Source organism: Triticum aestivum, chromosome 3A (assembly GCF_018294505.1).
Source record: "Triticum aestivum cultivar Chinese Spring chromosome 3A, IWGSC CS RefSeq v2.1, whole genome shotgun sequence".
Lineage (NCBI taxonomy): Eukaryota > Viridiplantae > Streptophyta > Magnoliopsida > Poales > Poaceae > Triticum > Triticum aestivum.
In genome coordinates this window covers 59,884,426-59,956,514 of record NC_057800.1, presented here as the reverse complement: position 1 = coordinate 59,956,514, position 72,089 = coordinate 59,884,426, and the positions used below count along the sequence as shown (strand labels likewise).

At 43.6% G+C, this 72,089-nt stretch overlaps 2 protein-coding genes across 3 annotated transcripts; both read right to left on the bottom strand.

Annotated features, from left to right (window-relative positions):
- Nucleotides 1-41,331: 41,331 nt before the first annotated feature.
- LOC100037601 (protein LATERAL ORGAN BOUNDARIES) lies at nucleotides 41,332-43,594 on the bottom strand. 2 transcript variants are annotated; one of them, XM_044482889.1, is made up of 3 exons: nucleotides 43,131-43,594; nucleotides 41,757-42,587; nucleotides 41,332-41,659 (listed from the first exon to the last, which is right to left on the bottom strand). In XM_044482889.1, exon 2 carries the CDS (start codon nucleotides 42,548-42,550, stop codon nucleotides 41,777-41,779), a length of 774 nt encoding a protein of 257 aa, XP_044338824.1. In that variant the 5' UTR covers nucleotides 42,551-42,587; nucleotides 43,131-43,594; the 3' UTR covers nucleotides 41,332-41,659; nucleotides 41,757-41,776. The 2 variants fall into 2 exon arrangements, with proteins under 2 accessions (XP_044338824.1, XP_044338823.1); XM_044482888.1 differs by having other exon boundaries at nucleotides 41,757-42,560.
- Nucleotides 43,595-51,857: 8,263 nt separating this feature from the next.
- LOC123060274 (protein RST1) lies at nucleotides 51,858-65,738 on the bottom strand. Its single transcript, XM_044482887.1, has 24 exons — nucleotides 65,016-65,738; nucleotides 64,597-64,680; nucleotides 63,783-64,059; nucleotides 63,391-63,641; nucleotides 62,201-62,372; nucleotides 61,911-62,101; nucleotides 61,118-61,218; nucleotides 60,164-60,239; nucleotides 59,565-59,696; nucleotides 59,404-59,485; nucleotides 59,170-59,242; nucleotides 58,898-59,072; nucleotides 58,548-58,678; nucleotides 58,382-58,470; nucleotides 57,871-57,959; nucleotides 57,565-57,777; nucleotides 56,997-57,074; nucleotides 55,876-56,058; nucleotides 54,591-55,442; nucleotides 54,220-54,516; nucleotides 53,075-53,713; nucleotides 52,813-52,960; nucleotides 52,528-52,649; nucleotides 51,858-52,419 (listed from the first exon to the last, which is right to left on the bottom strand). Exons 1-24 carry the CDS (start codon nucleotides 65,691-65,693, stop codon nucleotides 52,057-52,059), a joined length of 5,496 nt encoding a protein of 1,831 aa, XP_044338822.1. The 5' UTR covers nucleotides 65,694-65,738; the 3' UTR covers nucleotides 51,858-52,056.
- Between the last annotated feature and the right edge of the window lie 6,351 nt (nucleotides 65,739-72,089).

The following is a 72,089-nucleotide window of genomic DNA, read 5'->3' as shown; positions in this document are numbered from 1 at the left end:
AAGTGGGGCTTGATGCGGAGGAAGGCCTCGCACACGACGATAAACGCCGAGATGTTGAGGATGAAGTTCGGGGCCAGATCGTGGAAATCCAGGCCGTAATAAAACATGAGCCCCCGGACGAAGGAATGGAGATGGAATCCCAGTCTGCGGAGGAAATGGGTGAGGAATACTACCCTCTCATGAGGCCTGGGGGTGGGGATGAGCTGCCCCTCATCTGGGAGCCGGTGCGCGATGTCGTCGGGCAGGTATCCGGCTCTCCTCAGTTTCTTGATGTCTCCCTCTGTGACGAAGGAGACCATCCACTTGCCTCCCGCTCCGGACATGATTGGAGAAGGCCGAGGTGGGAAGTGCGGACTTGGGCGCTAGAGCTCGAGTGTGTGAAAACGGATAAGCAAAGGAGGAAGAAGGCGTGGATAGAAAGGTGAATCCTTATCCCTTTATATGGGCAGACGAAACTATGTGTCCCCACTTGCCTGGTAAAACTCGCTTATCTCTCAAGCGCCGCAATTGATGGTGTGGTTGGGTTACCCAGGCCCGTATTGATGAGAATCCCGTAATAAGGGGACACGATCTCTGCTTTGACAAGACATGTTGAAAAACTGCCTCGCGTTATGTGCGGGGCTGGTTAAAAGAAACGGTTCGAATAATCACCGGGCCGTGACGTAACGTCATGCTGCCAAAACAAGCCAGCAAATTAGATCTGCGGAAATATTATTCTCTCTATGGTGGAATGTGGAACTTATTTTGCAGGGTCGGACACTATCCTCGTATTCAAATTCTTCTGTGATGTATTCGGATAAGGAACCCGCCTTGCAATGCCGAAGACAATACTGCGCGCCAGACTCATCGTCATTGAAGCCTGGTTCAGGGGCTACTGAGGGAGTCCTGGATTAGGGGGTCTCCGGACAGCCGACTATCTCCATTGGCCGGACTATTAGACTATGAATATACAAGATTGAAGACTTCGTCTCGTGTCCGGATGGGACTCTACTTGGTGTGGAAGGCAAGCTAGGCAATACGTATATGGATATCTCCTCCTTTGTAACCGACCTTGTGTAACCCTAATCCTCTCCGGTTTCTATATAAACCGACGGGTTTTAGTCCGTAGGACAACAATCACAACATACAATCATACCATAGGCTAGCTTCTAGGGTTTAGCCTCTCTGATCTTGTGGTAGATCTACTCTTGTACTACCCATATCATCAATATCAATCAAGCAGGACGTAGGGTTTTACCTCCATCAAGAGGGCCCGAACCTGGGTAAAACATCGTGTCCCCTGCCTCCTGTTACCTTCCGGCCTAGACGCACAGTTCGGGACCCCCTACCCGAGATCCGCCGGTTTTGACACCGACACCTAGTTTATGCATTACTTCATAAGGGGCTGATTTGGATCCATATGTTTCATGCTATGGTTAGGTTTACCTTAATACTTTTGTTGTAGTTGTGGATGCTTGCAATAGAGGTCAATCATAAGTGGGATGCTTGTCCAAGTAAGGGAAGCACCCAAGCACCAGTCCACCCACATACCAAATTATCAAAGTACCGAACGCGAACCATATGAACGTGATGAAAACTAGCTTGACGATATTCCCATGTGTCCTCGGGAGCGCTTTACATATGAACGTGATGAAAACTAGCTCGTATGAACGTGATGAAAACTAGCTCGTGAACGTGATGAAAACTAGCTCGTTACAAGTTATCTTATCACAAAAACTATCTGTTACCACTTATTTCAGTACTTGCAGAGAATACCTTGCTGGAAACCGCTTATCATTTCCTTCTGCTCCTCGTTGGGTTCGACACTTTTACTTATCAAAAGGACTACGATAGATCCCCTATACTTGTGGGTCATCAACGAAACTCTCCCGTGAAGCTCTACTGGATCGGAGTTCGTGGGACATCATCGAGCTGAACGTGTGCTGAACTCGGAGGTACCGTTCGTTCGGTACTTGGATCGGTCGGATCGTGAAGACGTACGACTACATCAACCGTGTTGTGCTAATGCTTCCGCTTTCGGTCTACGAGGGTACGTGGACACACTCTCCCCTCCCGTTGCTATGCATCTCCATGATCCTATGTGTGCGTAGGAATTTTTTTGAAATTACTACATTTCCCCAACAGAGACATATTGGGGTTCAAAGTAGGAGATACCTTTGAAGCCTTAGCCATAAGGCATAAAGCAATAGATGATGATGTAGGATCCATTAAAGCACCATCTAAGACCACATCTTGTTCCATGAAGTGTTTGGTTTCCTCTACATTGTTAGCACAACAACTCGATGAAATACATGCATTTTTATCATGGCAACAAGATATAGTAAGCATATCATTATGATATTTAGTCAAGCAATTTCTACATGATATGCACGTACTATCAACACAAGCATGTGAAACATGTAAGGTGCACGAAGTGTTAAAGTACAAATATGGAGCATTGCCACAAGATAGTGATGAAGAGTCATCAACGATAAGCACACTATCATCATTGCAATGACCAACACTACTCACCATAACATTACCTTGTGGCAACCCACATGTAGGTGAAGTATAAGAAGTTGAGAAGGGAACACAGCCTGTCGTGGTTTTGTCATGGCAGATGTCCTTGTGAAAGGACTTAGTCGTGGAGCCATCGCAACAGGTTAGCTTGGAGGGTTTAAAGCGGACAAGGGACGCAAAGAGTTATACTGGTTCGGCCCCTTACGGTGAAGGTAAAAGCCTACGTCTAGTTGTGATGGAATTGCTTGGGTTTCGATGACCAGGGAGCGAATCCGCTTTGCCTGGCTCTCGAGTTATTGTTTGTTGTCCCTAAACCGCCGTCGGGTCATCCCTTTATATACATAGGTTGACGCCCATCGGTTTATAGAATCCCGAGGCCAGCTCATAAACGTGTCCGGCTCGGTCTCTACTCTTTCTATCTTATAGCACAAGTTTACATATCAATGTCGGTTTATGTCTACAGGCCTTAATCCGCCTTTGGGCCCTGGGCCTTCATAAAGCGCCACCGTCTTTGTCTTCATGGGCTTCAAATATAATAACTCATTATGGGGATAACCTGGCCTCTCTTGGCCGGTTTATGCCCAGCAGTAATATCCCCAACATTAGGCCCCAGATTGATTTGAACTGGTTCATGTCAATCTTCAATACTTAGGAAAATTTCTTCTTCAGCACCTTCACGTAAGTCTCATAAACCGCCATGACGTCATCTTCCAGGATCATGATAAACCGCCATGTCGTCACCTATTTATTAAAACCGAAGATACCCTTCATTAATGATCCTCCAACAATAGAGGCAACAACTTTGCTACATATCCATTTTTTGGGCTCCTCGATTTCCGCGCCTGTCGCTTATCTTTTTGTCTTATAAATAGGGTGGAAGGTCCCTTTCCTTTCCTCCCGTTGCCTCTTCGTCTCCCTTCCATCTTGCGTCGCCTCAACACTCGAGCGTCGCCGCCATCGTCAACCTTCGCTTCTGCCTCAACTTCGGCCGCTGCATCACCCTGACCGTACCAGAAAAACATGGCGCGCCTCCGCGGCTTCAACAGCTTCAGTAAGTCGTTCTTCCTTTCCTCTATAGATTCGCTAGGGTTCACACGAGTTCATAGAAAAACTTCATGGTGTTCTTCCCTTGTTCTTCATTAGATCCTATGCAATGAACTCCAAATTTGATGTACTTTCATGCAGTAGTAATGATAACCCTTATTTCGTCATCAAACCATGTTCTTTGTGCGTAAAAATCCGATCTGGAACTTCACAAACTGCTCAGGCACCAACCTTTTAGGTCTAAATATTCTTCTTTTCTTGACATGAGATAGATCTGAATTTCCAATGTGAACCTATGAAACTTGTTTTTCCTCACTTAGTCGTTTTTTGCTTCAGATCTGTATACTCATCATCTTCGTAGGCGGTTTATCTTTTAGAAAATAATCTGTCATATACCATTAGTCCCCTCGTAAACCGCCAGTCGCCTTACCATTTATAATAGCATCAACCTCCGGTTTAACAATTTTGCATGCTTGAATGCTTTCTCCTTAACCTGCTACACCTTATGCTTGCTAACCATGAGCCTTAAACCGGCATCAACCCTTTCCAGCTCCTTATTCGAAATGGCCAAACATTTGTATGCTTGTAACTGGTTCCCTTCCCGGGTTACTGAAGAGCAATTAGATGGATGCGTCAGAACTGGCGCTTTACCAAAACAAATTGAGATCCACTAGCGTATTCCCAGTCTAGAAAATCCTCCTACCCCAAAAGACGGCGAGGTAGTGATATTTGTTGATCACATGAGCCGTGGTTCTAAACCGCCCGGATCCAAGTTTTTCCGCGATGTGCTTGCCAGCTTTCAGATCCACCCTCAAGATATTGGACCCAACTTTGTGTCCAATATTTGCAACTTTCAAGTGTTTTGTGAAGCCTATCTGCAGGAAGAGCCAACTGTTGAGTTGTTCCAGGATTTTTTTTTTCTATTTAAACTGTCATACTAAATTCGTAGATGGGCCCAACACTGAACTTGGCGGCGTCTCCATTCAGAAAAGGAAGGATGTTAGCTTCCCTCATGCCAAACTTCATAGTCATCCTAAGGATTGGAACCAGACTTGGTTCTACTGTAAGGATACCTCCCCTGAAGATGAGAACCCTCTGCCGGGTTATCGTGCTCACCAGCTTACCAACACACACCCACTTCCGCAATGACTGACTGCTAAGGAACGGGCCTCATACGCACCACAACTCGCCAAGCTCGGAGCTTTCATGGCCAATCGTTTGATAGGGGTGGACTTTGTTCGTTGCTGGATATCTTGGAGTATCTTGTCGTTAAGCCGCCGCCCCGATTTAATGTGTGAGTACTCAGGGAACTCAAAAGACTCTCAACGTCATATTGACATTCCGCTAACAGAGGCTGAAGTTACTGAGTCTGTCCAGAAGATGCTGAATGAACCGGAAGCTGTCTGCAGTAGGACCGGGTTAAGTCCCTTTTATACATTGAATAAACCGCTAGCTGTAAGAATTGCCTCACTCCTACTTTGTACCTAATATTGTTAATTGTACAATATTTTATATCCTCTTTCCATATTTTTAACAGGGCGACAACCCATTCTGGAAGAAGCCGCGGGATAAACCGGCTAAGACCCCTTGACCTAAGACGAAGGTTGTCAAGAGACCTGCCAAGAGAAAGGCAGCTAAACCCATCGGTTTAGACCTTGATGACGACCTTCATGATCCGGACGCAGAGGTAGAACTTGACTCTCTTGGCTCATTTTTCATACATCTCATTGACAATGATTATTATCAGGATGACGTTGAAGGCAGCCAAGCCAATGACGTAGAGGTAATTATCCTTTCCTCCGGTTCAGACCCTCTGCCAACACAAAAAATCCGTCAAGCAGTCCGGAAAGTAAGATTTTCTCCCCCTAGCTCACTTGGACCCAAACTTTCTTTTGAAGAAGCAGCAACACGAAGCTCGCTGCACAACCCAGCACAGCGGCCAAGTAGTCACTACGGACGGTTTACCGAACACGCCGGTTCGGAGGCGTCGATCTGAGGTCTCAAACACTTCCGATACTTCTTATCCCAAGGTGGGTTATATCCGACAGCCTCTTAATCCATCTGATTCAAATTATCAGGGAACGCCTCTTTCATCATCCGGCGAGTCAACGGCCACACAGCTCCCTCCTCTTAAGGCTGTCCCTGGGTAAACACTTTAAACTTACTCTCCTTTTTATGCTTTATACTTGCGTGCTATACTAACCTTTATATCTTTTCCTTTCAGAGCCAAGGCCAGACCCAGCAAGAAAGCTTGGGTAGATAAACCATCTGATGACAATGTGGCTACTTCAGAAAACTCCAGAACCGAAGGGAGCAAATGCTGACGCCATGCTTGATGATCTGCCACCTCAAGATCATGACTTTGTTGAATAAGTAGAAGTTGATACAACAGGTCATGCTGATAAACCGGCAAGCTCGGTCCCAATTGATGATAAACCGTCAAGTCCAGCTAAGCTGTTGATGAATTGTCAACTCCAGAAAAGGCTGTTGGCAACAAGGAAGATGATATTATAATCACTGGCGTTGGCCACACCACCCCTGGCAATCCTGTTGCATTATCAAAGCATAGTGCCAAGGAGGAAATTTCTGCTATGGGCAAAGGCAAATGGAGCACAGACTTGTCAAGCTAGAACTTCATTCTGGTTTTTTAAACTGTCTGTACACAAACCGTGACTACGAAGCCGGTTTAGTGAATCTGATGAAGGAGCGTTATGAGGTAACTACATAACCTTTTCTCTCTTATATCCAATTTCAAGTACCAACTCTAGTAGCCCCCAAGGGCCGATTTATGATGCCAATCTAAACCGGGACTTTGTAATACCTCAAATTTGCTTGCTTATCCTCCAAGGGCCGGTTTATCTTTTTAAGATGAACCGGTACTTTATCATTGTAATCTTTTAACTTTCGCCTGTGTAGTCCCCAACGGCCGGTTTATCTTTCCAAGCTGAACCGAGACTTTAACCAATGTTACTTTGAGCAAATGTACATTAGCCCCCCAAGTGTCAAGAATAATACTTGTATTGTGCTTGGGACTTCGAATATTCACTGCCACCTCATAATATGACCTTCTCTTATAGGCTGAGCTGAGCAAAAAGGAAGCCCAAACCGCTGATCTTCAAGAAAACATCAAATCTCAGCAAGTGGAAACCTCCAAAGCCAAAGAGGAATTGACCAGTGCCTTAGCAGCCATGGAGAAGCTAAAAGAAGCTTTTAACAAGGAACAGGCGGATTGGGGCACCGAGAAAACCGGATTACAAAAAAGAGCTGAAGACGCAGAAGCAGCCCTTAAACCGGTGGTCGAAGAACTGACCGGCTTAAAGCAGCAAATAAATGCCATGACCTCTACTGTGTTTGGTAAGTCTCCTCATCTAAATTTTTCAATATATATTATCTCATCAGTTGACTGGTTTACTGATACTTGCAATGACACAGGAACCCGCATTACCCACCTGGGCTCTGACATGCGGATGAAGCTGAAGGTTGCCTATACTCTGATAGAGCAGTTATATTCCGGAGCTCAACGGGCCATCTGCACTGCTGCGCATAACAAACCGCATCCAACTTTCATAAAGGAAACCATTGAGAAACTGTCAATGTTGCCTGCCCGTTTGGACGAGTTAAAGAGATCAGGTGCAAGGGCAGGTGCGATGACTGCACTAATGCGGGCTAAGGCATGGATATAGGATCTTGACTCGTCGGATATCGGCAGAGGCTATCCTAGCATAAAATAGGACGGCTCAGAGTTTAACAATGATGATCTTCGAAGGCTGACAAAAGAAATGCGCCCCATAGCGAGCAAATTGGCCGGAGAAACAGATCTCTCTCACTATCAGTCGGTTTATGACTCTGATCATAAAAGACTTCCTGCGCCAACACATGATGTAGAAGATCTTATTCCGCCAATCCGTAAGCACACCTATGCCCCTGATGTTGACCCCTCAAACCTTATAAGTGATGAAGCTGTGTTCCAAGCCTTAACTAGAATCGATTGGGAAACCATTGACTTCTAGCCACTGGGTAGAGAGGAGGAAGATGCACCAGCGCAGGACGATCCACAGCCTTCAACTCAGCCCGGTGACGAGTCATGATCCAGAGGCCGGTTTAGCCTTCTGCGTACTGTCACACTTTGTCGAAAAAATTATTCGTTCAGGCATTTAAAGCACCTTCTAATAGGCTAGTTTAAAACACTTGGTCTGATATGCCATCATGCATACTTATTTTTCCTGACACTGTTAATCCGCCACGCTTTATGCTCATAATCCATAGCAATTTATTCCAACTGTTCCTGCGTACATGAAGTTTGAAAGTATCCTGGCGGTTTACCGCCGGACGGGTCATGATGCCCAGATACATAGCCAGGGTTTATAACCAAGGCTGTAAAAAGATAATCAAATATAAAAATAAATGATACATGTGACATTGAATCACAATGTTGGTTGACCAACTTTTGTAGTGATGGCAACAACCCCAATCATGAGTACTGATAACTCCTTCCATATTGTGCCGGTTCATGATAAAACCGTACCGATTTATGATAAACACTAGATTATCCGTATGTAACACTGGCGACTTATAGTCGAAACCAGACCGGGTTAAAAAGCGCCGGATTATGCTTGATCATGTACTGACAACTTGTAGTTGAAAGTTGAGTCGGGTTAATGAACGCCGGTTTATCAAAACCATTATAAATCTCATCAAAGGAGAAAAAACTTGGCAAATAAAAGCATATGAAAACTTGTAGTCGAGGCTTTTCATGGGCTGCCAGGCCCCAAATTCGAGGCTTTTCATGGGCTGTCAGGCCGCTGAGTTAAACCATTTTACAAAGCCTTTTAAGATGGACCTCAATATTTAACCAATCGCCGTTTTAACTTTGACAAGTTCAGGGTCTATGAGATTGACTTGTCAAAAGTTCGGCGGGTCATACCAGGTTTACCTGGACGGAGTGGCTTACTTAAAAAGGCAGGCTAACCTGGGGTTTTAGGTGTATACACCAGGCTTCCAAGCCATGGCTTGATAGCCTATTACAAGTGTAGATTCTTTGTTCATTGTGAAGCAAAGAATCCCCAAGCAATATTTTGAGTTGTGCTCAGTGGGTGCCTATGTTTGAGTTGTTCTTTTGCAACACTCTCTTTGGCCCCTAAGTAATTTTCTTTTTGCCTTTGAGCTGATCAAGAGGTGTAGCTATGGTTCGAATACGACCAAGCCCCCAAGTGATTTTTCTGGTGGCCTTGCGCCGATCAAGAGGTGTAGCGATGGTTTGAGTACGACCAAGCCCCCAAGTGATTTTTATATAAGGCTGTATAAGCTGAATCAAGGGGTACACCAGACTCCGCTTTATGAACAGAAGCCCCCATGTAACCACACAAGATATAAGAAAAACAACAAATACCCCGCTTTAGCTGAGGCTCCGGTTTATTATATTGATCATAATATATACATTGTCATAACTATGTACATAAGCAGAGCCTGCGGCTCAAGTATAGTAAGGCCAAAGATGAGCTATATTCCATGGTCGTTGGGTCTCCTCATCCGATTTATGTGAGTCTTTATGCTCTCGAACATCGATAAGGTAGTATGATCCGTTGTGCAGATTTTTGCTAACCACAAAAGGTCCTTCCCAAGGTGGGGACAACTTGTGCATATCAGTCTGATCCTGGATGAGCCAGAGCACCAAATCACCTTCTTGAAAAGATTTGTTTTTAACCCGGCGGCTGTGATAACGTCGTAGATCTTGCTGGTAAATTGCCGAACGAGCCGCTGCAATATCACGCTCCTCATCTAACAGGTCCAGTGAATCCTGGCGTGCTTTCTCATTATCAGCTTCAACATAAGTCGTCACACGGGGCGAGTCATGACGGATGTAACTAGGGAGAACCGCCTCTATTCTATAAACCATGAAGAAAGGCGTGTAACCCGTAGATATGTTCGGTGTGGTGTTGATACTCCATAACACGGAAGGTAACTCCTCCACCCAACAACCCGGTGTCCACTTTAAAGGAACCATAAGCCGGGGCTTGATGCCTCTCAAAATCTCTTAATTGGCTCTCTCTGCTTGACCATTAGATTGGGGGTGAGCCACTGATGGTACGTCAAGCCGGATGTGCTCACGTTGACAAAATTCTTCCATAGCACCCTTGGACATATTAGTACCATTATCAGTTATGATGCTATGTGGAAAACCAAACCAAAAAATCACCTTCTTGATGAATTGAACCGTCGTGGCTGCATCACACTTACTGACTGGTTCTGCTTCCACCCACTTAGTGAACTTGTCAACTGCCACCAACAGGTGGGTCTTCTTATCCTTGGATCTCTTAAAGGTCCCAACCATATCTAGTCCCCAAGTCAAAAACGGCCAAGTGATTGGGATCATCCTCAGCTCTTGAGCCGGTACATGAGCGCGTCGTGAGAATTTTTGACATCCATCACACCTTTTGACCAAATCCTCAACATCAGCATGAGCCGTTAGCCAATAGAAACCGTGATGAAAAGCCTTGGCTACCAGAGACTTTGAACCAGCATGGTGACCACAATCTCCTTCGTGGATCTCACGCAAAATTTCACGGCCTTCTTCAGGAGATACACAATGCTGAAATGCCCCTGTCACACTGCAATGATGTAACTCTCCATTGATAATAGTCATGGACTTGGACCGCCAGATTATCTGCCTGGCCGAAGTTTCGTCCTCCGATAACTCGCCACGGTTCATATACGCCAAATATGGAACCGTCCAATTCGGGATAACATGAAGAGCCACCACCAACTGAGCCTACGGATCAGGAACAGCCAAATCCTCTTCTATAGGGAGCTTGACGGGCAGATTATGCAGCACATCCAGGAAACCATTGAGTGGAACCGGTTTACGTTGGGAACCCAAGCGGCTTAAAGCGTTCGCCACTTCATTCTTCCGCCGGTCCACATGGTCGACCTGATAACCTTTGAAGTGACCTGCAACAGTGTCCACCTCTTGACGATATGCTGCCATGAGTGGGTCCTTGGAATCCCAAGTACCAGACACTTGTTGAGCCACCTGGTCCGAGTTACGGAAGCACTTGACTCGGCTTAAATTCATCTCCTTAGCCATCCGAAGACCATGGAGCAAGGCCTCATATTCAGCTACATTGTTAGTGCAAGGGAACATTAAACAGAGAACATAACAAAGCTTATCACCTCGTGGGGAAGTTAATATGACTCCAGCCCCCGAGCCTTCCAATTGTCTGGACCCGTCAAAATGAATAGTCCAATAAGTGTTATCTGGCTTTTCCTCCGGTGCCTGCAACTCTGTCCAATCATTGATGAAGTCCACAAGTGCTTGGTATTTGATTGTTGTGCGAGGCGTATATTTTAACCCGTGAGGTCCAAGCTCAATAGCCCATTTGGCAATCCAGCCAGTTGCTTCTCTATTTTGGATGATATCCCCCAAGGGGACAGAACTGACCACAGTGATAGGATGACCCTGAAAATAGTGCTTGAGCTTCCGGCTCGCCATGAAAACGCCATACACCAGCTTCTGCCAATGTGGGTACCTCTGCTTAGACTCAATAAGCACCTCACTGATATAATAAACCGGCCGTTGAACCGGATACTCCTTTCCAGCCTCCTTGCGCTCCACAACAATAGCCACACTAATAGCCCGAGCATTAGCAGCCACATATTGAGAGTGTGCTCTTTATCAATGGGAGCAGCAAGGACAGGCGGCTCAGCTAGCTGCCGCTTTAGACTCTCAAAGGCTTCATTGGCAGCCTCACTCCAAACAAAGTCATCCGTCTTCTTCAGCATCTGATACAAAGGGGTGGCCTTCTCCCCTAATCGACCGATAAACCGGCTCAAGGCTGCAATATGACCCGCCAGACGCTGAACATCGTTAATACACGCCGGTTTATCCAGAGATGTTATAGCTTTGATTTTCTCTGGATTAGCTTCAATGCCCCTGTGAGACACCAGAAAATCCAAGAGCTTGCCTGCCGGTACACCAAAGACACATTTGGCAGGATTAAGCATCATTTTATAAATCTGGAGGTTATCAAAGGTCTCCTTCAAGTCATCTATCAATGTCTCCTCCTTTCTGGATTGCACCACAATATCATCCACATAAGCATGAACATTGCGGCCGATCTGATTATGAAGACAATTCTGCACACAGCGCTGATAAGTCGCCTGGGCACTCTTGAGCCCAAAAGGCATAGATACATAGCAGAAGGCTCCAAAAGGAGTTATAAAAGATGTCTTCTCCTGGTCCTTAACTGCCATTTTGATTTGATGGTAACCAGAGTATGCATCCAAAAAGCTCAAACGCTCATAACACGTCGTAGCATCAATGATTTGATCAATACGAGGGAGAGCAAAAGGATTTGCCGGACAAGCCTTGTTCAAATCTGTGTAGTCCACACACATACGCCAAGTGTCGTTCTTCTTAAGTACCAGCACCAGATTAGCCAACCACTCAGGATGAAATACTTCAATGATAAACCCAGCCGCCAAGAGCCTGGCTACCTCCTCACCAATGGCCTTGCATCTTTCTTCATTGAACCGACGGAGAAATTGCTTAACTGGTTTAAACTTGGGATCAATATTGAGAGTGTGCATAGCGAGTTCCCACAGTACACCTGGCATGTCAGAGGGTTTCCATGCAAAGATGTCCCGGTTCTCACGGATGAACTCGATGAGTGTGCTTTCCTATTTCAGATCCAAGTTAGCACTGATACTAAACTGTTGAGATGAATCGCCAGGAACAAAATCAACCAGCTTAGTCTCATCAGCCGATTTAAACTTTAAGGCCGAATGATGCTCTGTAGTTGGTTTCTTCAACAAAGTCATATCTGCCGGATCAACATTGTCCTTGTAGAACTTCAACTCTTCTGTTGCACAAACTGACTCAGCATAAGCCGCATCACCTTATTCACATTCCAAAGCGATCTTATGGCTTCCATGTACCATGATGGTTCCCTTGTGACCCGGCATCTTGAGTTGCAGATAAACATAACAGGTCCTTGCCATGAACTTGGCATAAGCCGGCCGTCCAAACAGGGCATGATATGGGCTCTTGATCTTTACTACTTCAAAGGTCAATGTTTCTGATCTCGAGTTATTCTCATCTCCAAAAGCCACCTCCAGAGCTATCTTACCAACAGGATACGCTGATTTACCAGGCACCACACCATGAAAAATGGTGTTTAATGGTTTAAGATTCTTATCTGTTAACCCCATGCGACGGAAGGTTTCATAATAAAGGATATTGATACTACTTCCTCCATCCATGAGTACCTTGGTGAACTTGTATCCTCCAACCTGAGGTGCCACCACTAATGCCAGATAACCCGGGTTATCCACCTGAGGTGGATGATCCTATCGACTCCACACAATGGGTTGTTCAGACCAGCACAAGTAACAGGGCATCGCCGGTTCAACAGAGTTTACTACCCTTTCATGAAGCTTCTGATCGTGCTTGCACAGATTTGTGGTGAAGACATGGTACTGCCCACTATTCAAATGCTTCGGGTTGCTCTGGTAACCCAACTACTGCGGTTGCTGCTGACTTCCCTGATGATTATAACCACCTTGGTTGCCCTGATTGCCTTGATTGCCATGTCCGCTCTAATTACCGTGAAAACCGGAACTTCCTCCACCGTAACCCGTCCCATGAGATCCGGGGCCTGAACTGCCATCTGATCCATGATCATACTGAAAAAATCTGAATTTTTGAATTCCTGCATAATATAACAATCCTTCCAAAGGTGCGTGTCGGGCTTATCCTGCGACCCATGCTTCGGGCAAGGCTGGTTTAACAGGTGAGACAGGCGCTCCGGATTGGGACTTGGTACTCCACCGCACAGGGGCGGTTTACCCTTACGACACTGGCCTTTGTCCTGCGCGTTGGTATTAGCCACAAAATCTAAACTGCCATCCACTTTATGCTTACCGCTGTTTCCGTGACCCGTCTGGTTATGCTGCTGCCCTTTGGTGTTGCCGCTCTTCTTTCCCTTCCCAATCTTGTCGTTGTCAGACTCGGGGTCCTTGGTATTATCAGAGTCGGCATACTTCACCAGAGCTACCATAAGTGTTCCCATGTCATTGCAATGACATTTGAGCCGTCCCAACTTAAACTTTAGAGGTGCAAACCGGCAATTGCCTTCTAATGTTAAAACTGTTGTATCAGCGTTGATGTGGTCTGATGAATGCAAAATCTCCGAAACCCGGCGCACCCAACGGGTTGTTGACTCTCCTTCCTCCTGGACACAGGAAGCTAAGTCCACAATTGACATGGGCTGCTTGCACATATCCTTGAAATTCTAGATAAACCGGACCCTTAACTCGGCCCACGACCCAATGGAGTTAGCCGGCAGGTTTTTCAACCATGTGCGAGTTGTTCCCTCCAACATCATGGTAAATTATTTGGCACACGCCGTATCGTCCACATCCAGCATCTCCATTGCCATCTCATGCCTTTCAACCCATGACTCTGGGGATAAACTGGCAGTGTAATTCGGCACCTTACACGGGCCTTTGAAATCCTTGGGCAGCCATACATTGCGCAGCACTGGGACGAGACATGGTACCCCCAAAGAACTGGAGGTAACCCCTGGTTCCACCGACGTTGTTGGACGAACCGGGGTAAGTTGGCGGGCTTCATGTTGCACCGCTAACTCGGCCTCTCGACGTGCCCTAGCGTGATGCACCACATCCTGAGCATCACCCCCGCCACCCGCCAGGTTATGGCCACGGGGCGGATTACAATTCTGCGCACTGCTTGATACGGCCGGTTCATCCATATGTTTGCTGTAACTCCGGCTCGGGCGGGGAGTAGAATGAATCCTTTCGCGGCTATATGAAAAAGCCCGCTGCTAAGTCAAGGCCGTCTGAAGGAGTTCCCTAGCCCGCCGTGTCTCAACTGCTACTGGGAACTCGCCATCGATCGGGAGAGCTGCCAATCGGAAGCGGCAACAACGATGTTATCCAACGGGTTAGAGTAATGACCCGGAGGCGTTGAGACGTGCCGTGATGGGACATCGTTCTGACGAGGCTGAGGGGGCGGATACATCACGCGCGGCTGAACCGGTGCCCCTGTGCCAGGTGCCTCCGCCCGGTTTACTACTGGCTGGTTGCTGGTGCCTGCTCCTGGCGTGTTAAAGAGGTTTCTTCCCTCGTAAACCGGTGGCAGGTGAGATCGGTACCTTCTCCTCATGACATCATCTGACGCACTTTGGTCCAGCATAAGCCGATAGGCCTGTGCCTCTAATTCAGCCCGCTCAGCGGCCATCCTGGTGTTCTCCGCTGCCAGATCCACCTTAGCTTGAGCTATCTGATCCTTCACCTTTCCAATCTCCGCCTTATATTGATCCTGGTTTGTCGCGTCAACCTCCGCTGCTAGCAACGTTGCCAAAGTGTCGAACAAATCGGACAAAACTTGAGCCGGTCGTGGTGCAGAGCCCCTTGCTCCGGCTGGTGTTGCCGCTACTGAACTGGAAATTACCGCTGCGACGGTAGAAGAATGTTGCATTGATTGTGTACTGGCCATGAAGATCGCAACTCAGCCCGGCGGTTCAAGGAGGTCCGGAATATTGTCGCCATCGGAACCACCACTAATCCGGCCATCATGCAACTGATACAGCGACTCGGTTTCTCCGGTTGAAGACTCGTCATTAGAGTAAACGATGATTTTGCCACCAGATACCGATCTATCCTCAGATTCCGCTCCGTGGATGACTCCCACAAAGGCACGCTTCACGGCATGCTGAACGTGGGCAGGTCTTGCATGCTGAGTCGTCTTGATGATGTCGGTGCAGACGTCCGGCTCAGGGCCCGGTTCACCGATCTTGCCAATGAAAACGTGTATTCCGCCAAAGGGGGCCCGGTACCCGTACTCGATCGAGCCGGCCTCAGGGCCCCAGCTTGCGTCATTGATGTAGAGCTTGCCGCGATGACTCTTGGTCATCCGGCCCACAGCGTATCCCTTGAGTCCTTCGAATTTGCCCTTCAAGAACTCGAAACCATCGTGCGATTGCCCCACGGTGGGCGCCAACTGTCGTGGTTTTGTCACGGCAGATGTCCTCGTGAAAGGACTTAGTTGTGGAGCCATCGCAACGGGTTAGCTTGGAGGGGTTAAAGCGGACAAGGGACGCAAAGAGTTATACTAGTTCGGCCCCTTACGGTGAAGGTAAAAGCCTACGTCTAGTTGTGATGGAATTGCTTGGGTTTCGATGACCAGGGAGCGAATCCGCTTTGCCTGGCTCTCGAGTTATTGTTTGTTGTCCCTAAACTGCCGCCAGGTCGTCCCTTTATATACATAGGTTGACGCCCGTCGGTTTACAGAATCCCGAGGCCGGTTCATAAACGTGTCTGGCTCGGTCTCTACTCTTTCTATCTTACAGCACAAGTTTACATATCAATGTCGGTTTATGTCTACAAGCCTTAATCCGCCTATGGGCCCTAGGCCTTCATAAAGCGCCACCATATTTGTCTTCATGGGCTTCAAATATAATAACTCATTATGGGGATAACTCGGCCTCTCCTGGCCGGTTTATGCCTAGCAGTAATATCCCCAACACGGCCGGAGGTGGAGGGAGAACAATCATCCCCAAAAATTTTGGACACACCATATTTATCTTGAAGCTTTGTCCACATCTCATGAGCATCCCGGAATGGCATGAGTTGAAATATAACTACATTGATCAAAGCATCGAAAAGCACATTAGAAGCTCGAGCATTGAGATAAGAATTTTTCTCATCCTCTAAAGATAATCTTTGGGTATCCTTTGGAGGAGAAAAACCCATATCTACAATTCTCTCTAAATTTGGGTCCATGACCCTAAAGAGATTAAGCATGCGAATTACCCAAACATCAAATGTTGTTCCATGGAAACTAAGTGTGTCAGAGAATCCTAATCCCCTAGTCGACATCTTTACTCTCTAGGCGGTAAAACCTAATAAGGAGAAATGAGGCTCTAATACCAATTGAAAGATCGTTGATGTTGCCTAGAGGGGGGTGAATAGGCGCTTTAAAATAATTATGGTTTAGGCTTGAACAAATGCAGAATAAACCTAGCGGTTAATTTGTCAAGCACAAAACCTACAAAAACTAGGCTCACCTATGTGCGCCAACAACTTATGCTAAGCAAGATAAACAACTAAGTGATAGCAAGATATATGACAAGAAATAATATGGCTATCACAAAGTAAAGTGCATAAGTAAAGGGCTTGGGTAAGAGATAATCAAGGCACGCGGAGACGATGATGTATCCTGAAGTTCACACCCTTCCGGATGCTAATCTCCGTTTGGAGCAGTGTGGAGGCACAATGCTCCCCAAGAAGCCACTAGGGCCACCGTAATCTCCTCATGCCCTCGCACAATGCAAGATGTCGTGATTCCACTAAGGGACCCTTGAGGGCGGTCACCAAACCCGTACAAATGGCAAACCTTGGGGGCGGTCACCGAACCCGTACACTTTGGCAACCCTAGGGGGCGGTCATCGGTACCCGTCAAATTGCTCTGGGCGATCTCCACAACCTAATTGGAGACCCAGACGCTTGCCCGGAGCTTTACACCACAATGATTGAGCTCCAAACACCACCAACCATCTAGGACGCCCAAGCATCCAAGAGGAACAAGCTAAAGGGTACCAAGCACCCAAGAGTAATAAGCTTCTCAACTTGTAACTTCCACGTATCACCATGGAGAACTCAAACCGATGCACGAAATGCAATGGCAAGGGCACATGGAGTGCCCAAGTCCTTCTCTCTCAAATCCCACCGAAGCAACTAATGCTAGGGAAGAAAATGGGAGGAAGAACGAAGAAAGAGAACACAAAGAAATCCAAGATCTAGATCCAAAGGGTTCCCCTCACATAAAGGAGAAAGTGATTGGAGGAAATGTGGATCTAGATCTCCTCTCTCTTTTCCCCCAAAAACTAGCAAAAATCCATGGAGGGATTGAGAGATAGCAAGCTCGAAGAGGGTCAACAATGAGGGAAGAACACGAGCTCAAAGGATGGGGTCCAATGGGGAACAAGACCCCCTTTTATAGGTTCCCACGAATCTGCCCGTTATGTGCAGAAAACTGTAGGACCGGTAAAACTGGTGCACGAACCGGTACAACCGGTACAAGTAGAGGAAAAACCAACCTGTAGGAAAAATCCCTAAGTGGTACAACAGGCCGGGGAACCGATAGTACCGGTTAAACTGAACTAACCGGTACAACCGCTCCACAACCGCCCAAGAACCGCTCCACAACAGAACCCAGACCGATGGTAGAGCAGTACAGGGCCGGTACAACCTTTGGACCAATTCTGGAGCGGTACAACCGCTCCAAACACCGGTTGTACCGGTCAACCGGTACAACCTCTCTAAGGGGCGGTACAACCTCTCTATGTAAAATAGGTAAGATCAAAACAGCCACAACTTTCGCATACGAGCTCCGAATTCGATGAAATCACTACAAGAAATATGTCAACTTGTGACCTTCTGTTAGTGACGCTGGAAGAATTGGTCATAGATCTATGGCCATTTCAGACCAATTGGTCAAAAGTTGTTCGGGGGGCTCCAAAACCTAAACTATAACGACCATTTTGGTCACAAAGGTCGTAATTTCCTTACACGAAATGGTCATAAAGCAGATAGCACTGGTCCGCTGCCTTATTTCTAGCTGATCATGACCAATATAGATGGGCATAACCTTGTAAATTGTGGTGAGTTGCTATGACTAGGCGCCACCTCATCAGTTTTGCCTATGTGTCATGTCCATGTGGCAGTTTTTGCCCTAGGTTGTGAAGCAACCTATATTTTTGTCATTCCCAAAATTCCCAAAAATATCTCATAAATTCTTTGGGTCATATCTTCATCAAATATGTAAAAATCCTTCCTTGCCTAGTTCAAAACTAATTCAACAATATTGATTTTCCTATTCTGTTCATGACAGCACTTTATGAAGGAAGTGATATTTATATATTCTTGATTGCCCTCGGAATTTTTGGGCACTCTTTCCTATCCAAATCATTACCGCATGACAAAATTCAACTCCACTTGCCTAGCAAATCTTCCTCGGTAAATTTCCAAAAAAATTGTCCACCTAGAAGAATTGTGAAGGAAGTAACTTTTTTATATATCCAAATGACATGAAATTTATACAGTTTCTTTATATGCCCAAATTATCACCCTCCTCCAAATTGCAGCTCAGGCAAATTATCTATGTGAGCCCAGGTTCAATTTATATTTTATGGCCAAATTGGCACGTTGCAAAGCAAGTGTTATCTAGACCCCTCCTATTAACCTCAAACTCTTTGGGCACTCTTCCATACCCAAATCATTGCCACATGATAATATTCAGCTCCATTTTCCTAGTCAATCTTTCTCAGGAAATTTTCAAAGTTTCTACCTTGAGAGAAGCTTTGTGAAGTAAGTACTAGCTAGGCTTACCCAAATGATCTGAAAATCTACCAAGGCATAACCATACCTATGTAACTTACCTACACCAAATTTGAGCTCATTTCATTCATCCAATTTCTCTCACTAGTTTTCCCAAGTTTCTATCCATAGAAGAGCATTGTGAAGGAAGTACCACTTTGGCATGTCCAAATGGTATCAATTTTCTACGGTGCTTTCCAATGCCCAAGTAACCATGCTCCACCAAATTTCAGCTCAATCCATTCATTATTTTGAGCCCAGCTTCAACATTCATATTTCTGTCCAATGTGGTACTTTGCAAAGCAAGTACCACCTAGGATCCTCCTTTTGATCTGAAAATTTGTGAAGACATTCTTCTTAGTCGATGATCATCCTCAGCAAAAACTCACGCCCATTGGCCATGTGCATTTCCCGTACCGCTAATCAAACACTTGGCTGCTAATTCATGTTTGAGCATCGATCGGTCTCCTCGTGAGAATCTTATGTTGTAATTTTCTTCCTAGAACCTACCTGGGGAGTGACCAACCCATTAGACATGCCTAGGCTGCCCAGAACACATGGCAACGCCACGGTCACGCGGTGACCACGCGTCGGGCATGCGAGTTTACGCGCTCTAGAGTTGGGGGCCTTGGCCACCGCCCAAACCTCGACGTATCGCCATCAAACCATGTATTTATGATTAAATAGGTACTTATGTAACTATAAATGATTTTTGGAAAAAATAAATAGTAAACTATGAGGCAGCTGCAGTTCAAATTTGACCCGCTCCCAACTGAATCGGCGGGAATTTGTCTTTTTCACCAGAGGTGGATCAAAACTTTTGACGCCCAAAAATTTTGTCAATTGTGCATTAAATATGGCCTAGTATTTTATAAAAATGATTTGGTCCAATTTTGCAACAATTATTTGGGAGGTCCTTCACAAAAAAACCTCCTTTTGGGCACTCGAAAAATGGAAAATGGTTTTTTCGTCCAAAGAAAATGCAAACTTCCTTAGGCAACATTGTTTGCCATTCCAATATACACCCTTGTGCACAATATGCGATCATTTGAACAAATTATGACATGAATGTGGCCATAAGATTGATCATTTGGCTTGAAAGCCATTGACCTCCACACGTGATAGCTCCTTTTTTAGAACACTTTTTTAAAATAATTGCCGTATTACAAGTTTGTTATTTTTCCTAGGAGCTTGGCCACATATAATGACACAATGCGAAGGTTTCCTGATTTTTTGATTTTTTTTGAATTTTTTATGCCCGTTTCAAAATGCGGTCAAAACGGCGGGAATGACCGTTCTTAGCTAGTGGTTGAATCTTGGAATTTTTTTTGGTGTTTCTATGATTAAATAGATACTTATGTACCTAGAAATGATTTTTGGAAAAAATAAAGAGCAAACTACAAGGCAGCTATAGTTCAAATTTGACCCGCTTCCAGTTGAATCGGCAGAAATTTGTCTTTTTCATGAGAGGTGGATCAAAACTTTTTACACCCAACCATTTGGTCAATTGTGCATTAAACATGGCCTAGTATTTTATAAAATTGATTTGGTCCATTTTTGCAACAATTATTTGGTAGTTCCTTCACAAAAAACCTCCTTTTAGGCACTCGAAAAATGGAAAATGGTTTTTTCGTCCAAAGAAAATGAAAACTTCCTTAGGCAACATTGTTTGCCATTCCAATATGCACCCTTGTGCACAATATGAGATCATTTAAGCAAACTATGTCATGAATCTGGCCATAAGATTGATCATTTGGCTTGAAAGTCATTGATCTCCACACGTGATAGCTCGTTTCTGAGAACACTTTTTTAAAATAATTGTCGTATTACAATTTTATTATTTTTCCTGGGAACTTGGCCACATATAATGACATAATGCGAAGGTTTCCCAATTTTTTGATTTTTTTTGAATTTTTTATGCTCGTTTCAAAATGCGGTCAAAACAGCGGGAATGACCGCTCCTAGCTAGTGGTTGAATCTTGGAATTTTTTGGTGTTTCTCTGATAAAATAGATACTTATGTACCTAGAAATGATTTTTGGAAAAATTAAAGAGCAAACTATGAGGCAGCTGCAGTTCAAATTTGACCCGCTTCCAACTGAATCGGCGGGAATTTGTCTTTTTCACGAGAGGTGGATCAAAACTTTTTACACCCAACCATTTGGTCAATTGTGCATTAAATATGGCCTAGTATTTTAGAAAAAATTATTTGGTCCAATTTTGCAACAATTATTTGAGAGGTCCTTCACAAAAAACCTCCTTTTGGGCACTCAAAAAATGGAAAATGGTTTTTTATCCAAAGAAAATGAAAACTTCCTTAGGCAACATTGTTTGCCATTCCAATATGCATCCTTGTGCATAATATGAGATCATTTGAACAAACTATGCCATGAATGTGGCCATAAGAGTGATCATTTGGCTTGAAAGCCATTGATCTCCACACGTGATAGCTCGTTTCTGAGAACACTTTTTTATAATAATTGCCGTATTACAAGTTTGTTATTTTTCCTAGGAACTTGGCCACATATGATGACACAATGCGAAGGTTTTGCATTTTTTGATTTTTTTTTTGAATTTGTTATGCCTGTTTCAAAATGCGGTCGAAACGGCGGGCATGACCGTTCCTAGCTAGTGGTTGAATCTTGGAATTTTTTTGGTGTTTCTCTAATTAAATAGATACTTTTGTACCTAGAAATGATTTTTAAGAAAACTAAATAGCAAACTATGCGGCAGCCGCAGTTCAAATTTGACCCGCTTCCAGCTGAATCGGTGGAAATTTGTCTTTTTCCACAGAGGTGGGTCAAAACTTTTTACACCCAAACATTTGGTCAATTGTGAATTATATATGACCTAGTATTTTAGAAAAATTATTTGGTCCAATTGTGCAACAATTATTTGGTAGGTTCTTCACAAAAAAAGTCATTTGGGGCACTCGAAAAATGAATTTTTTTTTTGTGTGCAATGCAAATGAAGACCACAAAATCATCATTATTGAAATCCTAAGATACACATATGTGCACAATATTGGGTCATTTAAACATACAACATGAGGCTAATATGTTGAGTGTTTACCCGAAATAAGAGGTTAAAAAATATATAAGAGACAAAAGAAAGAAACACAATTACATAAGCTGGATTTTGATTGGTGGAACCATGTATGACACGGATCGATGACATGGCAGACATCCTACCATCCATTGCTAGAAATCCGACGTCCATCCATCCATCCATCTGAAGAAAGGAGAAAAAACCCACAGCACCCACTCCTCGTCCTCGCGAACCCTACCCAACCACTCGTCGCTTCCTCCCCTTCCCATCCCCTCCCCGCCGCCACCTCCCTCCCCATCCCCTCCCCGCCGCCACCACCGACCTCGCCTGTCGCCGCCGTGCACCAACCTCCCCACCCCTTCCTTCCCTACCTTAGTCGTCTGCCTCCATCTTCGTGTCTGACCGCACACAAACTCCCTCATCCTTCTTTGTTAGGGTTAGGGTTCGCGGTTGGAGCGGAGCGGCGCGGCACGGCGCTGATGGGATGGGTACCTGACGGACGGAGTTGGAGGAGAAGAAGGACCCCGACGTCTTCATCAGCCAACACCAAGACCAGCCATCCATCTTCGACGCCGACGGATCCGCGAGCGACCACCCAGGATCTGCGGCCACGGCGGCGCCAGCGGCTTGGTCCGCGGTTGGTCCCTTGCTCCCTGTTGTTCTCTGCGTGTTTGGTCCGCGGTTGATTTCCGGTCGCCCTTAGGCGTTTGCTCCGTGCAGGTGTACAACGAGGGGACCCAAATCGTCATCCGGTGGTTCGAGAAGCCGATCATCTATGACGTTTGTGCACGACCCAACCCAACCTGGTGGAGAACACCTCCGGAAGCTGGGATTGGTAACATTCTCCTATTCTTGATTCCTCTTTACCTGATCAGATGCGTGATTTATTACTTACCTGGGAGCCAAATCCATGATTGGGAGGGTCCGATTTTAGTTGGCCTTGTTGATGTTCTTTAGGTCTAGCATCTGAAAGTATCAGACACGTGAAGTGATTAATTTGCTAGCTACATGTGGTTGGGGTCTGGTACAAGTAAAAGGGCTTTGGTATTTGTTCATTTCTGAGCATATCCTGTAACTGTGGACTGTAACGGGTCGTGCATATAGCAATTTGGACAGGTTTATGGGGTCTGGTACATGCAAAGGGTTGTGGGTTGTGGCATTGTCATTTCCGAGCCCTGTAATAGGATCGGAGTAAACACCTAGCCCACCTTGCCTGGTATGCTTGTATCTGCTACATGTTGTTTTCATCTTGATAGCTAGCAGCCTAGCAGCATGAACTTTGATTATGAAATCTCTATACGTTGTATAATTAATTGGGTCAATCTCGAATTTGTTGTGAATTGTAAGATGCTTTGAGTAAATGTTTTTTTTGCCTTCTCGCGTGTAGGCGGTCAGGCGAGATAGCAAGCAGAGGTTCAGTCTGTTGGATTAGGATGGCGACCTGCTGATTTGGGTTAACCAGGGGCAAACTATGGCAATATGATTTCTGCCTGACCATCCAGACCATGGGGAAACAGAGTCGGCCGCTGGCGGGGGACGTGGGCAACGACCAGATCGTCGTCCTCTCCAAGCGAAGGGGACAACTCAACTAGGTCTGCAGCTAACTCAACTTGACCCTGCTGTTGTTATGATTTCTGTAGTAGAAGCATGTTAAGAGACTTGGCTGTATTCATGGAGGTGCTTAAATATGTTCTGCTTAGCCTTAGGGCATGACTAAGGCATGCCATATGTTCTGTTTGAAGTCACTTGCAAATAATCTAACCATATCAGCGGCTTCAGTAATTATATCATTATTGCCTTGTTTTGAGACTTGCACAAAATTACTTGATGGCCAATATTTCAACACAAAACGCTGAACAGGATGTGAAGTGATTTTATGGTTTTCTGGGGTTCTATTGACTAAATCCTATTATTAGTATACTTTTTTGTTCAACACTTGAATATCCTGCTAGCATGTTCATCTGAAATTACTAGATGGTTTTTGTCTGTGCAAGTGGCTTAGCATAGTAAATTAGTATACTTTTTTGATATCCTGCTAGCAAATGATTATTAGCATAATTGAGTTCCATATTTGTTTTAGGGGTGTGGGGGGTACACTTTTAGGCCTTTTTTGCTCCGATCATGATTTCTGGATTCTGGCCTTGGGATTTGTCAAATGTTCCAAGTTTAGTTTTCACTAGAAATATTGCTGGTCGTAAGTACAGCAGTGCAAGCTATTCAATAATGGCAAATCTGCTGGTTATTAGCCGTCTCTGGTTAACTAGTTATTTGAGGGACAGTAGGGCGATAAATTACTGTAAAATGCTTAAAATGTGAAGCCTGTAACACTTGACAAGCATAATATACGAATATACTGTACATTACTAGTAGAATACTTTTGCTCTCATTATAGTGCAAGCAATTCAATAGCAGGGAACGCAATTAGTTAACCATCTCTGACTAATCAGCCATTTAAAAAGCATTACTTATTAGGGGAGGGTAGGTCTATTACTGTGCAACACTTGAATTCTTAGCACTGGCTAAGCATAATATATTTGTACTAATTTGTGTGTTTTCTGCTGTCTTCGAGAATATAAAAGAGCTCAAGTGCTTCAGTTGTCATTGTTGTCTGTTGTTTGATTTGTCAAACCCCAAGTTCAATTTTCACTAGGAATACAGTTGCTCTTGTCAGCGTGCAAGCAGTCCACTAATGTGAAATCTGCAAATATTTTACCATCCCTTACTAATCACCCATTTAATGGTTTAACATAGTGCATACATATATTTTATTAATTATCACCTCTTTTGGTGTCTTAACTAATAGTAGCAATATACAGTATATCTGTCAAGTATCCGATTCACGGACCAACTGGTGAACTGAAGCGCTTGTTCTTGTTGCTGATGCTGTTGTTGCAGGACATGAAGCAGTGCAGTAGTAGCCAGTTTGCAAGGATGCTCAAGATTGCTGTCTGGTGCCTCACATCTCCTGAAAAGCACTTCATCACCCTGCGCGCCTGTTGGTGGCTGCACTGCATCACGCGCAGCCGCGAGTGCGACGCCAGGCTCGTCGTGCCCATGGGGGAACAGGTGAGGCCATCGGATTCTGTCGTTGTCATCAGCGTATCGCATATATTTTTAATTTCCTGGTGTTGTTCTGTTGGCTCGTCTCAGTAGGATTCAGTTTGGTGAGGTTTGACATGATTGGTGATGCTGTATTATTGTGTCTCTTTGACTTGAGTTGTTGTACAGTTAGGATCGCTTGTCGTGTCAGGGTGTCTGACTGCAATTTTTGGCTTGCCTGATGCTAAATTCTAGATGGTTTGCCCAAACGATGCTCATCGCGTTTCTGTTAGCCTACGTTACAACTCATCTTTTATTTAAAGAAAAACCAAGTGGCACAGTGGTTCTACTTCTCATAAATTGACAGAAAGGTTCTAGCATGTTTTCATTTGCAAGTAAAACTCGACCTTCTTTTAGTTGAGTGAATATGTTTCTGATATGGAATGTTTTACAGTACATTTATTTCCTTCTAAATGTGAATTCATGTACATCATCAAGCATTTCACATTTGCTATTGTTATCCGTGCCCTCATGCATTAGGATCGACCCCTAGCTGCTTGTGTATTTGTTTATTATTTTGTTCAATATTCTTTTCCTAGCTATTGTATGTTTGAGGATATTGCTTTCATTCTGAATTCACAGCCATGATAATGATCATTTCTTGTCTTTTACAGGAGCTCCAGGCTCAAGAAGTTGGAAAAAGGGAACGCTTCATCTTTGTAGCTAATTATATGTTCCTGGATGATGTGAATGGCTGTTATAGTATTTCATAGCAGCACTTTTGTAGTTGTTCTAAATTCCTGGATGATGTGAACTATCGCATGATTGTAATATATATAATATACTCATTTTGGTTGCCATTTATGAAAATTTGTGTGATTGGGGCTCTTTGGACCAAAATACTGGTTACTTTATTGTTGATATGTTGGAAATGAAACATATACTATTTGGGCCCTAAAAAGGCCACAAATCAAACAATGAACAAAAGGCGATGGCCAAGTAAATAAAAAGGCTTAGGCCCAAAAACGAAATAGATCACAAAAAGGCCATGATCCATGAAATAAAAAGGCTAAATTGTTGGGCCAGGCCCATGTAGCTAGAGAAAATTAATAGAGAAAATATATAGTAAAAAGGCTGAATTGTTGGGCTAGGCCCATGTAGAAAATCGAATTGGACCGGGCTGAATCTTGTGCCACGTCAGATTGCCACGCTGGATGCCTACGTGGCCTGGGGAGGTTGCTAGTGACCAAAACGCCACAGTAGACGTATTTTGGTCATAAACATCTACGACCATTCCAGAAGAAAGGTCGCTATAGTCAGTTTATGACGACCAGCTTTTGACCTTATGTTTTTGGTCACAAAAAGGTCACAAATGGAAATTTGTGACCATTCAGTGACCAATAGTGGTGGTCACAAGTTGACATATTTCTTGTAGTGAATCAAGTTTGTTGGAAAGCTAAAGACAAGAGCAAACACAATATTGATAGAAATATCAAGAAATAGCACTTTATAAAATACCCAAAATAAAAAGGTGAGAACCCTTTCTCAATTAAGACCGGTAAAAACTCCAACACCGAAAACACAAAAGAAGATGCATATGAAATCGGTTTTTGATGAACTCGAGCTTGTCATGAAGATGGCCATAAGCCCCAAATCTCAGAAGGAGAAAAATCAAACAAGAACCAAGAGATATGATGCAAGGATGCAATGGTTTGAGCTCTCGACGAATGATACAATCAAGCTACTCACTAGAGAGCCGCCTTTGATAGTATGGCAATCGATCCTACAACCAGGTCTCCCAACTACCACCATGAGACCGGTAAAATATAAAACCTATCAAGGGAAAACCTTTGCCTTGCACATAGTCCACTTGAGCTAGATGATGAGTATCTTGACTTTCTCAAGTTGGACCATCTTTCTTGATTGTGTTGGCTCGATGAAGACTAGTTGATTGCTCCCCCATACTCCACTATGGGTGAGCCACTCTTCGGCACATCTTCACAAGTCCATTGACACCACAACGGACGGCAAGCTTCAAGCACTTGATCTCTTCGTGATGCTCCACTTGAACTTACACACGGCAATCTTGATGATGATCACCACTTGATGTCATCCTCTCCATGGGGTGAGTGATATATTCCTCTTATCGCAAGCCCATGGACACGTACCTAACCCCACATAGAACTCTCACATAGACCATGGGTTAGTACACAAAGCGCAATGGACAATGCTTACCATACCATGGGATCACTTGACCCCTCTCGGTACTTCTTCTATGCTTTGTGAGTTGATCAGCTTGATTCACTTTTGACTTAGTCTTGATCAACCTTGAATCTTTCCAACTCTCTTCATTTGGATGATATCTTGAAGTCAAACATAAATGATCACACAATCTTCTTCTTCAAGACATGCTTGCAATAAGCTCAACACTCACATGTGAAGGAAATATACCCTAGAGGCAATAATAAAGTTATTATTTATTTCCTTATTTCATGATAAATGTTTATTATTCATGCTAGAATTGTATTAACCGGAAACATAATACTTGTGTGAATACATAGACAAACTAAATGTCACTAGTATGCCTCTACTTGACTAGCTCGTTGATTGAAGATGGTTATGTTTCCTAACCATAGACATGTGTTGTCATTTGATTAACGGGATCACATCATTAGGAGAATGATGTGATTGACATGACCCATTCCATTAGCTTAGCACCCGATCGTTTAGTATGTTGCTATTGCTTTCTTCATGACTTATACATGTTCCTATGACTATGAGATTATGCAACTCCCGTTTGTCGGAGGAACACTTTGTGTGCTACAAAACGTCACAACGTAACTGGGTGATTATAAAGGAGCTCTACAGGTGTCTCCAAAGGTGAATGTTGGGTTGGCATATTTCGAGATTATGATTTGTCACTCCGATTGTCGGAGAGGTATCTCTGGGCCCTCTCGGTAATGCACATCACATAAGCCTTGCAAGCATTACAACTAATGAGTTAGTTGCGAGATGATGTATTACGAAACGAGTAAAGAGACTTGTCGGTAACGAGATTGAACTAGGTATTGAGATACCGACGATCGAATCTCGGGCAAGTAACATACCGATGACAAAGGGAACAACGTATGTTGTTATGCGGTCTGACCGATAAAGATCTTCGTAGAATATGTAGGAGCCAATATGAGCATCCAGGTTCCGCTATTGGTTATTGACCGGAGACGTGTGTCGGTCATGTCTACATTGTTCTCGAACCCGTAGGGTCCGCACGCTTAAGGTTTCGATGACAGTTATATTATAAGTTTATGAGTTTTGATATACCGAAGGAGTTCGGACTCCCGGATGAGATCGGGGACATGACGAGGAGTCTCGAAATGGTCAAGACGTAAAGATTGATATATCGGACGACTATATTCGGACATCGGAAAGGTTCCGAATGATTCGAGTATTTTCGGAGGTATCGGTGAGTTACGGGAATACGAGGAAGAAGCAATGGGCCTTAATGGGCCTTAGTGGGAAGGACCAGGAGGTGGCGCGCGCCCCTCCCAAGCCCAGTCTGAATTGGACAAGGGGTTTGGGGCGCGGCCCCTCTCTCCCTTCCTTCCCCTCTTCCCCCCCTTTCCCCCCTTCTCCTAGTTGGACTAGGAAAGGTGGAAACCTACTCCAACTAGGAGTAGGAATCCTACTCCTCCTTGGCGCGCCCACAAGGGCCGGCTGGCCTCCCCCTTGCTCCTTTATATACGGGGGCAGAGGGGCACCCCAAAGACACACAAGTTGATCCTCGTGATCATATTTTTAGCCGTGTGCGGTGCCCCCTTCCACCATAATCCTCGATAATATTGTAGCGGTGCTTAGGCGAAGCCCTGCGACGGTAGAACATCAAGATCGTCACCACGCCGTCGTGCTGACGGAACTCTTCCCCGACGCTTTGCTGGATCGGAGTCCGGGGATCGTCATCGAGCTGAACGTGTGCTAAAACTCGGAGGTGTCGTAGTTTCGGTGCTTGATCGGTAGGGCCGTGAAGACGTACGACTACATCAACCGCGTTGTGCTAACGCTTCCGCTGTCGGTCTACAAGGGTACGTAGATCACACTCTCCTCTCGTTGTTATGCATCACCATGATCTTGCGTGTGCGTAGGAAATTTTTTGAAATTACTACGTTCCCCAACAGTGGTATCAGAGCCTAGGTTTTATGTGTTGATGTTATATGCACGAGTAGAACACAAGTGAGTTGTGGGCGATATAAGTCATACTGGTTACCAGCATGTCATACTTTGGTTCGGCGGTATTGTTGGACGAAGCGGCCCGGACCGACATTACGCGTACGCTTACGCGAGACCGGTTCTCCCGACGTGCTTTGCACAAAGGTGGCTAGCGGGTGACAGTTTCTCCAACTTTAGTTGAACCGAGTGTGGCTATGCCCGGTCCTTGCGAAGGTTAAAACAGCCCCAACTTGACAAACTATCGTTGTGGTTTTGATGCGTAGGTAAGATTGGTTCTTGCTTAAGCCCGTAGCAGCCACGTAAAACTTGCAACAACAAAGTAGAGGACGTCTAACTTGTTTTTGCAGGGCATGTTGTGATGTGATATGGTCAAGACATGATGCTAAATTTTATTGTATGAGATGATCATGTTTTGTAACCGAGTTATCGGCAACTGGCAGGAGCCATATGGTTGTCACTTTATTGTATGCAATGCAATCGCGCTGTAATGCTTTACTTTATCACTAAGCGGTAGCGATAGTCGTGGAAGCATAAGATTGGCGAGACGACAATGATGCTACGATAGAGATCAAGGTGTCGCACCGGTGACGATGGTGATCATGACAGTGCTTCGAAGATGGAGATCACAAGCACAAGATGATGGTGGCCATATCATATCACTTATATTGATTGCATGTGATGTTTATCTTTTATGCATCTTATCTTGCTTTGATTGACGGTAGCATTATAAGATGATCTCTCACTAATTATCAAGAAGTGTTCTCCCTGAGTATGCACCGTTGCGAAAGTTCTTCGTGCTGAGACACCACGTGATGATCGGGTGTGATAGGCTCTACGTTCAAATACAACGGGTGCAAAACAGTTGCACACGCAGAATACTTAGGTTATACTTGACGAGCCAAGCATATACAGATATGGCCTCGGAACACGGAGACCGAAAGTTCGAGCGTGAATCATATAGCAGATATGATCAACATAGCGATGTTCACCAATGAAACTCCTCCATCTCACATGATGATCGGACATGGTTTAGTTGATTTGGATCACGTAATCACTTAGAAGATTAGAGGGATGTCTATCTAAGTGGGAGTTCTCAAGTAATATGATTAATTGAACTTAAATTTATCATGAACTTAGTCCTGGTAGTATTTTGCAAATTATGTTGTAGATCAATAGCTCGCGTTGTTGCTTCCCTGTGTTTATTTTGATATGTTCCTAGAGAAATTGTGTTGAAAGATGTTAGTAGCAATGATGCGGATTGGATCCGTGATCTGAGGTTTATCCTCATTGCTGCACAGAAGAATTATGTCCTTGATGCACCGCTAGGTGACGGACCTATTGCAGGAGCAGATGCAGACGTTATGAACGTTTGGCTAGCTCAATATGATGACTACTTGATAGTTTAGTGCACCATGCTTAATGGCTTAGAATCGGGACTTCAAAGACGTTTTAAACATCATGGAGCATATGAGATGTTCCAGGAGTTGAAGTTAATATTTCAAGCAAATACCCGAGTTGAGAGATATGAAGTCTCCAACAAGTTCTATAGCTAAAAGATGGAGGAGAATCGCTCAACTAGTGAGCATGTGCTCAGATTGTCTGAGTACTACAATCGCTTGAATGAAGTGGGAGTTAATCTTCCAGATAAGATAGTGATTGATAGAATTCTCTAGTCACCATCACCAAGTTAGTAGAACTTTGTGATGAACTATGATATGCAAGGGATAACGGAAACAATTCCCAAGCTCTTCGTAATGCGGAAATTGACGAAGGTAGAAATCGAGAAAAACATCAAGTGTTGATGGTAGACAAGACCACTAGTTTCAAGAAAAGGGCAGAGGGAAGAAGGGGAACTTCAAGAAGAACAGCAAGCAAGTTGCTGCTCAAGTGAAGAAGCCCAAGTCTGGTCCTAAGCCTGAGACTAAGTGTTTCTACTGCAAAGGGACTGGTCACTGGAAGCGGAACTACCCCAAGTGATTGGCAGATAAGAAGGGTGGCAAAGTGAACATAAGTATATTTGATATACATGTTATTGATGTGTACTTTACTAGTGTTTATAGCAACCCCTCAGTATTTGATACTAGTTCAGTTGCTAAGATTAGTAACTCGAAACGGGAGTTGCAGAATAAACAGAGACTAGTTAAGGGTGAAGTGACGATGTGTGTTGGAAGTGGTTCCAAGATTGATATGATCATCATCGCACACTCCCTATACTTTCGGGATTAGTGTTGAACCTGAATAAGTGTTATTTGGTGTTTGCGTTGAGCGATATGATTCGATCATGTTTATTCTAATACGGTTATTCATTTAAGTAAGAGAATAAATTGTTGTTCTGTTTACATGAATAAAACCTTATATGGTTACACACCCAATGAAAATAGTTCGTTGAATCTTGATCGTAGTGATACACATAATCATAATATTGAAACCAAAAGATGCAAAGTTAATAATGATAGTGCAACTTATTTATGGCACTACCGTTTAGGTCATATTGGTGTAAAGCGCATGAAGAAAGTCCATGCTAATGGGTTTTTGGAATCACTTGATTATGAATCAGTTGATGCTTGCGAACCATGCCTCATGGGCAAGATGACTAAAACGTTGTTCTCCGGAACTATGGAGCGAGCAACTGACTTATTGGAAATAATACATATTGATGTATGAGATCCGATGAGTGTTAAGGCTCGTGGCGGGTATCATTATTTTCTGACCTTCACAGATGATTTGAGCAGATATGGGTATATCTACTTAATGAAACACAAGTCTGAAATATTTGAAAAGTTCAAAGAATTTCAGAGTGAAGTGGAGAATCATCGTAACAAGAAAATAAAAGTTTCTACGATATGATCGCAGAGGTAAAATATTTGAGTTACGAGTCTGGCCTTCAGTTAAAACAATGTGAAATAGTTTCACTACTCACGCCACCTGGAACACCATAGCATAATGGTGTGTCCGAACATCATAACCGTACTTTATTAGATATGGTGCGTTCTATGATGTCTCTTACCGATCTACCACTATCGTTTTGGGGTTATGCATTAAAGACAGCTGCATTCACGTTTAAAAGGGCACCATCTAAGACCGTTGAGACGACACAATCTGAATTGTGGTTTGGCAAGAAACCAAAGTTGTCGGTTCTTAAAGTTTGGGATTGTGATGCTTATATGAAAAAGTTTCATCCTGATAAGCTCAAACCCAAATCGGAGAAATATGTCTTCATAGGATACCCAAAGGAGACTATTGGGTACACCTTCTATCACAGATCTGAAGGCAAGACATTCGTTGCTAAGAATGGATCCTTTCTAGAGAAGGAGTTTCTCTTGAAAGAAGTGAGTGGGAGGAAAGTAGAACTTGATAAGGTAATTGTACCTTCTCCCTTATTGAAAAGTAGTTCATCACAAGAAATCTGTTCCTGTGACTACTACACCAATTAGTGAGGAAGACTAATGATGATGATCATGTAACTTCAGATCAAGTTAATACCGAATCTCGTAGGTAAACCAGAGTGAGATCCGCACCAAAGAGGTACGGTAATCCTGTTCTGGAAGTCATGTTACTAGACCATGACGAACTTGCGAACTATGAGGAAGCGATGATGAGCCTAGATTCCGCGAAATGGCTTGAGGCCATGAAATCTGAGATGAGATCCATGTATGAGAACAAAGTATGGACTTTGATTGACTTGCCCAATGATCGGCGAGCCATTGAGATTAAATGGATCTTCAAGAGGAAGACGGACGCTGATAGTAGTGTTACTATCTACAAAGCTAGAATTGTCGCAAAAAGGTTTTCGACAAGTTCAAGGTGTTGACTATGATGAGAGTTTCTCCCTCGTATCTATGCTTAAGTCTGTCCGAATCATGTTAGCAATTGCCGCATTTTATGAAATCCAGCAAATGGATGTCAAAACTGCATTTTTGAATGGATTTCTGGAAGAAGAGTTGTATATGATGCAGCCGAAAGGTTTTGTCGATCCAAAAGGAGCTAACAAAGTGTGCAAGCTCCAGCAATCCATTTATGGACTGGTGCAAGCCTCTCGGAGTTGGAATAAACGCTTTGATAGTATGATCAAAGCATGTAGTTTTATACAGACTTGCGGTGAAGCCTGTATTTACAAGAAAGTGAGTGGGAGCACTACAACATTTCTGATAAGTATATGTGAATGACATATTGTTGATCGGAAATAATGTAGAATTATTCTGCAAAGCATAAAGGAGTGTTTTGAAAGAAGTTTTTCAAAGAAAGACCTCGGTGAAGCTGCTTACATATTAAGCATCAAGATCTATAGAGATAGATCAAGATGTTTGATAAGTTTTTTTTCAATGAGTACATACCTTGACAATATTTTGAAGTAGTTCAAAAATTGGAACAGTCAAAGAAAGAGTTCTTGGCTGTGTTACAAGGTGTGAAATTGAGTAAGACTCAAAGCCCGACCACGGCATAAGATAGAAAGAGAATGAAAGTCATTCCCTATGCCTCAGCCATAGGTTCTATAAAGTATGCCATGTTGTGTACCAGATCTATTGTATACCCTACACTGTGTTAAGCAAGGGAGTACAATAATGATCTAAGATTAGATCACTGGACAACGGTCAAAATTATCCTTAGTGGAATAAGGAAATATTTCTCAATTATGGAGGTGACAAAAAGGTTCGTCATAAAGAGTTACGTCGATGCAAGTTTTGACACAGATCTGGATGACTCTAAGTCTCGATCTAGATACATATTGAAAGTGGGAGCAATTAGCTAGAGTAGCTCCGTGCAGAGCATTGTAGACATAGAATTCGCAAAATACTTACGGATCTGTATGTGACAGACCCGTTGACTAAAATTATCTCACAAGCAAAACATGATCACACCTTAGTACTCTTTGGGTGTTAATCACATAGCGATGTGAACTAGATTACTGACTCTAGTAAACCCTTTGGGTGTTGGTCACATATCGATGTGAACTATGGGTGTTAACCACATAAAGATGTGAACTATTGATGTTAGATCACATGGCGATGTGAACTAGATTATTGACTCTAGTGCAAGTGGGAGACTGAAGGAAATATACCCTAGAGGCAATAATAAAGTTATTATTTATTTCCTTATTTCATGATAAATGTTTATTATTCATGCTAGAATTGTATTAACCAGAAACATAATACTTGTGTGAATACATAGACAAACTAAACGTCACTAGTATGCCTCTACTTGACTAGCTCATTAATCGAAGATAGTTATGTTTCCTAACCATAGACATGTGTTGTCATTTGATTAACGGAATCACATCATTAGGAGAATGATGTGATTGACATGACCCATTCCATTAGCTTAGCACCCGATCGTTTAGTATGTTGCTATTGCTTTCTTCATGACTTATACATGTTCCTATGACTATGAGATTATGCAACTCCCATTTGCCGGAGGAACATTTTGTGTGCTACCAAACATCACAACGTAACTGGGTGATTATAAAGGAGCTCTACAGGTGTCTCCAAAGGTGAATGTTGGGTTGGCGTATTTCGAGATTATGATTTGTCACTCCGATTGTCGGAGAGGTATCTCTGGGCCCTCTCGGTAATGCACATCACATAAGCCTTGCAAGCATTACAACTAATGAGTTAGTTGCGAGATGATGTATTACGAAATGAGTAAAGAGACTTGCCGGTAACGAGATTGAACTAGGTATTGAGATATCGACGATCGAATCTCGGGCAAGTAACATACCGATGACAAACGGAACAACGTATGTTGTTATGCGGTCTTACCAATAAAGATCTTCGTAGAATATGTAGGAGCCAATATGAGCATCTAGGTTCCGCTATTGGTTATTGACCGGAGACGCGTCTCGGTCATGTCTACATTGTTCTCGAACCCGTAGGGTCCGCACGCTTAAGGTTTCGATGACAGTTATATTATAAGTTTATGAGTTTTGATTTACCGAAGGAGTTCGGAGTCCCGGATGAGATCGGGGACATGACGAGGAGTCTCGAAATGGTCAAGACGTAAAGATTGATATATTGGATGACTATATTCGGACATCGGAAAGGTTCCGAGTGATTCGGGTATTTTCGGAGGTACCGGGGAGTTACGGGAATACGAGGAAGAAGCAATGGGCCTTAATGGGCCTTAGTGGGAAGGACCAGGAGGTGGCGCGCGCCCCTCCCAAGCCCAGTCCGAATTGGACAAGGGGTTTGGGGCGCGGCCCCTCTCTCCCTTCCTTCCCCTCTTCCCCCCCTTTCCCCCCTTCTCCTAGTTGGACTAGGAAAGGTGGAAACCTACTCCAACTAGGAGTAGGAATCCTACTCCTCCTTGGCGCGCCCACAAGGGCTGGCCGGCCTCCCCCTTGCTCCTTTATATACGGGGGCAGGGGGAACCCCAAAGACACACAAGTTGATCCTCGTGATCATATTCTTAGCTGTGTGCGGTGCCCCCTTCCACCATAATCCTCGATAATATTGTAGCGGTGCTTAGGCGAAGCCCTGCGACGGTAGAACATCAAGATCGTCACCACGCCGTCGTGCTGACGGAACTCTTCCGACGCTTTGCTGGATCGGAGTCCGGGGATCATCATCGAGCTGAACGTGTGCTAAAACTCGGAGGTGTTGTAGTTTTAGTGCTTGATCGGTCGGGCCGTGAAGACGTACGACTACATCAACCGCGTTGTGCTAACGCTTCCACTATCGGTCTACGAGGGTACGTAGATCACACTCTCCCCTCATTGCTATGCATCACCATGATCTTGCGTGTGCGTAGGAATTTTTTTGAAATTACTACGTTCCCCAACAACATGACCAATCTTTGGATAATTACTTAATAGCACCTTGATCAACTCATAAACTCCTTGAAATCAACATATGGACTTCAAAAAATACCTATGGACAAATCCTTCCAATATAACTCAATGCAACCATTAGTCCATAGAGAATGTCATCAATTACCAAAACCACACATGGGGGCACCGCATGTCCTTTCACACGTGTAGCCATGGCCCAAGGCCCGTGTGCAATGCACACACCCACACAACCCAAGTCACTCTTGCTTCTACTCCCAGAATCACTCTCCTAGACTGGTTTTTGTCCCCAAAAGGACCTTCCAATCTTGGGGTTAGATCTATTGCCACAAGGCCTGCCTACATTGGCTCTCCGACAGGTGCTCATGTTGGCTTGTATCTCCAATGCCTGATCTTCTCATTCTAGGCCTCCCTAGTGCTAGAACGATGTGTTTTCCACCATAAAAACATCGCTCAGGGAGCCCCGACGAGGAAGCCTGAGCAAGCGACGACTCGACCGCTTGGCGCAGAACCACCAAGTCTGCACTAGCCCCTCACAAACATACGAAGCAGAAAAACAGTCCACCGCTCCCCAACAGCGAAATAACCCACATGCATGGGAGCTTCTATTTAGCCAACATGGGGTGGAAGGACGGACAAACGGTGCATGCCCTAGGATGGTCGCTTTGGCTCACTGGCCATTAGGCCTAGTTGGGCCTTGTCCCATCTGGAGTAGCGAAGGGAAACAAACATAGAGGAACAAAAAATTGGATAAAAAGTAGATACTCTTGAAAAATAAAAGATATTCACGATTTTTCTAAAACATTGCAAAAATATAAAAACATGAATTTAAATATTTTCATGAATTTAAAAAAAAATGCTCACGAATTTTGAAATCTATGCAAATTAAATAAAATTTTGAATTCTAGAAAATATTCCTCGAATTTGAAAAATATTCATGAAATTGGAAACTATTCATGAATTTATAAAAATATTTCTGCATTTCAAAATAGTTCTGCAAGTTTTAAAAACGTTCATGAATTAAAAATGTTTTTTGAATTTGGAAAAATGTCTGTGAATCTTAAAAATATTCCCCAATTTTAGAAAATGTCCACGAATTCAAAAAAAATCATGAATTTTAAAAATAGAAAAAATGTAAAAAGAAAAAGGTGGTTCAAGGGCATCTAGGACTTTCCTAGGGATCAGCGCCGCCTTCAGGTGCGAATATGCCCAAGCACAACCCATAACTAATCTTTGCCCGGATAGTGGGTCCATGAATGCAAAGACGACCTCGATGCCCGAGGAGGCTCCATTCTCAGCAAGATTAGAATATGTTCGCTTGCATTGCATGTACATATGATTTTTCACCGCTCGTGTGCATATCAATATTTGTTTTGTTTCATCGTACCATATCTTTTTCCACAACAACTCTCTCAACCCTAGCCGCCGTGAAGTTTCTCCCCATGCTGCCACATCGGGACCCTCATCTTTCCCGTTCGGTGGCCTCGTCGGCTGCAAGAGGAGTGGGGACCCGTCCGTCTGTTCCCTTTTTCTATTTAGGTTTTGTTTTCCCAATGACATTGATGAGGTGGTGACGGCGGTGGCGTGCTAGAATAAGGTCTCTTTGGTCTCTCTCTACCTCAACGACATTCGATTTGGCGTCGACGAAGAGCCTGTGAGAGTTTGTGTCCCCAGATTTGTAGGCTCTCTTCAGATCAGTTGGTGTGTCCTTCAACGAGAGCAATTGTCTCACCATTGATGCGACGCCTTCGACATCTTCTTTTGTGTTGTTTTAGGGCACGGTCTGACTTCTCCAATCATCTAGACTGGTGGTAATGGATTGCCAGCCTGTTTTGTGTAGGGTGATGCTCCAACCGATGCTTCTACAACACTTCCAGATCTCGTCTTAAGGGGTTAGTGGTTATTGCGGTCTTCAAAACCTAGTATGACAAAGCCGCTTACATGTGTCCCTTTCTTTTACCGTTGGAGTGTTGGTTTAGTCCAATTTCCAATCTCCAACGGGTAGCCTACAATCACATAAAGATTAAATCTATTGAGATGTCATTCCAATGTGTTGTCCATTATTTTTCTTATTTATAAATATCAGATATAAGATGCTTTTTGGGTGTATTTTTCATTTCTTTTAAAAGGCATATGTTTTGTTTTGCCTGGGGTGAGAGGTGATAAAGGGATGGATGGATGGCGCGCACGAGGGAGAGGTGGCTCGCTGGGAGCCACTGAATTGATGGCGAGGGCAGGCGGAAAACACAAGCGCGTGTGCGTGTCGTCTAGTCTGCCTGCTGCTTGCGCGCTCCCCCTCGCTCGTTGCTCTTCCTTCCTCGGTTGGTCGTGGGTGATCCGTCACGTCAAGTCCCAGCAACAGCAGCAGCTACCCTACGTACCGCCCGTGTTTGAACGACACGGCAAGGTACGTACGTACTCCCCCGCTTTCAGTTACGAGCGCAGTATACTCTTTTTCTAATAAAAAAAGTGACGCGGTTAACCCATGCATGTGATGTCCCCGCTAGACGACCTACATGTCTCCTTCTAGCTAGCAGGAGGGTACTTGGAGAAGCAGCTAGCTATACATGCATGCTACGTAGTGTTGTATTTGTACTTGTTTCTGTGCTCTAGCTGTGCAGGAACAGGTTACTCGAATACGTACGAGGAAGCATGACACGTCTAATCTCCAACAGTGCATCCGTGCAATGTGTGCATGCGAGGAAATCAATGCATCATGCCTCGCAAGAAAATGGTGTACTAGTGCATGGTGTCCGCTGTGCAGTAAGAATATGTGGGATTGTGAGGACGAGATTAATTTTCTCATCAAAAAGGGGAAACTAAGAACGACGACGTCTACATTCTCTGTATGCAACTCGACAGCTATTTTTGTACTACAAGCTAGTATCCTAGTACAAACAACTCATGCATGTCTAAAGGGCGTTTGTACACTGCACGTTATCTACAGCAACTTTTTATCTATAAAAGTTTCCACTCTCCATCACCCGAACGGTCCTTATAATGGGCCCCTCTAATCATGATCTTATAGAAGATTTCTCATGCGCAAAGCTCCATATGTTAATGTTATATTTGTCACATCGGTTCACCAAGTAAGAGCGTCTAATCAGTTTGGAAAGCAACAACCATCGTGATCGAGAGAGATGTCAAGAAAAATGATCCATGGTTGGGAATTAAGCACTCAGTGATTGGTGAACCGGAGAGAGTCCATCCGGGCGTAAAGACACAAGTCATTGGCGTGCTACTACTTCATTTTCACAATGTCAATGTTTAACGCGTGTACGTGTGCATAAGTCAAGTTCAAACTAGTGCAAATCCATCACTCAAAAAAAATGTGTCCGCGCAAAAAAATATAGTGAAGTCCATGTTTCTCATATTATGAAGAAAATAGTGATCGGTCTTATATTTGTTTATAGAGGGAGTACATTCTTTTCGAGATGCAACTCAGTTTAACATAGGCTACGACCTCATTACAGAATTTTTTTGGATTCTACATGCATTTAATACCATATGAATATCCCCGCAAAAAAAGTACCATATGAATATACGTAAATTCTTGCTACAATTTGCCCAAGTCTAATGTGCTTATGGAAAAGAAAAAACGTGGCATCATTCTTTTTGTTTCCAAATGAACAATTTGCTCAAGTCTAATGTAGTTATGGAAAAGCGAAAATGTGCATCGTTCATTTCTTTTCCGGATGATTTGAATTTCAAGATAGCACACTATGGGTGCCACACGATGTAGCATCATTCTTAAGTCTTAACCCTCAAACATACTGGATCGACTATTCTCCTGCCCATTTTTGTAGGCAAAGGTTTCTATTTTTTTCAATATAATTTAACTCATAGAAAAATAGTGTTTAATAGGGATTACATTGAATCGTGAATTTGTTTTCACAGGTGTAGATGCTCTACTTACGTATAAATTTCCTGAACTAATATGTTTATTTGGGGGCTAAACGAGAAAGACAAACATGTGGATCTATAATAGACCAGTACATTTATTTTATTTTTGAGGTGCACAAATGAATATATTTATTGAGAAATTTTACATATATGTAGGACACATCTATACATGTACATGTGGAATCTCTTAAAAGCCGTTCCAAAATTTCAATATATATTTTTATGAAAATTCCAAAATACTGCACTCCACTATGAGCCTATAATGTTGTGTTTAGGACAAAAGAATTTATATATAGGAGCTAAATCGTCCTATTGTATTGCTTAAAAAATCAATGCTTCAAATAGGGACTCAAAATATACAAAAGATGGAGAATTTGGATATTTTTTATAGATATTGAATATCTACAAGGATTTTTCTTTCAAAGTAAATATAAGATAACACGTTCGGGCGATGAAACCTAGCTTAATTCAGTTGTATATACATTACTAAAATTTTGGGCATAAAAATTTGGTTCAAAGGGTAAAAGGGGGTGATCAGTTAGTTTTTTTGTATGTATCACTTTCTTTGTTGTTCTTTAACATAAACCTTGTTCAATTTTTCTATGAGTTAGGAGCCTATATATTGTTTGTTTTTCTTGTACATAAAACTTTGTTTCAAATTTATATTAAGCAGAAGCGTCTCCTGTTAATTAATTAAGCTTTTTATAGGAGGGCCTTGGGGGGGGGGGGGGGGGTCAGCAGCAATAACTGAACAAATTTCAACACAAAACCAAGAAGCAAATAGTAAAATTCAAACTTGTGAAGGAATAAACAAATTCAACACCAAAAGATCCAGACCTGATCTCAGAGCAACACGTAAGCATGAAAAGTAGCAAATCAAATGCCCAAAGAAAACCCCAGTTAATCCCAGCGAAAGAGAAATCTCTAGATGATCGAATAAATACATGTACAATGCACACAACAGTGAGATCCATAAAAAGATCTGGGACCTATAAGAATAGTGCCGAGAATACTGCTTTTCACATGCCTTTACAGTTTACTAACATGGAAGGAGAAGAATGTCTTCAAAACAAATGATGTGATGCCTTTCATAAAAAACTGTTTTAATCTTCGTCCCTTACTATTAAGCATCTCAAGATGATATATCTGGAGCATATATGCAAGCATAGGCCACTGGTGCCTATGACATATGATATCAGATGCAGATCATGTAGCCTTTAATTAGACCCCAATTAACCCACATTAGCTCAGGACTCCTCAGTCCCTGATGCATGCAAGCATGATCTTTTCACAAATCTATGTGCTGAGAGTGCATTGTTTATTTGGCCGCCTAAAGGTGGGTTCTTTTCTCATGAGCAAGCATGCTATGCGTACTAATGACTGATTGACTGATGCATGGATCCTGCGGAACCGATCGATTAATCATGAAAAGAAGAGAGATCAAGCTAGATCTCGATTCGATTACATATAGAACTCCAAAGTCGACCCAAAGTATGGCTTGCACAACATGCAGAAAGGGAGACGCTGACATATATAATTCATGTTGGCTATATATAGATAGATTCATAGATAGATTGCTTCTTAGCTTAATTAACCTGGGAATGAGCTAGCTCGATCCCATCAGTCTCCCCGAAGCTTCCTTCCTTGAGCGTCAAGGCCGGCCAAAGCGCACATATCATTCTCCACATCCATCGGTCTTGAGAGTAGGAGAGGTAATCCACATGCACTGCACAAGGCAAGATTGTAGCACAGATAACACATGAAGCTGCATATATACATATGCATGATTACAGTGCAACAATTTACTCAAACGGGCCACTCACTGTTGGTTGGGTGCGCCAGTTCACATGCTGCTGTCGCCTCCTTCCTTGTGATCCATCACAATGCTCTCTGATCCTGAGGTGGTGGTGATGGTGCTAATGGCGTTCACAGCCCAATTCGCCATGGAGGCGTAAGGGATCTGCACGGGCGCCACCTCAGCGGCGACGCTGCCTCCAGCGTTGTTGCTGCTCCGCATATTGTAGTAGCAACCGGCGGAAAGAGGTGGCTGTGGCACTATCGCGTCCACAAGCCCGAGCCTCCGGAAGCCACCGCCACTTCCGCCGCTGTACATGCCGCCGCCGAGCTGCCCGGGGCACGGCATTGCGGCGGATGAGAGCCTGCCGGTGGGGATGCTGGCCGTGACGACGGGAAGCGCGGTGGGGATGCCACCGAGCTCGCCGCAGGCGTAGCGGAGGAGCTCGGTGTGCGCGGCGTCGAGCTCCTTCTGGAGGCGGTGGACCTGGCGCTGGAGCACGGAGATGGCGCCGACGCAGCCGTAGACGGGGTCCTTGACCCGCGCCTCCGCCTCGTAGGCCAGCGAGCTAACGGCGTCCTCCCGCTGGTGCGGCGGCAGCTCGTTGAGCAGCTTGGTCACGTTGCTGGCGCCGAACACCTTGTGCACGTTGGCGAACTTCTGCGGCTCCTCCGGCGGGAAGTAGGGCGCGAACACGCAACCAGGGAGGCACTTGCGCCGCAGGAACTTGCACGCAGCGCACGGCGCCCCGGCCCCCGGTGTCGTCGGTGCTGCGACCACCACGGAGACGGCGGAGTTGCCGGTGCTCGACGGAGATGCCATTGCCAGCGACCTGTGTATATACACCAATTTAAGAGAGCTGTCAAAGGGTTAGTCATTTTCCCCAGAAAAATATTCGTTTCTTCCGATGCTAGCTAGTTCTAGGGTTAGGGTTTTCCTGGAGTGAGGATCGTTCTGGGAAGGTAGAAGGAGATTAGGGTTTGGGAGCTTAAGGTGTTCTGATCTGATCTTTGCGAGCTCGACGCAAGAAATGGGGAAAATAGGTGTATCTTTTTCTTTCTTTTTTCAACTTCACAACAAGGAGGCACACAGAAAAACTGTAGATTCACTCATAGCAGTGGGATGATTTGACATATGGCTGCTAAAAAAAATCAATGAAAACAAATGCATGTAGAGCCTGATCCACTAGCTGTATGAAAGCATATGCGTGCATGTATGATGATATGGCACAAGAAGCACAGATTTCCAAGTAAAAATAGCATGATGTTTGCTCAAATCTCAAGAAGCATGAACAATATAATAGTGGCAAGAGAAGGACAGGCTGCAAAATTTTCCTTTCTTCTCAAATTTCTCTGAGGCGCATCTAGCTAGCGAGCTAGCAAAAGACCCTGCTCATCCTTACCTCTTTGGGGTCAACTAGCGGAGAGAAGGATATAGATCTGATGATCTGACGAAGGCGGGCAAAGAAAATATTTGGGAGAAATTTCCTCTCCCCTTGTTGCAGCCCGTCTCTTCCAAGATTCACAAGCTTCACAGCATGGCAAGGAGGAGAGAAATTTTGAATGGAAAAACAGGCAAACAAACAGGAGGACTAGTTCTTGTCTCCTTGGCAGTGAATCAAAGAATTGTAGGAGGAGGAGCTAGCACATGATCAGGCAGGACAGCCTAACTACTGTCTCTCTGGCAGCAGTGATCTGTGGGAGAGAGGGGGGAGATATAGAGAACAGCTTCTCCTCCTACAACAACTGCAGCAAGGGAAAGTTGAGGTGTGTAGACAGGAAAATAGAAAAGCAAGCCAGTATTGAGTGAGGGAGCCAGATAGTTGAAAGAATAATGTGGAGGCGTTGCAAAAGGGTGGGGGACGGAGGGGAGGGAGGGAGGAGAGAGAGGGTAAACAGATAAACAAGGACAAACTGGGATTAATTGGCAGTACAAGCAAAAGTGTGAGGGTGACATTGCCACTACTCGTAAGAATATCTACAACAGTGCCTCCTCATCTCATCACCATTCGCAAATAGTTGCTGCTGGGTACGTACTAGCTCAAGAGTTCGTATGTATACTTATGTTTTCTTATACGTACATACATGTATATATGTATACACACATGTACGGACCTGATAAATATAAGCAAAAATAATTAGCCAAACGTGCCCTTGCTGCAGAATAGTAATACATGATTTTGCAAAAGAAAGAATAGTAATACATGTATGTGTGTACATTAACCCAAGAAAAAATATATTCTTTTTTCCTTGAAAAGCAACTTATATGCATGTACTCGACCCCTACCGGCCTATATCATCATGCAAAGGACAAAGCACATGCGAGTAATATGTACTATGCATATTGCTTTGTAATTAATGATAGGTATAATTAATAAAACTAATGGGAAAACAGGAAAACATAAATATGTCAATTGCTAGGTAATAAAAACACACTTCCAAGGCTAAGAAAATACACTCAATTACTATTGTCGACAGTACATGATCTTAATCACTCAAGCTATGCTTAAAACAAAACAAAAAAGCAATTAATCATCAGTGCTTCCGGTTTAGAGTAATCATGCACTCTCATGCATAAGTGAGCTTAATTATTCCTAATCCAACGCTTTGCCTAAGCAAGCTGCACAATCATAAACAAGCCGACGATACGTAGACACTCACACCCGTGGCGATCAGTAGCTAGCACAGGCGGGGTGTGCGATTGCTTCTGTTAACCAATTAATCATTTGTTAATTGCTTCCATCTCATAATCAAAAGCGCGGCGGTATAATTGGCAATCATTAGTGAGGAACCCATCAGATACAAGTTAGGTCATTGGCATGCATCGTGTTCCAGTTTATGCCTAAGGAATTAAGTGAGGTTCTTACAAATCAGGTCTAGCTAGCTAGCTACCCCTAGGGATGTTCTCGGTTAATGATTGAATTTGGAGCCGGCTACATCAGTCTACAGTGTGTAATAAATATCAAACATTGTCCATGTACACGTTAAAGCAATAACCTACTATCTCCGTTCCTAAATATAAGTCTTTTTCCATATTCCAATATGGACTACATACGGAACAAAATGAGTGAATCTACACTTTAAGATATATATGCATGTAGTTCATATTAAAATATTTAAAAATACTTATATTTAGGAACGGAGGGCATAGTTGTCATAACAGATTTCATTGGTTATACTCGTTCTGTCCAAAAATAAGTGTCACTGATTTAGTACAAATACAAAGTTAGTACAAAGTTGTACTAAATCAATGATAGTTATTTTGGGATGGAGGAAGTATATTATATGATCACAAAAGAAAATGAATTTGCTCATTATAAGGCTTTGTTTGATTCTTTCATTTTCTTACCACATGTAACGTCCAGATTTAAATTACTTAATCCATGGCAAATACAAAGTGCTTACATACAGCAGACAACGGGCAAAACAAAATAAACCAAAAAAAAAAAGAGAAACATAACTTGAAACAGTGAGATCACCCAGTGGTGTGGCCATCACCAACAAGGAAGCAGGTCTTATTGGGGGAGGTAAGAAAGAAAAAAGAAGTGCTAGGCACTAGAGCATCTACAATTGGACTAGGCTAATTTGACCCTCTATACATCTGCGGACGCGTGTGGACATTGTGTGCGTGGTCCGCTCCAAACACAGGTAAATTGTGCCAAACAGGTAAATTGTGAAAGTTAAGACTTGAACTCAAGATCTTAGGCTTTGATACCATGATAAGCTTCATGCACTGGCCAATCCAATCAAAAGTCTGAACGGATGTAAATAACTAGGCAATCCACATATACACTTTGACATCTTCAACTCTACACCACGATTGTGCATGCCATGGGTGGAACGTAGAAGGTAACAGTAATCTGGCTCCCGCTGGTCTTGAAGGAACCAGCCTAGTCTTGGCTCATGAACCTGCCTCGGTTATCTATCGGCTCATGGAAGGAGTTGTGCGACCAGTTTGTCGCAACTTCCAGGTCACTTGCAAGCCTCAGTGTATATTCTGCACTTCAGTGATCTCCTCGCCATGATCCAGCGTTCGGGAGAGACCTACGTCGGTATTTTCAGCGCTTAAGTGAAGTGTGTGATACCATTCTAGGAATCTCCCCGCAGGCCATCATGATCGCCTTTCGTTTAGGCGTGTAGGGCAAGAAGATGCGGGAGAAGTTGAGTGCCAAGACCATCCTCACCACTGCGGAACTATTTGCCTTGCATATAGTACTTCCTTTGACATATACATATAGCTGCTAGAAAAGGAACATACTATTAAACTAAAACCATGACATTTATTTTGGATGGAAGGGAGTAGGAAATAACTATACTTGATATTAATGTACAATTTGCATCTCATTAATCCAAAAGATAATTAACCTCCGTTCCAAAATACAAGGTACTACCATTTTCAAAGGCAAAGGCAAAAAATTATGTTTGGCCAAATTTATATCAACATCTATAATATCAAACAAATAAAATACAAACAAATATTTTATGAATAGTCCACCCCCAAATTATTGTAGAAGAGTAACCTGGAATAAAGATTTTATTTATTAAAAAAAGCAACAAGATCAACTCATAAAGACTTCCAAAGATACTATTTGCTCCTAAAATTAGTGTGAGATAAAAATAACTTTAAGAGGAGCTGAGGTTAGACTTGTGCTCACGGCTCCGCGCAAGCTAGCGCAGCACAGCTCCCAGCAGATTATTTAACTGCTGATTTATTTTACTTTCCAGGTACGTCGACGGCGAGAACACGTCGTTGTTGATAAAATAATCCAAAGCACATGTGGCCGTCGATGATGGCCACCAAACGTACTGTTGCATGCCATGCTAGCAGCATCGGCTCAGATTTTGTCATTTATAGAGGTACGTGCCTGAAGTTTATACGTACTCTACGTAATTAGCAATTTTGCATCATGACAAGCAAACCATCTCAGCAGCCCGTAATTACTACTTGCCGCAGAGTTTTCAAAGCCAAAAGGATGTTTAAAAGTAGCCATGATCCAGGCTGGCCAACAATCATACATATCACCGAGAACATTCAAGTGATCCGCGTTGGTATACATCAAGCGTCTGATTTCGGAGGAAGAAAAACAGAGAAAATTGTAGTGACATTGCATATCCTCATGATCAGCTTAATCCACCTCATGTGCTAGTTTAAAGTATGCGACTAATAGCTACAGCAGTACTAAGAGCACTGTGAGAACAGTGCTGTCTGAACCAGCGGTAGAGCTACAGATATGGTTTGGGCAATTGAACTCCACAAAAGAATAGTCAGGTCAATACGAGTGGTCAACACAGATGAAACGTGGAAAGGTTGTTTCTCAAGGAAGAAGGATACGTCACGGTCTCCAAGAAGCCAAGAACAGACAAGCCTAGATTCACACCACTAAGCTACTCCTTACCTGAGAACAGTAACAGCACGCCCTAAGATGAGGCAGGCTACAGCACTGCGATATATATATATTAACAAAGGCTTTTGTAGTTTAATTAATGGCCTCCACACCACATGCCCAGTACAATGATGCCGCATGACACACGCGACGTGATGTGCATCAAACGAAAAAGGGGCTAAACTATGCCATGCGATCGCACAAGCAAGAGATTTGATATCATCTCACCTGGGGGCCATTCATGCATGCTTACATGTAGGGCGTGTCATGCTATCAGTGATTCATAGTAGTAGCATATGATTTGATTAAGATAATGCAGCGTAAGCAGCCACAAGCTAGATCCTCTCCCAAGATCCCCCATCCAGGAAGAACACAAACAAGATCTCATCCACCGCAAGCGTCTTTCTTGCTTTCCTAGTACACGCACAATATAAATTGGATGCTGAAATCCACCGGCCATCAAATCGTTGGACCAAGACCGGAGAGCTGCCGCTGAGCTCCGTCAGCTAGGGCTATGGCTTAGGCCCGGCACTTTTGTGCCCTGGATGTATGCAATGCATGCATGGGCGCAGCCTTTCCCAGGCTCACGACCTACCTATGTAACCTATCCTACCATGCCTGTCTTTATTTGAGCTGCAAGCTAGCTAGCCTGCGACCCCCCTGCTTGCAACTATTGCCTCACCCTAGCGCACGCAACTTAGTGAAGCCTCGCAGCGTTTTCTTCTACTACGTGCGGGCTATCTAAGAGACTGGGGGGCGAGGCGTCGTGCAGACGCCGTTTGGGGGCGCGCGACAGGCGCGGTGGGCGCGGACTGCGGGCATGACTTGCGGGCGCGACGGGCGCGGCGCCCGCGGTGCGCGAGGCGAGCAGGCGCTGGCGGACGCGACGAGCGCGGCGCGCACGGGGGCGTGGCGTGCTGGTGCGGGCGCGGGGGGCGCGGCATGCATTGCAGGCACCAGGATGCGAGCTCGGGCGCGTGGGCGCTTCGGGATGGTCGGGGCAGTCCCTTCACAAATCTGGCGCGTTTCGTGTGTCCTGCGGAGGTGCCTGCCTCGCTGCGGCTGTGACAGTCGCCGGATCTCGTTGCCCGGGCTGAGTTGGTGGTGGCGGTGCGGTGGGGGTCGGCGGATGCGGGTGGGCTCTCCTTCAAGCATGTTCACGCCCATCTCCTGGAGTAGCGGCGCCTACAGGTGGTCAGTGCCGACGGTAACGGCGCCTACGGGTGGTCAGTGCCGACGGTAACGGCGCCTATGGGTGTCGTCTTCCTCCTTGGAGGTACCGCTGTGGAGCTTGTTTTGCTTTTCGTACCTCATGGCTTGTGGTCTCCGGGTGAAAACATAAGATTTGGCTAGTCCAGATCGAGGGACGGTGTTGTCTTCGATATCACTCCCTCCTTGGAGGTGTCTCCTTGGAGGCCCAGCGATGGTTCCCGATGGTGTACATGGCTTGTCGGTGGAGCTTGGGTTTGTGGTGGTGCCGGCTTTTTTTCTTTTTTTTTCTTTTTGCACTAGCCTTTTGTTGTGCTTTCCTCCTCGGAGGGTTCTTGTAACGCTTCTTCTGATCAATGAATTTGGCAGCTCTACTGCCAACGTTCAAAAAAAAAAAACTATTGCCTCCAAGCAAGATCCCTAATCTGGAACCAGCCGTGTACAGGCATTTTTGGGTGGTTAACTCTTGCCTAAGTTAGATTCTCTCCCGGGGGGAGAACAGGGACTTCAGCTTTTGAGTGGCAAAAGGACAGGTGCGTGAGTAGTTTTGGTGGGCCATGCATGCATGCCCAATGTTTTGAGGGCCGTGTGGGTGTGGGTGTGGCTAGCTAGGTTGAGCAGGACTGGACCCCACCACGTCGTAGCGAGGCAGCCGTCCGGCTACTACCAGTACCACTACCACGACCAGACCCTGGGCCGGCAGCCAAGAGCCAGAGGTAGATGAAGAAGATCAACCGGCAGAGAAGCGGCCAGGCAGGAAAACTCGCTGGTGAATTAGCACCAGCTGGTGTGCTTGCGATGCTAAAGATCGAGGATGGTACTACGTGCTGCTAGTAAGTGGCGTGTTGGGGGTGGGGTGGGGGTGGGGAAAGCACGGATGGATCAGCGGATGGGTCCTCGCGGTACAGAGGCGAGGTTGCACCGCACTGTGGGAGGGCACAGTCCCTTTGAATTCTGGTCACAAGGGGCGGAAGGGTCGCGGTGCCACGGGCGTGCATGGCATGGAACCCGTACTTTGTCGATCGATTAAGAGAATCCCGCACTGTCTGTCTGGCCCGGCCCCATCGCCATGGGTGGGGTGGGGGTGGGGCTGCCCAGCTGTTTTTATCAGCGCTGCCGCCGTTGCGCTTCAGTTTCCAATCCTTCAAGCCCGGCCTTCCCGATCACAGGATCAGCGCTCTGCTTTGCTATCTGGTGTGGCGCAAACAAGCAGAGATAATAGTTGCCAAATATAGAATCACTGGCCTGTGTGCCTGCAGAGCCCCACGTTGATTGTCGAGCACATGACCGTGTTTCTGCTGCTTTGATTATTATTGGGGGCCGATCATCCCCGGCCCTGACATGATCATCTGACGCCATTTCGTAATAATTATAAACATCACCCTTGGCTGCATCTCGCCCCTGTGCCAGTGTGTTTGTGTGGAGCCCGGGCTATTCCTGTCAATCAGTTTCTGTGTTGGCCTATCACAAGTCCAGATTAATTAGGTGACCGGCATACCAAGGACGATATATTAAATTAAAAGACCTCTTCTGCAGTTCCATCACTCGCAGGGAAACAGAAGAATGTAGATGTTGCGCTGCTTATACACTGAGCCCACCGCATCTTCATGTGTCCAAGGCTCTAAGCTGGTGACTGTTTTCAATCGTCCATATATATCCTCTTGCATGTAAGCCCCTCGTATTTTTTCTCCATCCTCCTCAAAGGACCATTGGTGGCATGCATGGCAATCAAGTCTAATCTCAACCCATCTCCTTTTTCAGCAGGCTAAACTTGGATCAAATCCCAGAATATATTGATGAATTGCGTAAAAATGAATTTGCTTCGATTGCAAGTTCCCTCGGAAGTATCTGGTTTGCTATAAAGCATAATCACCATAGCACAGTGCATAGTCCTCCTCCTGCACAAACCCTTGATAGCCACCACAAGGATAAATTATTGCACCTTTCAGTGAACTAGCAATACATTGGACTCGCAGCCATGTGATTGGTTGGCTTTGGGGCCGGGCGCTATGATAGGCTCATGTTATACTTGAGGGGATAAAATAAAGCGATAGCGAAAGGGCACGGCTTTGATAATTAAGATTGTTTGGCAGAATCTGCTAACGGGTACGCCCCCACGGCTATGATATACTCAAAAAAGCGTGGCAAAGCAAATGTTTCCTGAGACACCCAATTGGTTCCTTCATGGAAACATCCAGGCAAAGATGTTTGCAGGCCGTGGCCGCGCGGCTGCATGCACTTGACAGCATATCTGATCACAATATATAAAGGGGGGAGATCCATGGAGATAAGAGAATCCGCATGAAAGCAATGGAAGGTTTTAACGGCACTGCTAGCTCATCTGCCAAAGGCCCTTGGGTGGGTGGAAGGGGCGCACTAGGCATATCGATTAGCGGCTATGGAACGAACCATGGGAGATATTGATTCCGCCGGGGTTCCTTTATCTCGCCCGTCCGTACAAGAGTCGTGTGTCTAGATGGAAGCTACCAACGTGCAAAAGTGACGTCTAGCTAGCTCGCTGTGTCCTGGATTTGACATTCTCTATTCGATCTTTATTTCTATACATCATATTTTATTTTACTTTCCAGGAAGTTACAATCTTCCAAAATTACCATTTCTAACTGTATCCTGCAAGCTACTCGAGACATATTCTTAAAGTTGTAGGCAGAACAGTGGCAAATTTGTGAACCGGAGACATCCATCATGGCGAAAGGCTAAATGCAATGGACATACAAAAGAGATGGTACTACTAGCCTTTCTGCGGTTAGTTCCTTTTCTATTTTTGGAAATGCTGGTAAGTTCTTAGGACAGATTCCATCAAATAAAACGTCAAGAGATAACTTTAAAAGGAAAAGAAGGCGTGACGGGAATTTAAGCATCAAATGCGGTGCTTTTGTGGGGGGGTCTTTCTGAAAGAATGAGAATCATCATTAGTGATTAATTTTATATTTGATCATTTGCATACTGATTTGATCTTTCTATAGAGCATGATATCATACCAACAGAGCAGCACCAGATTTTATTTGTTTTTCAAGTGTAAGAGGACTTGATTAGACTGTACCTGCAGCCTGAAAGATGTAATGTGGCCACCAAGAAGATTGTGGGATCAAATCCCAGAAAGCTCAGACTAACCTACAACAACCCTTGAGATGCTGGTGGAGGGACTAACAATGACCAGCGACCCACACTGCATTGGAAACTGATAGAGATATCTTCAGACGAAGCTTTAGGTGAGTACCCATCAGGTTCTGACTCGAGTCAAAGGCTCCCTGCATGAACCATATAAAATGCCAGCACATTTTGAGAAACATAGTTCAGAAATATATAGGGAACATAACCTCTCAAGGACAGGGCATATGGCATAATATGATAAGGTTTACCTGTAATGAGATCCAGGTAAACATGCACTAAACTTTTCCATCTCAGGGTGAGGGTGAGGGCTCTGATGACTATCTTTTTTCCAGCACTCTGCTCTTTCAAATTGTTTGGCGATAAGAAATTGTTGCATAGTGCAATCAAATTCAGATAACACAGCAATTTTAATCTCCGGTTATCTTCCACCAAACTGAGTTTACTCTAAGAACCATCACTTACAATGTATCAGGAGACTGTTAAGCTAAAATTATATACAACAAAGGTATTTCTACATCATCAGCTAAGACAGCAATAATATGTGTTCTAGAAAAATATGCTATGGCATACATATCATTAAAACGAAAAGCAGTTCTCCTTATAATCATAGTGCCTCCAGGTTTGCAAGCTTTAGCTGTTTATCTACAGCCAAGTGATCTTCCACCGCAATGCATGTAGAGCGCAGCATGTTCGCAAGAAAAGTTGCATTCTCAGCTTCACTTCCATGAATATGATCATGGCAAGGAAGGCCCTCTCCACGAGTCAATTTTTCTGCCCATGTGTAGATGCGAGTGGTCAACAACCATAACTTATCAGCGGCAGAGTTTCTAAGGTCATCCCAAATGCTGCTGGAGAGAAAGGAAGGCAGTGTAACAGGCAAATCACTCAGTACGTTTGTTGGATTAACAACGAGAAGTGGCATATAGATACAACAGCTACCACATAGCAGGCCAACAAAACGCAGTGCCTGAAATATTAGAACAAAGAGGTACGTAAGGCAATAAGTGACCATAAGCAATTCATGTTCATGTTTGAGGTCATGCACTGTCAGGACACGTTGCAACTGAAAATTTACCGTGGAGGGATGAGCTGTAACACAACCAATGTCTAATGCATCCAAAAGCCACTGCTTCTTTATACCATTGTCAGCAGAGTATACAGCTGCTGCAACCTCAACAAGAACGTTCCACCAGACGCCTGAAACAATAATTGTTTGTTACCTTCAATGATAGAAGGGTGGGCGGCAGATAAAGAATGGAAAATATAAAGACTGAACACTACTCATAAGCATGGCCCAGCAACAGACAAACAGGAAGGTTCGAAGCACAACTCAAAGCTGAGGGATGCAGTTGCCGGTTACCATCAGCTGTTGTACTCAGTATGGTAGTCTTTATGTTCCCCAGCTCAAGTGCAGAAACGCAACCAGCAAAACACAACCTTGCCCTGATGATAATCTTCCTTGCCGCATCAACATGTTCCCCTTCACTTAAGGATGTGGTACTGTGCACCTGAAAAGAAAGCTGAACGTTAAGTTGTGAAATAGAAATTACATAGGAAGTATACTGCTCGCTGAAACAGATAACTAATGCAAAAATATTTGTGAAGGAAAACTAGAAGAGCACCTGCAGCATATCACTTGACCAACTTTTCTGAGCAACAATGAGACACTTGATAGCAGCAGACCACTCATCCACGAATTCAGGTTGACCATCATTACAGAGATTCAACAGAGGTACCAACCATTCGATGCATTTCTTAACATAAGAGAAACTGTCAGTCTCTTCAGAGACCACCTCCACCAGGCACTTACAGATGCCTTTCCAGAACAACATTCTTAACATGCTTCTCTGCTCAGGAGAGTAATCCAAGTATGAAGATGAGTGGGAACAGAAGTACACAGCTAAATCGTCGTACAGTTTCTTAGATCTTGAATCAGAGAAGAGCTTCATTAGGTGTGACAAATATTGGAGCAAAACAGACTGCACGTTCATTTCTAATCTCCTGAACCTGGGTAAATCTGTCAGATCATCCAAAAACTGCAGAAGAGGACTGATATGATCGGCATGAGCTAGAGAAAAATATAAGCATTCTTCCCTTAATAATGTAGGATCTCGATGATTGTTTGACTTATGAGGAATTTGTGCCTCAACTTTCATGCACCGCCGTACTATAACCCCCCAGTCTATAGCTGGCACTCTAGGAGCTTTAGTAAGGCATTTCAGAACTGTTGCAATTGTATTTACTGGCACCACATCACCAGGCTGTAGATAGTAAAATAACATAATAAGTCAATAAAATATGCTCATCAAAACAATAATTGCTCGTCTAACTCCACAACCCTATAAATAGAAGAGGATCCACACATGACGCCAAACTGTAAACTTGCTTCGCTAGGAAAATATTCGTGCACCATCAGCCAAATTATCAAGTTCGAAATTTAGTATCCAATAACCAAAACTATCATCTATGACGTAGAAGAGCATATGCACTTATTAGATCTTTGCATCAAATACAAGAACAACTTAATACTCCGTATAAGATATGCATGTTTATCAAGAGGAATGCAAAAAAAAAAGAAGCCTGAATGGGTATTTGGCATCACCAGCTTTTGAGTTTTCAATGCACATATTAGAGTATGTAAACTGCGAGTTGAATAAAGTGTACTCTCTTTTTCTAGAATACTTTCTTTAATAAATGTACAACACAAAAGCCTGATCTTAATAAGCGAGAGCTCAAGTTATTCTTTCAAGAAAGATTCAGATCAAACCTTTTCAAAGTTAAGATCCCTCAGCCAGAGACTTAAGTTCCACACTAAGCTTTCAGCAGAAAAACTTGTTGATTGACTGGAATCAACGGAATTTCTTTGAGAAGAATCATTAACATTAAGACTCTGATTCTTTAATAACCACCTACTTCTAAGAAATGATACAGCCCACGCAGCATAATTCCGTATGTGATTATCCTCTGCGTCCTTGGCAAGAAGAAATATTTCCTGAACCATTGACGTTGAAAGAGTCTCGCCAACAGGACTTATAAGTAGAGGACCTCGCACCAAAGATGACTCCTGTGCCCATGAAAAGGATTACTCTAACGTTACAGAAAAGTAAAGAGTTAGGGTATGCAGGCAAGGGGAGAGACCTTCTCATGCTTTATCTGTGAATTCATTGATTGCCAACCAATCCCAGTGAGGTCTCCAGCACCTGCACCAAAAGCGTTGACAGCACCAAACATGCCTCCCAAATGGACAATAGGAGGATACGGATGGGTGTATATATTTTTAAGGGTGTCGAGAAACTTCTTAACATCAGCAAATTTCATGGCATGCACCCCATCATTCAATATGCCAGACAGCAAAGATCCAGCACCGATACAGATAGCCATCAATAAATTCTGAAAGACAGTTCCAGATTTCTTGAGGTTCAGGAGTTCAGTAGCTAAAGAAGTGCAGCGATTGAACAGAGCATCCAAATCATCATTCAGTAACTCCACTCTCTGGCAAAATGCTATGACAGATGGCAGAGCAAGGCAAGAGCCCATACATAGGGATACTGAATTTACTTCATCAAATAACACAGAGCTTGAATCAACATCTGGTATCCATGATATCAATATATTCTTGAGTTCAATAACGTCTTCATAAGCTCCAAGCCTATACAGAGCAACAACAGAGTTTCCCAGACCAAGAACAAGTCCCGCAATAGCCCAAGGATCATCATCTAAGCTGTCACAATTTTCTTCCATTCCTTCCATGGAGAATGTTCCACAAATACTTAGTTTCTTGAGAGAATAACATGAGGATGGACATAGTCTAACTAATGAAGCAGTCACAGTGTGAAGAATTTCTTTAACTGATGCACGCTCGTTGAGTTGTGTAGTTGCTTCTAAGTCTGAATCAGATTTATCTGCTCTGGTTAGAAGACCTTGGCAAGCATAACCTAATCCCAGTCCACAAGCTCCTTTTACAAGATAACTATCAGCATTTGAGATAACCTGGATCCAGAAGGGCATAATGCATGGTGAGAAACTTAAAACATATGCTCATTATATCAAATAATAATATTCCAATAAAGCATGTCCAAAGGAGATGCCATCAACTGCAGCATGTGGCAGCATGAAAATCTTGAATGAACATATACTAGGCATTGTTTGCTGCATGAAGCAAGGCCCCATAAGCTCCTAACAGTACGGTGAAGCTGGCTGGAAGCAATATTTATAGGTACTACTAGCAAACGCCAAGCAATCTGTCACAAAAACATGTCTGGCAGCTAGGCATGCGAGTGACATGTGAGTCGGTAACATTGAATGTTTGTGTGAAAGTAAATCAAGAGATATGGTTCATGGCATCTAGTTCTATACTTTTTAGAAAAGAATAATCAACCTAGTACAAAAAGGTTGAAATATCATGGAGAGCAAAATCATGTACCTCAAAGAGTCCATTGATAACCTGAAGCTTGCTTTTTTTGTCCGTGGGATGAAAACAGTTGAATATTAGTCCCAAAGAGATAGCTGCAGACCACTGTTGGTGCTCATGCTCATATTGCAGTAACCATTTCAAAAGAAAATCTGATGCAGATGAGATTACTAGATGGGCAGTTGGAGGAACAACCTGCCAGTAAGACAAGATGCAGCGATTACATCAAAATTGAGAACCACTCAGGAACACATCAGAAACACTGTAGAGATACAGACTGTATTCTTCAGTGCTAGAAGGCCAAAAGTGAGCCAATAATAATAATGCTTAGAATATACACTTAAGTCAGATGTTGATTTCTGTGTGTATCGAGTGTATTTCTAGAGTTGTGTTTTTCGTATGTTTAGCTGAGCCGTGAATGCTAGAGAAATTAGAACTTGTTCACATATTGGTAGAGGAGCACACAAAAAAAGGCAGCCCGGTGCACGTAACTCCCGCTTGCGCAGGATGGGAAGGGTCCCACCACTTTGGGTCTTTTGTACACAGCCTTTCCCTACATTTCATCAAATGGCTGTTTCCAGAACTCGAACCCATGACCTCATTGTCACAAGGCAACAGCTTTACAGCTGCGAGGAGGCTCCCCTTCGCTAGAGAAGGAGATAGAGTGAAAACTCTGGTCAAATCAATTAGAACGGGGAGTAACCATGAGTACCAGCCACATGCACACCATAAAACCTGTAGCATCTGTGGACACCGGTGGCTTTTATATTCTTTTGGTAAAAAAGTGTAGATTGATAAAGTTAAAGGCTTAAAAACCGATATTGCACAGTTGAATAAATTGCAAAGGTTAAAAATCCTGCATCCAGCAGTGATGAGTGCATTCTATGTTTGAGGCATGAGCCAACTGGCCACATGGCGTTGAAGGAGAAATAAAAAACGCAGGGCGCCAAAATCATCAGAAGTACTCCCTCCGTTCTGAATTACTCGTCGCAGAAATGGATGTATCTAGATGTATTTTAGTTCTAGATACATTCATTTCTGCGACGAGTAATTTGGAACGGAGGGAGTACATCATACTGCTGCAATCATAATCACACTTGAGAATGACTAAAATATCAATAAAAAAACTTTACCAAGCACAGTGCTCCAATTGCAAGAGTAATGTTAACGGCAACTCTAGGATTAGATACAGGAACGCACTTGCACAATATCTGCAATCACAATTAGGAAAACTTAGGGAAAAGTTATCATAAACAGAGAAAGGAAGCTAACTTTGTTCATGAAAGTAAAAGGAGGAAAAGGAAGATAACAAGATGGAAGGATGGATTCATGTGATAGTAAATTCCTGATAATTTACACCTAAATGAACGAAATCATATTTAGCATATGTCGAAATAACAATCATAATCCATAGATTGTGACTCTTTTGAGTCAGCACATTGCCGATAAAAAGTTTTAAAGTAAACATTAGATTATCATTTGAGTAAACAGCAGCCATGACATGTACTGATGTACCTCAAAATCTGCATACATGCATAGAGAGAGTTGTCAGTTACAAAAATCTAGGTTCTTTTTATTTGCATCAGTGCCCCATCATCTAAACTGACACTTTCTTAGTAGCATTTGTGGCAATTCAAGAAAGGTTTTCTCGAACAAAGACATCTATAAAATTGAAAGAATAACTAAGACATATGTACGCACCTTAAAAATGTCGTTAGCTGCTTTTAATGGTTTATTCAACTTTGAAGATTCTTTAGTGTCGAGCAAAGTTACAACTGCCTGCATCCAATGGGAAACAAATGATTTCCATGAATGCAAGGCAAGAAGAGCTACCACGATGTTTCTTGATATAAACATAGATTCAGCCATCTCCATTAATGCTTGCTCATATGCAGCATGTACTCTAGATAAATCCTGTGAATAAAAAAATGTAACTGATCAGTATAGTATACAAGGACACACGTTTTGGCAATTATAGATGAAAACATGCAACTTCAAAGATGCTACCTTAGATTTCCCTTCACGAAGGATGTCTTCTGAGGAAAACTTGATGGTTAAAAGAGCTGCACCAGGCAACCGATGGTGTGCAGATTTTTCTACAATTCAAAAAGTTTAGCTGATTAAAAGCTGAAGCTACCATTAGAATGTACTCCCTCCGTCCCAAAATTCTTGTCTTATATTTGTCTAAATACGGATGTATCAAGTCACGTTTTGGTATTAGATACATCCGTATCTAGACTAATCTAAGACAAGAATTTTGGGACGGAGGGAGTATTAAACATAGAACATAACAAATTACATATGTTTTCATACTCCCTCCGTCCCAAAATAAGTGTCTCAACTCTAATACAACTTTGTACTAAAGTTAGTACAAAGTTGAGACACTTACTCTGGGATGGAGGGAGTATATAACATAAAAAGGACAAACATTTTAAGAAACAGGATAGTGGACAAAACATCAGGCATTCACCTATTTAGTTGTACAAAAATTTAACTCATTTGCGTACGACGAGCATACCTTTAAACACGGCCTGAGGGAGAACGTCCAATAACTTCTCAAATTTGTGCACCATGGTTCTTTTATCTGCAGTTACTCTACGGCGGTTTCTGGATGTATAGGGAAAAAACTCAGTTAAGGATGTACATGTGCATCTGAACTGGGTAAATTCAGAAAATATACTAACATGTGCTCAAATTTGATAATCTCGACTTGAAAGTTCTCCATGGCTTTGAGAACTTCCATATTGTGTTCATTAGTAAAGCTCTCATAGTTTCTTCTCCAGAAATCAGGAATAGAATCTTGAATAAGTGAGATCTGAAATTACCAACCAAAAATTAAGAGAACGTGCAGAAGCTTTGCATATCTTTTCATTAAATACTGCTAACTTATAGTTACAAGAGATACAACGCATGGGTAATTTACCAAAAGAAACACACAGAATACCAAATGTAAGAAGTAAACAGAATGCAATTTTCGGTCAAAGTATAACAAATATGGAGATGCAGACAATAACACAACAAAGTGCAGCAGAACCTTGTAGTGGGACAATGAGTGAAAAGCAGTTCCTCTTGCTTTAATCCAAAGACGATCAGCTTCGGCGTTACTTTTCTTATATGTACCAATGCTCCACAATGTTTGTATCAAGTTCTTTGATGTTTCAGAGTATGCTTCAGCATCCATTGCTCCCCATCTCAACAGAATGCATAAGCTGAAAAGGGGAGGAAAGGGAGATAAGAGTCAGACCAAACTAAACTGGTGTGCACATAAGCACATTTGCATTAAATGCATCATTCCAGTGACCTTACCCATTCGAAACCGTGGGGTTGACTGAATAATCTGTCAGCTCCTTTGATATAACTTTCCAGGCGGTATAAAAATCTGCATGCATATGAGCTGCTTGCCTCAGAAGTGAAGTTCAGAAGACATGAATTCTTAAGATTTAACCACTGTCTTTGCTAGCTTTCAGATGACATGACTTCGTATAACATGATATTTCGAAGAGGTCAACAATCTAATGTACTGAGTGACAATCAACTTACCCACAATGTCCGCCTCACAGAGATAGGAGAGGCTCTCCAGGCCAAGAGCTTGAACTACAGAATCACGGCTCCCAATACAAGACTACAAGGAAAGTGTTAGAACGTGGACCAAGTCAAGAAAGAATGCATGATGAGCCAAAAAGGATGACGAAAATACACACCGAGACAGATAATATGAGATCAACACCTCTATCTGCGTTCTGCTTGCAAACATCACGCACTGATGCAGCAATACTTGTGAAAACTTCTCTATCAGTAGTGAAACTGGAAAATGTTTCAGGATCCAGAACTCCCTATTTCACAAAGCGGAAATTAGTGTTGATCTTGTAATTGAACAGCGAACCAATAATACAAAAAAATTGCAGATTGACAAACTTTAATTAATCATACTAACTAATGGTATGCGTATATTCAAGAACATTACATTGAATGTTTGCTTAAAATTCAAGAATGGAGAAGAGCTTCAATTATTTTATTTATTGCATGGCATGGTTTTAGCTAACAACTTGGCATTTTCATAACTTAAACTCTAGGGAAAGGTGACATGATGATCCACTCATCAGTCTCGATTGGATTGTCTTTGGAATTCAAACGACATAAAGGTATAAAGTTATCACTCTAGCCATTCAAAACTGCTTCAGAAACATATGGTATGCATAAGTTTCAATATTTCATAACATAAACACTCATAAGCAATGTATTAAAGCTTTTGATAATGGCCAAACAAGATTCTAATATTCAACTTATTGTGTGCCCTTACTTGTAAGTTTGGAAATGCCCAATCTGTGATAAACCATATCTTGCAAAGCAATCGAACAGCAATAGCATATAGAGTCCTGCGTGTTACCATGCAGGAGTAACATGAAGATATATTAAAATGAATAGCATGTAATAGGAAATAAATACTATTGCGTCAGCACATACTGTTATGATAGATAATGCCTAATTCAGCTTCAGCTTATTGCTCACAAATAGTTGTATGTGGACAAGTAAAAACTTATAAAATATCAAGACAAAAGTTTCAAAAAAAAAACTAGATCCATTCACTAGCGCCCAGGGCTTCTTTTAGAAAAATGGGGCACCCTGCGGAGGCTGAGCCTCGAACGCAGATGGGCGAGCTCCCAGACATGGGCTCTAGCCAACCGAGCACTACTCAGTTCTCCATCAAGACAAAAGTTTCTTGTATTCAAAAGTATTGATGTTTGTTAAAGGCAACCAACATTCATATTTTCCACTCATCTATCACTTCTGAGTTAAAAATGAAATTGTGAATAAGATACCTACTTATTTTCCTGATATATATTGGACAGGCTTCTAAAAACCATATATTATGGGCAAGTTGTTGACGACTTGTTACTGCATGCAGAATAGTCACATGCTCTGTATTTAAAAACTGCACGTCATTTTGTTATGTGCTAAAAACAATGATTTGGTTCACACTGTCAGCTGCTTCTTATTTTTTCTGAAACTGCCCAATCCGTGTTGGAAATGAGTTGGTTCCTGCTGTATGCATGATGAGGTATGTTGCTCTGTTTCTTATTATATGAAGAGGGTTTGTGGACAATTTTCAAAAACTATAAAAAGGTGAAAAGAAAGTATATGCACTCCACGCCAGAACAAGACAAGCCAGCTAAAACAAGCAAATACAAAAAATAACAGGAAACTTGAGTTGAACCCAGTGATGTCAAATTGGATGAAGAATTGAGATACTTACGATTTTGCATCCTTTTTAAGCATTGGTGATATCAATTGCAGAGCAAGTGGAAGCACAAAACCATGTGTAGCAAGTGATGGCAACGACTCAAGCAAACTGAGCTGCAGATGATATAGAAAAAATAAATGTCAAGTACATTCCTCTGCTTGCAGTTATTCTGTTTATTAGATACTGATATGAATCAAGATGCACGTTGGGGTAACTAGCGTGCACACGATGGCCAGACAGCATGGCAGAAAGGCGGAGGAGCAGCAGAAAGAGGAGACCATAGAATATGTTAACTAGATGGACTCTTTCTTGGGTAATTTATATATACATGGCTATCTCTTTCGAAGGGATGGCTAGACTTGGCCACTAAGATGCAGTCTATACCTCTACGGGAATTAATCATTTTTTTGCGAAAGAATCATATTATGTTATATCAGAAGTATCCAAGTATATGAAACAAACTGACAGCAAAAATAATTATTCATACTCCATTTTTCAACTAATGATACAGAAGTCAGCCCGCGGAACATGACTGCACGGTTGCTGCAGCAACCTATTATGAAGGCTGCCAACGCTGCCCTACATTAAGGATGGTATTTCTCACTCCTGATTCCAGATTCTATGGTGTTAACAGCTGTGGCTTCCCTATTATCAACACTTAATTAGATAGTGAAGATCGGTGTCAGTCTAGTCTAAGTAGTGTGATAAGGATTTTGCATCTTTTAAATTTATTTATTTACGAATTCATGTATTCATAAACCACTAGCGTACAAATAAAGGACAAAGATGAAATTACAGCACTGACCAAGCTATTTGCTGAGAAGTTATCATTGCTGTACATAATCTTGCAATAGAAGAGTATAACTAGCAACAGCGGCATTCCCAGTTTCGAATCTGATGCGCCAAGATTACCCAAGGAACGAGCAGCAGAAGTACCAAGTTTTGGGTGCATTACCAAAACAGATACTACAGAGCTTACAAGCGATGATATTGCTACTGCAAGTAATTAGACAGAGTGAGTTTCATACCCGTTTTAAGGATTACACAAAGCAGAACTACAAGGCAATATGTAAAAGTACAAGTACATTCTTCAACCTGATGACATCGTTTTTGAAGATGAGCCATCCAGTGTAAGCTTTTCTCTGGCAAGGACTGACAGATACTCGTTTATTTGGTCCGTCCAATAATTAGCTTCTGAATAGTTCACAGCCGACTCCGGCAATCCCTTGCAAATTGCATACTTCGTAAAAAAGAAACCTGAAGATGACTGCAACCAGAAAGCAGAATTAATACAAACATATATATGAGCTACAAACGCATAATGAACCAGCTATGAAATCAAAGCAGCATTTCTTGGGAGAGAAGTTAAGTGCACAAGGAGCAAACAATGGGCAGACCTGTACCCACATGCAAGGTTTTGAGTCGCGACTTGGCGAGTCGCCGCGAGCCCTGAGGCTCGGCGTATAGTCGACGAAAGTCGCTGTATAGTCGCCATAAGTCGCGAGTCGCCCTGATTTTTGGAAAACGACTTGGCGATTAATCGGCGACTATACAGCGACTAATCAGCGACTCAAAAACCATGCCCACATGAAAACAACATTTTCTCTCTTCCAGATTTGGAAACAGGGCCAGTAGCTGTGTGAATATTGACTCAGAGTAACACTAGTATATAGGTGTACCTAACATAGATTATTAACAGAAATAGGTTGCGAGCAAATATGACTGTACCAGTTATCCCGCATTTTGTACAAAATTGTAAGACATCAATCAGTGAAACAGACATGGTAAGCAAACTGCTATGCTGATTCAAGGTTGGCTACTCGACCTTGAGCTCTAGGGATACCATTCAGTTTGTGACACCCTCAGAACAAAGCAGAACTCTCTTTATGAACTCTCTTTAAGCGATAAGGCGCCCTGGCAGCACCTTAGAAACATGCCCGCTTTAAGCGCTTAGGTGTCGCTTAAACATCAGAGCAGGTGGTGCTCGCTTTAGGCACTTTACCGCATTATAAACCATGGAATAAACACATACATGCATAAAAACAAAGCTCTAACATGCCACATCAGCAGTTCAATTGTTGAAGATGTGAAGTGTAGAATTCCCATCTTCTGATAAGTGGTAACTCAGTTGTCAATACAAATATTTCAACGCATACATCGTGTGCACAAGGAACAAAAAGCTATGTGATCATCTCTATCTCTATCTCTCTACTAGGTGCTTTACATAAAAAGGCGAAAACAAGCAGAGTTGCAGCATAGCAAAAAAATAAGAGGTAAAACATCACCTGAGACCATAGATGATGTACAAGTTTAGGAAGGATAAAGGTAGGTCTGCTTATGTGGTGGACCATTGAAATGTCTTGTTGCTCTGATGAACAAGAAGCAGGTAACTCCAAAACAAGCAAGCTAAATCTTGACAGGACATGGGATGCCACTGCTTTAACAGATCTCGATGGAGAAATAACGAGGTTGATAACTGGCAGAACACAGAGTAGCTCCTCACTGAAGTGATGTACCACTTCATTTGTTTTGAGCGCTGCAAGCAAAATAAATCAAATATTATGAGGAGCCAAGGTTTTAGTGTCTGTCATAACATGAAAGAAAACCAAATTAAAAATTGAAGTTGTCGCTTGCAAATGAGAGGGGGAAAGGGGATTCTAAAAATTTAGGAATGTACCATTTTCATGTCTCCATTCAACCAAAAAGGCCAGAAGTTTCAATCCAGCCAGTTGCTCAGATTCAAACTCCAGCGCACTGAGAATGCAGGAAAGAGAACTGAGAACACCAGAAATTTCAGGAAGATAGCATAACCCAAGGTTCTTTTGCACCGAAAACAAATATTTTGATAATCCAAGAACTGCACAAGACATTCCCAGAAGTTGGTGATGAAGTGAACATTGCGACAAAAGTATTTCTAGCAACTCCACACTACTTGCTTGGGCATCAAAGGCTGGCTGTTAAAAGAAGCAAGTTATAGCACAAGTATGATGCATTGCTGATACATAGGAATTATATAAGCATTTGAACTGAAGAAACTAAAGAAAGAAAATTGACCCTAGAAGGCTATAACTAACTGGTCAGTTGCCTAACTGGCTTCCTACCTCAGTTCCATCAATGGATGATGAACCATAGAGGAGGCTCATGTGTAATTCAACGTTAGGTAAGTGCAGCACCATACTAATCAGTATACTAGGCAGTTAACCTTCAGTATAAACGTACTATGCCCAGGTGTATTCCATTAGCGATTGTATAAATATATAAAATCAGCTCACCAAGCATTTCCATAACTCCTAGGTTATAGTTGACAAAAGATTTATAAAAGGCAGGAGCAAACTGTTTGGTTCTGTGTTCTAACTCCACAAGCGTAGCCTAGAATATGAATTTCCTGAGTATCTAATTCATAACCAACATGACTGCATTTTAAAATATCAGTAAGACGGGGCTACAATTATTTACACAAAATAAGCAGATAGAACATAGAAGAGCAGTACCCTTTGAGCATGAGCTAACTTCCTCAGTAATATCACATATGCATCGACCAAGCACTCCACAGAACTAAGCCAGAGCCGCCCTTCCTGAAGACAAAGAAATGCAGGCAACGTTATGTGCAGAGTAACATAATTTCCCCCTTTGAGGCTTTGACAGCTACAAAATGCACTGTCAAATACAGTCCCAGCTATGTACTATCTACTGAACCCGACTATAAACAATAACATTAACATCCATAGGAACAGGAACCGTAACACCCACAATCGCTCGTGCCACAACAATCATTGCTCGAACACAAATGAAATGCAAAACGACTGTGCTGTTGTTTATGTGCCCTAGATTCCTCGCAGGATTGCCAACAACTGCATTCCCCAGAAAAACGAATACCACCATCCATGAGGGAATAGACCAAAACACATACCTCCCCATCCCCGCGGCCGAAATGCAGCAAGCTCTGGCCGAGCAATTTGAGCACTGGGACCGCCAAATCCGATTTGCCCGCTGCAGTGGCCGCTGCGGCAAGCGCGACGATTAAATCCCTCGCGAACGCGGCGTCCCCCTTCCTCACCACGGCAAACATCACGAGCGGCCTCAGGAACCCCACCACGCCGTCGACCCCCTCGGCGACCATCCTGGCCGCCTGCCGCGACAGCTCCGCGCGCGCGCCGTCAGCGCCCGACGCGAGAGCCTGGACGAAGGGGTGGTTGTGGGGCGGGAAGCGTGAGTCAACGGGGCCCGAGCGGAGGACGCAGGAAACGAGCGCGGCTACGGCCTTGACGAGGCATGAGGCCAGGCGGGGAGACGGGGAAGCGGAGAGGGATGCGATGAGGAACGGGAGGGCCTCGTCGGGGGCGAGGAGGTCGGTGCGGGAGACCGCGAGGCGGGCGAGGGACGCGGAGGCGTAGGCGGCGACAGCGGCGTGCGGGGAAGCAAGGAGGGAGGAGATGCCGTCGTGGGCGGCCGCGGGGAGGGGAGGGGGCAGCGTGAGGAGGTGGCGGAAGAAGGCCGCGACGGCGTGGCGCTGGAGTGTGGGGTCCGGGACGCGGGTGCGGTCGACGAGGCGGGAGAAGGCCGCCGCGCCGGACGAGGCGGAGGCCATGGCGATGCGGTGGCCGAAGACGGAGATGGCTGTGGACTACTGGACTGTTGTAGGAGACTAGGAGTAAAAGCTACTCGTACCAGGCCGATCGAGTCGTCGAGATGAGTTGGGCTAAATTTTTTTTAGTGGAAGATGGGCTAACTGTTGCGGCCTGACTCGACAATCTTGGCCCTAATCTTCTACGTCTCCCTTGAAAATATTACCTAGTTAACGAGCGCTCAACGCCACTTGGCGCGCTCTCAGCCATCCGTCACGTTTCACGTTCTAGACGCTTCCTACAGATTTTTTTTTAATTTTTTCGCAAACTTTTTTGGCTTTTTAAAAGGCTTTTCCGGATTTTTTCGATGTTTTGGTTTTCCACTGGTCTTCCTTAGCTTTCAGGGTCAAAAAAAAATTTGCACGAAAAAAACATGTTTTCTTTTTTTTTCTTTCACAAGAGTCACAGTTTTACTTCCGCGAAAGGTACGGTTGTGCTTTCGCGAGAGTCACGGTTGTGCCTTCCGAAAACGAAAAAAACGTGTTTTCTGTTTTTTTTCCCGCGAGAGGCATAGTTGTGCTTTCTCGAGTCACGGCCGTGCTTTTCGGAAACGAAAAATGAGTTTTTGTTTTTTTCCTTCTGCAAGAAGCACGATTTTGCTTCCGCGAGACGGCGAGAGGCATGGTTGTGCTTTCACGAGAGTCACGGCCGTGCCTTTCAAAAAGAAAAAATGCATTTTTTTCTAGGTTTTTTCTTCTGCGAGAGGCACGGATGTGCTTTCGCGAGAGTCACGACCGTGCCTCTTGGAAACGAAAAAAATGTGTTTTCTTTTTTTTCCGTGAGAGGCACAGGCGTGACTGGTCCATAGGCTTAATCATGGCAGATCCTGTTTGACACTCGCAGGCCGAGAGCAACTAATTGAGAAGTGCTCATTTGGGAGCTTAGGGTCGCGTGAGGTGGGCTCAGAGCGCGCCAAGTGGTGCGCTCAGCTGCCACCACGTGTCACACTTTGGGCTCTCTTTCCAGATTTTTGTTTTTTTTTGTTTTTCGTATGCGTTTTCGACTTTTTACATGATATTTTTTGGGGGGTGGCTTTTTGATTTTTCACCGGTCTTTCCTAGTTTTTGAAAAAAAAATAAAAAAAAATTTATGATTTTTGCTTCCGCGAGAGACACGATTTTCCTTCAATGAGAAGCATGGTTTTGCTTCCTCGAGAGGCACGGTTGTGCCTATCAAAAACGGAAAAAAAACATATTTTCTTCTTTTCCTTCACGAGAGGCATGGTTTTGCTTCCGCGGGAGGCACGAATTTGCTTCCACGAGAGGCATGGTCGTGCCTCTCAAAAACGAAAAGAAAAAGCATATTTTTTTCTTTCGCGAGAGGCACGGTTTTGCTTCCGCGAGAGGCATAGCCGTGTGTCTCGAAAACGGGAAAAAATATGGTTTTGCTTCCAGGAGAGAAACAAATTTACTTTTGCCTGAAAAAACGCATTTTCTTTGTTTTCCTTACAAGAGAGGCACAGTTTTTCATCCGGGTTTTTTCGCCGGTATTTTCGTGAAAAAAATGCTTATCAAAACCTATCAACACAGTATCTAGTTTTGAAGATCTCGACATGAGGAATTCAATAATGAAAATGGTTTGAGATTTGAACGCACGAAAAAATTTAAAAAATGGATGGATGAAAAAAGGAAAAACTCTGAGTTGCGACAAGTGGCGTGCTACAAGGTGAAAGTGATCTTTGAAAGTAGTACTCCTCTATTAGTGATTTCCCCGCATGTGAAAAGAACGATATTGGACCGGCCCACGGTCGCTCAGCTTCTTCTTCTTCTTCTTCTTCTTTTCTGTTATTTTTCTGTTTCTGTTTCATTTATTTATATTCTTTCTTTTCCTTTTTCCTGCTTTTTTGTCTTTCTTTTTTCGTGTGTATTATACAAAATTTATTGTTTGTTTATATATATAACGTTCATTGTGTATTTAAGAAAACTAGTAAGTGTGCACGTGCGCGCACGTTTAGTCGTAGTACAAATTCCAGCATTCACCATAGTCAAATCGGCAATTATTTACCATTGGACATGAATGTATAGCTATCTAAAATAAAGAAAATTACTTAAGTAAAATAAAAATTCTAATATTGTATGAATATAGCAAAATCAATAGGTATGGTGAATAATTTACCAATACAACAATAGGCTAAGATATACAATAATACCCTATATTAAAATGTTCAACACTTTTCTACAAATGTTCAATGTTCAATGAGGAACCAGAGGGCCTCGTCGGGGCCGAGGAGGTCGGTGCGGGAGACCGCGAGGCAGGCGAAGGGCACGAAGGCATAGGTCGCGACGGCGGCGAAGCGAGGAGGGACGAGATGCCGTCGTGGGCAGTGAATTGGAGAGGAGGGGGCAGCGTGAGGAGGTGTCGAAAGAAGGCCGTGACGGTGTGGCGCTAGAGTGTGGGGTCCGGGACGCGGGTGCGGTTGACGAGGCGGGAGAAGGCCGCGGCGCCGAATGAGGCGGAGGCCATGGCGATGCGCTGACCGGAGACGGAGATGGCTGTGGACTACTGGACTATTGGGAGACTAGGAGTATAAGCTACTCTACCAAGCCGATGAAGCCGTCGAGATGGGATGGGCTAAATTGTTTTTTCTTGTTTTTCTTAGTGGAAGCTGGGCTAACTGATGCGGCCTGACTCAACAACCGTGGGCCTAATGCTCCCTTGAAAATTCAAAATATTACCTTCTTCCTGACTGGTCCATGGGCTTAATCATTGACAAATCTATTCTAACAAAAATCATGGCAGATCTTATTTGACGCCTGCAGACGAAGAGCAATTAATTGAGAAGCGCTCCTTCGAAAACCTAGGGTCACATGGGGTAGGCTGAGAGCGCGTCAAGTGGCGCGCTCTCAGCCGCCGCGACGTGTCGCACTCTGGGCTCTCCTTGCAGTTTTTTTTATTATTTTGCATGCGTCTTCTGCTTTTAGATGGGTTTTTTCTAGTTTTTTTTCTTTTCGGGTTTCCACTGGTCCTTCCTGGCCTTTGGACAAAAAAATTGAAAAAAAAATCACGGATTTTGTTTTCGCAAGAGACACGGTTTTTCTTTCACGAGGGACATAGTTTTGCTTTCGTGATGCCTATCGAAAACGAAAAAGACGCGTTTTCTTTTTTTTTCTTCACGAGAGGCATGATTTTGCTTTCACGGGAGGCATAGATTTGCTTCCGCGAGAGGCTTGGTCGTGCCTCTCAAAAACAAAAAAAGCATGTTTCTTTTCTTTCGCGAGAGGCACGACCGTGCCTATCGGAAACGGGAAAAATGCGTATTTTTTCTTCCGCGAGAGGTACGAATTTGCTTCTGCCGAAAAAAAATATGTTTTTTTGTTTTCCTTACACGAGAGGCATAGTTTTTTCGTTCGATTTTTTTCGCTGATTTTTTCATGAAAAAATGTTTGTCAAAACCTATCAATACAGTATCTAGTTTTGAAGATCTCGACGCGGGGAATTCAACGATGAAAACGATTTGAGATTTAGACACGCAGTTTATAAGATAAAACGTTTAAAATATGGATGGACGAAAAAAAACTCTCAGGTTGCGACAAGTGACGCACATGCAGCATGCCACTTATTGCAACCTAGGAAGGTAAAAGTGATTTTTAGAAGTAGTACTCCTCTATTAATGATTTCGCCGCAGGTGTCAAAAGAACGAGGCTTCGCTGAAGCTTGCCTCGCAACACCCTATATTGGGCCGGCCCACGGTCGCTCAGCTTCTTCTTCTCCATTTCTGTCTTTTTTTTCTGTTTTTGTTTCATTTATTTTATATTCCTTCTTTTCCTTTTTCCTGCTTTTTTGTCTTTCTTTTTTCATGTGCATTATACAAAGTTCATTGCTGGTTTATATACAAAACGTTCATTGAGTATTTAAGAAAATGTTCAACCTATATTAAAATATTCAACACTTTTCTACAATTGTTCAATGTGCAATTAAAAAATGTTTAGCATATATCACAAAATGTTCAATGCATATTTTAAAATTGTTCAGCATATATCAGAAAAAATGTTTAATGTGTATTTAAAATTTGTTCAGTGTATATTACAAAAGGTTCAATGTATATTAAAAATTGTTCAGTGTATATTAAAAATTGTTCACATTTTTAAATTTTTGTACACCTTTTAAAAAATCGTGCTTTAAAGGTTTTGTTTGAATTTTGAAATCTTTTAAATTTTTTGAACATTATTCAAATTTTTAGGAAAATTTGTTAACATTTTTTGCAAGAAATGTAGAATTTTTTCAAAACAAAAATGAATCTGCCGTCGTAGCTATTACTTGTATGTTAAGGCTGCCTTTTGGCGAGCCACAGTTGCTAACTCGACCGTTGCACTCGGTGCTAGATTTTTTTTATTTCATTTTTTAGGGGAAAAGCTAAGCTTTATTTACCAAATACCACTTGAAGTGGGATACAATAAGGATCGTGGTGTTGAAACCAAACATGGCGCCCCTCATCCAGAGAATTGGAAAACTTAGCTAAACGATCTGCTTCTTTATTTGCACTCGATGCTAGCTTCCGAGGGGCCGCACCGTCTTGAGCTCCTCCTCCACCCCGAGCGCTCCACAACTCACTCGCCTTGCCAGATCCCCTCTCTCCCCGGCTTCGCCCCTGCTCCTCCTTCTCCCTCTTCGACTAGCAGCTAGCCCCCCACTTCGTTGTCCCTCCTCGTCGTCGAGACACTCGGCCATTCCGTCGTCCAATCCACCAATGCGTCCCCCGGGCGAGATGGGATGTGCGCCATCCCGATAGTAGGGGGTCAAGCCCCAATCCTAAACGACGATTCATGGATTGACTGGATCGGCTGCCGGAGAAACAACAGTGGATTGCAACCCCACCACCACCCCTCTCTGAGCTCACATCTCAAAAATCAAAGGTATCTCTACTCCTAATGGAGCACTTGGTAGTTGTTGGGGAACGTAGTATTTCAAAAAATTACCTATGATCATGCAAGATCTATGTAGGAGAAGTATACCAACAAGCGGGGAGAGTGTGTCTACGTACCCTCGTAGACCGAAAGCGGAAGCGTTTAGTAACGCGGTTGATGTAGTCGAACGTCTTCGCGATCCAACCAATCCAAGCACCGAACGTACGGCACCTCCGCGATCAGCACAGTTCAGCTCGATGACATCCCTCGAACTCTTGATCCAGTTGAGGCCGAAGGAGAGTTCCGTCTGCACGACAGCGTGGTGACGGTGATGATGAAGTTACCGGCGCAAGGCTTCGCCTAAGCACTACGACGATATGACCGAGGTGTGAAACTGTGGAGGGGGGCACCGCACACGGCTAAGAGAAATTTTGGTGTGCCTTTGGGGTTCCCCCCTCCAACGTATATAAAGGGGGGGAGGAGGCCGGCCAAGGTGTGGCGCGCTAAGGGGGGGAGTCCTACTTGGACTCCCGGTCCAAGTAGGATTCGACTGCCCCCCTTTCCTATTCCCACAAGGAGAAGGGAGAAAGAGGAGGAGGAGGGAAAGAAAGGCCCCCCCAACCCTAGTCCAATTTGGTTGGGCTTGGGGGGCGCGCGCCTCCACCTGGCCGCTGCCTCCTCTCTCCACTAGGGCCCATGAAGGCCCATAAACTCCCCCGGGGGGTTTTGGTAACCTCCCGATACTCCGAAAAATACCCGAAACACTTTGGAACCATTCCGGTGTCCGAATATAACCTTCCAATATATCGATCTTTATGTCTCGGCCATTTAGAGACTCCTCGTCATGTCCGTGATCTCATCTGGGACTCCGAACAAACTTCGGTACATAAAATCACATAACTCATAACACAAAATCGTCATCGAACGTTAAGCGTGTGGACCCTACAAGTTCGAGAACTATGTAGACATGACCGAGACACATCTCTGATCAATAACCAATAGCGGAACCTGGATGCTCATATTAGTTTCTACATATTCTACAAAGATCTTTATCGATCAAACCGCATAACAACATACGTTGTTCCCTTTGTCATCGGTATGTTACTTACCCGAGATTCGATCGTCAGTATCATCATACCTAGTTCAATCTCGTTACTGGCAAGTCTCTTTACTCGTTTTGTAATGCATCATCCCGTAACTAGCTCATTAGTCACATTGCTTGCAAGGCTTATAGTGATGTGCATTACCGAGAGGGCCCAGAGATACCTCTCTGATACACAGAGTGACAAATCCTAATCTCGATCTATGCCAACTCAACAAACACCATCGGAGACACATGTAGAGCATCTTTATAATCACCCAGTTACGTTGTGACGTTTGATAGCACACTAAGTGTTCCTTCGGTATTCGGGAGTTGCATAATCTCATAATCATAGAAACATGTATAAGCCATGAAGAAAGCAATGGCAATAAACTAAACGATCATAGTGCTAAGATAACGAATGGGTCTTTTCC

Bases quoted from the DNA above. Each gene is read 5' to 3' on its own strand.
- LOC123060274 (XM_044482887.1), bottom strand. From the start codon at position 65,693: ATGGCCTCCGCCTCGTCCGGCGCGGCGGCCTTCTCCCGCCTCGTCGAC. The intron at 64,681-65,015 runs GTATGTGTTTTG...CTTTGTCTTCAG, and splicing joins TCGGCCGCGGGGATGGGGAG to GAAGGGCGGCTCTGGCTTAG. The intron at 59,486-59,564 runs GTGTGTATTTTC...CTTTCCTTGTAG, and splicing joins ATCTCATATTATCTGTCTCG to TCTTGTATTGGGAGCCGTGA.
- LOC100037601 (XM_044482889.1), bottom strand. From the start codon at position 42,550: ATGGCATCTCCGTCGAGCACCGGCAACTCCGCCGTCTCCGTGGTGGTC.